This window comes from Procambarus clarkii, chromosome 19 (genome assembly GCF_040958095.1).
Source record: "Procambarus clarkii isolate CNS0578487 chromosome 19, FALCON_Pclarkii_2.0, whole genome shotgun sequence".
Taxonomy (NCBI): Eukaryota; Metazoa; Arthropoda; class Malacostraca; order Decapoda; family Cambaridae; genus Procambarus; species Procambarus clarkii.
Genome location: NC_091168.1, coordinates 29,061,164 through 29,133,252, shown reverse-complemented (window position 1 = coordinate 29,133,252; position 72,089 = coordinate 29,061,164). Strand labels below are relative to the sequence as shown.

General features: G+C 42.0%; 2 protein-coding genes across 2 annotated transcripts; both read left to right on the top strand.

Annotated features, from left to right (window-relative positions):
* Window positions 1-16,082: 16,082 nt before the first annotated feature.
* On the top strand, window positions 16,083-16,868 carry LOC138366372 (tripartite motif-containing protein 66-like). The gene has a single exon (XM_069327408.1). It carries the CDS (start codon window positions 16,083-16,085, stop codon window positions 16,866-16,868), a length of 786 nt encoding a protein of 261 aa, XP_069183509.1.
* Window positions 16,869-46,127: 29,259 nt separating this feature from the next.
* LOC123757606 (lysosome-associated membrane glycoprotein 1) lies at window positions 46,128-67,875 on the top strand. Its single transcript, XM_045741415.2, has 5 exons — window positions 46,128-46,306; window positions 62,285-62,655; window positions 65,085-65,307; window positions 65,808-66,017; window positions 66,513-67,875. The coding sequence occupies exons 1-5, from the start codon at window positions 46,252-46,254 to the stop codon at window positions 66,650-66,652; spliced, it is 999 nt and encodes a 332-aa protein (XP_045597371.2). The 5' UTR covers window positions 46,128-46,251; the 3' UTR covers window positions 66,653-67,875.
* Window positions 67,876-72,089: the final 4,214 nt, after the last annotated feature.

Genomic DNA, 72,089 nt, shown 5'->3' with positions numbered 1-72,089 from the left:
CGTGGAGGGACTCCACACCCATAATAATGTGTTTCATGTGGCCATTATTGGCATGTTATCATCGCATTTTTCATTAAATGCACGCAGTGATAATGTTAATAAAACCAATACAATCTTGGAGTGTTACCATGGAGTGAAGTAAGTTAACAACCGGGAATGGATTAACCTCGACTAATTTGGTGTGTGAACTCCAGTGCTTGCCGAAGTAAACTAATTTAAGTTCTGAATCTTAAATATTCAGCAACGGGTTGTGTACCCACCAGTGTACTCACCAGTGTACTCACCAACGTACTCACCTGAAATAATCTAGCTGCATCTCCCAGTGACAGTGAAATCACCTTAAGGTGATTTCTCTGTTCCTGGACCTTGTTGCATTTTATAAACAGTGATTGAGGGAATGTCCATTTGGTTGTCCATAATATTTGCCCCATTCTTCCCATGTGATTGTGGTCCTTGCCTCCCCCCCCCCCCCGCCCCTCAGGCTAGGGGGGGTGGATAGCCTAGTCTCCACCTGTGTGTCATCCGGTCTCTATCCCTGCTGGTGTCTGTACTGAAGGTGATGATTTTGATTATTGTCGGTTTAATTGGTGATACGACAATGTGTATAGTATAAGGAATTACACGGGGAAAAAATCGGGCAGTGTTACCAAGTAATTGATTATTTTAAGTGTTATTTGATATTAGTAAATTTGTTATGATACCAAAACAAAGAAAAATGTGCTTGCGTGGCCCCCTGGTGTTGGAGGGGCCGCTAGTGCTTGCGGGGGCCAGAGAACCAGTGCTGGAATGGAGAGGAAGAGTGAAGTGGTAGAGCCTTCTCCTTTGTAGTGGTCACGAACGAGCCTGGCTGAGAAGCGTGCATGCAGAGTTGTGGGGTCGGGGCAGTAGTGATGGGCTGGGCAGGGGGAGGGGTCGGAGCAGGGATGGGCTTGGGGGGGGGCAGGGATGGGCTTGGGGGGGGCAGGGATGGGCTAGGGGGAAGGTGGGCCAGGGAGGGGTTATCGGGGCTGTGAGAGAGAGAGTGTGGGTGATTGTCAGCCATCACCCCCCACCCCTCCTGTCTGGCCACCTGCCTGTCGACCGCCGCCTCTCGTTCATTGCCCGTCCTCTCTTTCTGTCACCCATCGCCAGTTGTCCGTTGTTCGTTCGTTCGTCAACTGCTTCCCCCAGCGCGCGTCGGCTATCACGTGACTGTCCCACGTGTAGTCTTCTCCCATTTCAGCGTTCGACGCCTGAATTAGTCATATGCAAAACCCAGGATCCAATGGGTCCCTTTCTGGTGAAAGGGGGAAACTGAGGGATGAAGATATAGGGAGGTATACCTGAATTAAGGCAAGTCTAAAGATGACATGGAGGAGAAACACAGTAGAGAAACTAGAAGCCAAATGCAAAAACAAAAATATATTAATACAACAAGTAGCAATGACACCTGCTAAGCAACACATCACTCTGGACAACCCCCCCCTCCACCCTTGTTCATTTACCTCAATTTACCTGAGGGTCCACTAAGACTCTAGTGGCCTCGACGAGGACAGGAAGCCGGTGTCGCCAGAACAGCTTCCTTTAACAATGCTGTTAAAAATGCATTGCATATTGGTGGAAATATATTTGGCAAGGGCGGTTATTCCCCAGGACTATATCAAAGAATAGGTAACAGTAGAAGGCAAAATGAGAGTTGGAATTGGTCAAAGACTTCAAGTTCAAGTACGTTTATTGAGACAATAAAATTCCTCTCAAAGGGATTGAGTAGCTTACGCTATTTTTACCCACTAAGGTCAAAGACTTATCTCCAGCTATCAGCATTTTCTTGTCTCAATAAACGTGCTTGAACTGGGTAAGAAAGTATACCTATGGAAGGGATGACACGTAATATGCACAATTAGTGGACACCAGGGGTAGGTATACCTCCCGAGGCAGCGTATGACGCTTAGATCTGGTGTTCTCCGTGACCGGATATTGAGGGTGTTCTCCGTGACCGGATAAGATAAGAGGAGCCACTTGTTGCCAGTAACGGCTGTGTTGTGGTCTTAGACGACATAGTCCAGCAGAATGAGCAACAAGTCCAGAGGAAGATTCCATTCACCTGGGCTCTAGGAGACTCGAACTGGCGTAATCGGGAAGTTATTGAATTAGAGAGTATTTTACACAGATGATCATAGGGTCGAGGCAAGCGAGTTCCCGCGGGGTTCAATACTTGGACCACTTTGTTCATGATTTATGAAAATGACCTGAAGGAGGGAGGATCTTTAACCACATGTGTTCCGGATTTATGTCAATATTTTCAAAACAAAAGGGGTGAGAAAAGGATCAAGAGATCTACAAATATAATACACAGTACTATAAGATAACCTAGACGGACTGCAGGAATGTGTGGACAATTGACTACTGGAGTTTAAGTCCAACAAAATTCAGGTAAAGAGGTTTGGGAGGGAGGAGAGAAGCCCAGAAGAACAGTACAGTTTTAAAGAGAGGCTGTAACAGAAAATATAAATGAAAAAGCACCTAAAAGTGGACGTATCATGAGGCTTCACAACAAAACATTGGCAACACATGCAAAAAGCAGGAAATATGAGGATGTGGCTTTCCAGAACTCAAGCAACGAATCCTTCAGAATAATATACATAATTTTTTAGGCTACTCCAGGAACACGGAACTGCAGTAGGAAACCCACACTTGGTGTGGTGTGTGGCACACAAAAAAGGATAATTTTAGAAAGTTCAAAGGTAAGGGAGCTAAACTTGTTGGGCAGGTCAAGAGATCTGCAAAGAAGCACTCAGAGAAGAGGAGTAGATAGGATATCACCACAACATACAAGATACTGAAAGTAATAGACAGTGTGAGAAGTGACAAGTCTTTTCCACGTGAAGGACACCATAACGGAGGAAACACAGGTGAAAGCTGGAAATGCAGATGAGCCACACACATAGATTCAAGGAAAAGCTCGGCTAGACTGAGAGCGGTGAACGAAGGAATGGTCTTCAGCCAGAGGTGGTGGAAACTCCCACTACTCACAGCTCCAAGAACAAGTACAACACAGTACTGCAACATCGGGAGGTATACACATATACCAGGGACTATAAAGCGGGGCAATAAAGCTAGATCCCGCATAGACACAGCAAGCACCGCTCCTGTGCCAGGTAAGTTCACTACGGCTCACCATAGCCCGTGCTACTTGCCCCGCTCCTGTGCCAGGTAAGTTACGGGCTCACCATAGCCCTTGCTACTTGCCCCGCTCCTGTGCCAGGTAAGTTACGGGCTCACCATAGCCCTTGCTACTTGCCCCGCTCCTGTGCCAGGTAAGTTACGGGCTCACCATAGCCCTTGCTACTTGCCCCGCTCCTGTGCCAGGTAAGTTACGGGCTCACCATAGCCCTTGCTACTTGCCCCGCTCCTGTGCCAGGTAAGTTACGGGCTCACCATAGCCCGTGCTACTTGGAACTTGTTCCGAATAGCCGAATCTATAACAACAGCTAGATCCCGCTTCCCGTGCTAGGCAAGCACAGGTAGGTAAGCATCCGTGATCCACGTCTTAAGAGAGTGTAAGGAGATGAGTGCGGTGATGCTGCGGTGTCTGTCTACCTGATCCTCGGTGTTAGGTGAGGCTGGTAGTGATGCTAACCTGTTTCGGGAAAGTTTCGTCCCTCCTCTTTATGCAGACGATGAGTCACAATAACGTGGCTTAAGATATGAAGGCTAAACCACACACCAGAAAATAAGAGGACTACGACGTTTCGGTTCGCCCTGGACCATAATCAAGTCGATTGTGCTAATGAAATCACAATCGACTTGATAATGCTTCAGGATGGACAGAAACGTCTTCGCCCTCTTCGCCCGGTTTAATCTTCTCTCCTCTTTCACTGAAATCATAGAAGTATTCATTAATACTGGAATATGCATCACCGGCATGGAAGCCGCACCTTGTCAAGCATAAAACAACAATTGGAAAACTACAGAGGTTTGCAACAAGATTGTTGCCAGAGCTAAGAGGGTTAAGCTATAAGGACAGGCTAATGAAACTAAATCTCGCAACCCTAGAGGATAGAAGAAACAGGGGATATGATCACAACATACACGATACCGAGGGGAATATAAGGACAGCCTCTTCAAATTGAGAGAGATTTGGGGAAGAGGACATAAATGGAAGAGGAATGTAGGGAAATATTCGTATCCTGTACAGGTAGTCAACAATTGGATTGCACTGAAAGAAGTTGTGGAAGCCACCTCCATCTACAACTCTAAGGCCAGATTCGATATTCGAAAGTCAAAATGGTTACATTATTACGCCACAGGTACAACAAGGCCAGTAGGCGGGGCATGAAGAGCTAGGCCTCACTCCCCGTAGTCACTCATAGGTAAGTACCCACACTCGCACCCTGCAAGCACATCTAGGTAAGTACAGCTAGGTGAGTAAGCATGAACACACACAAACACACACACATACTATGCAAAGAATCATTCAGAACCTTGTGTACCACATATTTAAGACCGATCCTGGAGTATGCGGCCCCAGCATGGAGCCCGTACCTTGTCAAGCACAAGACGAAGCTGGAAAAAGTACAGAGGTATGCCACTAGACTAGTCACAGAACTAAGAGGCGTGAGTTTCAGGCTGCGGGAAATGCACCTCACGACACTGGAAAACAGAAGAGTAAGGGGAGACATGATCACTACCTACAAAATTCTCAGGAATTGACATGGTAGATAAAGATAAACTTTTTAACACGGGTGGTACGCGAACAAGGGGACAGGTGGAAACTGAGTACCCAAATGAGCCACAGAGACGTTAGAAAGAACTTTTTCAGTGTCAGAGTAGTTAACAGATGAAATGCATTAGGCAGTGATGTGGTGGAGGCTGACTTCATACACAGTTTTAAATGTAGATATGATAGAGTCCAGTAGGCTCAGGAACCTGTACACCAGTTGATTGACAGTTGAGAGGCGGGACCAAAGAGCCAGAGCTCAACCCCCGCAAGCACAACTAGGTGAGTACACACACACACACACACACACACACACACACACACACACACACACGCCTAAAATTGTATTACAGCCCACAATCATATTAATGGACCGCATGAAACATGATAAAAAAAAAGAGACATCATAGGTGATCTAACCGCTAAACGACCCCAGACCTACACCCAGGGTTCCCATAACTTGTCTACTAGAAGGGTAGAAATAGCCTAAGCTACTCTATCCCTTTGAGATGTATTTTATTGTCTCAATAAACGAACTCGAACTTGCCAACCGCCGCCACGCTGCCTCGCCCCGCTGAAAGCCTAGTCATATGACACCTACCAAATCAAGAGAGACGCGAGCGATGCTCTTTTTCATACGCTTGGAAACCCTCTCTGTAGATGAGAAACTCTTTATCGTTAAGCAGTAAAGGTGTTTCCTCGTTTCATGTAGATTCTCTACTCTATGTAACGATAGAAGGAATGTGCAACCTATGGACTGCCCCAACAATAACAACTGCGACAACCTAAGCTGTCTTAGGGCTAAATAAGTAATCATAGGCCTAAATTAACACAATCTTTGGCCTAATTTAGTAAATACACATACTATATCAGGCCTAGGAAAGATTGGGTTTGGTTGTTTGCCTTCTTGTTTCGGGTCTACATAAAATCAAGAGTGCGGAACGTTGACTTTTTGGGGGTGAAAGCAGTACATTCCGAAAGGAAGGAACACTCTTCGTCTGTCTCCTATCCTCAACCTCTCCCCTTGCCACAGAAAAGTAGTATCCCAAGCTCAGGTGGAAAGGAATATGGAGGAAACGAGTATAGAATGGAAAAGAGGAGGGGGGGGGGGGAAGGTAACTATCAGGAATATAGGAAAGCGCTTTCCTATCACTATAGGAAAGCGTCAAACCATTACGACTATATAGCGTTACGACTATATAGCGTTACGACTATATAGCGTTACGACTATATAGCGTTACGACTATATAGCGTTACGACTATATAGCGTTACGACTATATAGCGTTACGACTATATAGCGTTACGACTATATAGCGTTACGACTATATAGCAGGGAAGGGATCAGGATAAGGATTTGGGATGGGACGGAGGGAAAGGAATGGTTCCCAACCACTTGGACGGTCGGGTATTTAAGAGAGATTAAAAAAAAAAAGAGTTGGGTGAGAGAGAGAGATGGAATGGAGAATTATAGAAGTAGTATGGAAAGAGAGAAGGGATTGGAGAGAGAGAGAGAGAGAGAGAGAGAGAGAGAGAGAGACAGCAAGCATACAAGTGAAAGCTGTGTGTTGACCGAGCCAGAGATATGTGTCAACAGACGCCCATTGAGCAACATCAGGAGAAGGATGCAGAGGTAAATAGAGATGATAATACATAGGTGAAAAGAAGAAAGAGAGGACAACAATTCATAATTAAGGAATAAATAATCAGGCGAAAATTGAAGAGAAAAACAGTAATTATCAGATTTTTTTTTCCTCGAATATAGGATAGGAAAAAGGCTGAACGATTTTAATACATAGAAAATATCCATCAATAAAGAAGGACTACATATGGAAGGGTAATCAATTTCTCACAGCTCATATACAACAATATTTCTAATCTGTTAAACGACTTTTAAACATGTTAAACGACTTTTAAACATTTTAAACGACTTTTAGATTTATATATACCAACTTTTTGCTACACAGTCTTCCCGGCTTGGCGCTTTCTATTAATACTTACTTCAAGCAGAACGATATTTCTTGTGACCATAAGGTTCGGAAGACAGGAGGAGGAGGGCTTTCTTGGCCAGGACTCGTGTTTATAGGTCAGGCTGCTGCTTAAGGAGTTTGGCCGGAGCGTAGGCAAATAGCCTCGTCTGGAGAGCAAAGTATTGAGAAACAAGGGCCATTAGACGAGTAGGGTCTAAGACCTAACAATTTGCACCACTTTACGTCATCGCTATTCTTTAAGTAATCCCAACCCAACGCAAGTAGAGACTGGCCTTCTCCAGGAAGCAACCCACAACTGGTACAAACTCCATGGTTAACTCCCAGGTTACAAACTTATAGGTTGGGCAACAGAGGAATCGGATTTAAAGAAACGTTCACAGATGTCTCGCCATGCACGGGAATCGAACCCGGGGTCACTCGGTTAAGAGCTGACTAAACTTGTTTATAAGAGGGTGTCAATGGAGAAAAAGTCCAACTCTGCTAATATTATTAGATAATGCACACAAAATTAGTATCATATTACAATGTGCAAAAATATATAACGCAAATAAAAACAAATGTAAATGTCTTTGTTTACCATGTAAATTTGGACAATATGATTTTTTTTGAGAGACTGACTATGTTGGTCGTCCAAGCTTTCCTTGTCGAAGTTCAGCTTCTCTTAAAATAGATGAATAAAGCTGCAACTGATCCCAAAATGAATCAGATTCGTGATTTCTATCAAAACAGAAATAATCACTTCCCTGCACTATAAGAGATAACAATCCATGCTTCTTGAAGCGAAATAGTTCAATGCTTTAAACCAGTTTTATTATTGTTATTATTTTCTACTTCAAAAGTGCCCACACATTTACAATGCTAACCAGCATATATACATTTTCTTCTGTCCTCCATGGACAGGGTTCTGTTAAACTTATAATTCAGTGATTTATTGAACAATCAACCACAGAAGGTGATTGTAGTGCTTTTAAAATGTTAATCTAACCTACAAACATAAATACACAGATATACGTCTGTCCTACATAAACAGTGTTTGAGGTGTCTTTTTACATGCCAGGGTGATGGTAGTCTGGGAGAGGGGGCGCTCTAGCAGCAGCCCGTCCTCCAAAGGTTCCCCAACGTCAAGAAAACGGTATAAATCAGCCTGATGGAAGGAGTATACCGAGAACAGCAACAAAATTTAATAGACCGGAAACAAAATGAAGTTTATACTAGTTATTCTATCGTACTATTATGTAGGAAGAGCCGCCAGCAACCCGTCCTCCTAATAGAACATCTTATTTTGACGTATACTTTACCTTAAGGCCAAAAACTGTCGTACTAGAAACTGGTAGTGACTCGCGAAATTGGCATACTGTCCCGTTTTCAGTTTTGGGTCCTCTTGTAGGCTAGGATAGGGGCACTTTAGTACACCAGTTTCTGACAGCCAAAAAATTCACATACTGTACCTCACTCTTTAACTGAACGTGATCAAAAACAAGACCTTTGAAATACTGTAACTATAATAACAAACGTTCAAGAAATATGTAAATATATAATTCAAAATAATGTACTACCAGAAATCTTAACCAAATATCAAAAGTTTGCTTGTGTAGGTATTGTGTATATACACACAATACCTGAACTGTATATATATAATTTAATGTAAATTACACATTAAATTGTGTAATTTATTCTTATGTGATTGTAAACTTTACACCGCCGATCACTTGGATGGGTTGGCGGGGGCCATAATAAACAAAAATTATATGTTCCGAGTCGATCTTTTCTGGGGAAAATAGAAAGGGTAAATTTGACCTTGGCGTGAGTGAGCAGGTCAGCCCCATGTCCACAAGGGAAGCCTCGTCTCCCTGTGAGGCGGCGAGACCTCGACGAGGCTATATAGTCTTGCTCACATTTATTTCTATAAAATCCTTCACCACCACCTCTTCCATAAAGTTTTTTTTTTCCATATTCCTCTACACTCACCTAATTGTAGTTGCTGTGGGACGTGCCTTTGTGCTCTTGGGGTTCTGTCTTTCAACCTTTCAATCGACTATTTTATCACATTTAATGTTATCCACTTTCCCGTTCATCTCATCTCCCCACACCCCCTTTTCCTGTGTTGCCTCTCTTTCTTCCATTCTCTTCTGTGTTGCCCCTCTTTCTCCTCATTCTCTTGTGAAAACTTCATTCCTTTATTCAATTCCCTTCTCACGATTTACCACTCAGTCAGAGACGAAATGATTTTGTTAAACTAGAAACGGTCGAATCTAACCCATCGAAGTCTATTTGATTAATATGACATCTCCCTCTCGTTCTTCTTCATCCCCTTCTATTCCATCTTCCGCTATCTCTCTTCCAGCTTTCCCTGGTTAAAGAGGCGGGGCTGGGCTTAAGAGTTTCTTTGTCTCATTCCCCCGTAGTTACTGATAGGTGAGTACCATGACCCCATGCTTCCCCCTTTCTGTTTCTCTCCTATTTTTCCCACCTCCGTTACCTCCTTTATCTTGCTCCCGCTTTTTTACTCTCCTTTCTTTTTCTCTTTCTTACCCCCTCCTACCACCTCCCCTCTGATACTGACAACGTTAAAATAATATGCATGGAGGTGGCTTCCACCTCTACCCATGTCTATCTCAGAGTTTCTACTTAGTATCTTGTACGTTGTGATCATATCTCCTCCAATTCCTCTCAAGTATGTACGTATATGTGTCTTGGGTTATCTTCTTCTTGAGGTTATCTTGAGATGATTTCGGGGCTTTTTTTTAGTGTCCCCGCGGCCCGGTCCTCGACCAGGCCTCCACCCCCAGGAAGCAGCCCGTGACAGCTGACTAACACCCAGGTACCTATTTACTGCTAGGTAACAGGGGCATTCAGGGTGAAAGAAACTTTGCCCATTTGTTTCTGCCTCGTGCGGGAATCGAACCCGCGCCACAGAACTACGAGTCCTGCGCGCTATCCACCAGGCTACGAGGCCCCATGGGTGTGCTTATGTATACGCGCAGTGGGTCAACCTATATTTAGCGTATTGACTACCCTTGGCAAGCTGCGTCTGTCAGACCAGTGCCAGATTTTTTTTGTTTATTTTTTTATTTACAGACATTTATCAAACCATAGGAATAGCATGACATGGTTTAGGATATCTAAGTGCAGCTTCAGTCTTGTTAACGAAGAGGAAAGTTGCTATTTTGATGCTACTACAGAGAGAAGTTGTTACTTTGAAGCTATTAATGAGGAATGATGTTCGTTATTGAAACTATTGAAGTGGGAAGTTGCTAATTTTTTACGCTTGCATGAATGGCGTTGGTAATTTTTACGCCATTGAAGAGGGAAGATTTGTATTTTTACATTATTGAAGAGGGGAATTGCTGTTTTGAGACGCTTGCAGAGGAGGGTAGAGGCTAGTTGCTATTTTTGCAAGCCTGTTGCTATTTGTTGACGATTTTGAAGAGGAATGTTCCGAGGTTGTTAGGGGACACGTAACCGGTAGCCATAAACACTGTGGCCACAATGACGCCTGGACCCTGTGCGTGCCTCACCCGGGGAAACTTTAATTAACAGAACAGCATAACTGAGCAGCCCGGCCTCTCCAGCGCTCACAACGTCACTAAACTGATGTACTAAAGTGCCCGAACGTAACCTAGCCGAGGACCCGCTTCTCCTTCTCCTCCCTACTTAGTCTTCTCATTCCTCTTAGTCCTCTTCTTCTTCCTCTTTATCCTTCCTCTCATCCTCCTCCTCTCCTCTTCCTCCTCCCAATTACCCAGATCAACGGCCGCGGAGCTCAGAAATAAAGTTAAGTGGTGTAGCATTTAAAATGGCGCCAAACTTGCGCAAAAGACTTAACAACATCATTTTTCTTAGCAGCTGGCGTAAGTGTGGGATTGGGGGGGGGGGTAAGGCATGAGGGGGGGGGGGGAATTAACATCTGTGGTTATTACTTATTTCTCATCTATTTAATGATCTATTTACTAAACTTTGGTTGTCTCTCCTTCACTTACATGACACATGTATTTATGTATTGTCGCCTTTTCTTCTTTTTGATTAAATTTACCTGAAGACACCATCTCTCTTGTGGCCTCGACGGGGACAAGAAGTCGGCGGCGTGTCATTTGAAACCACCACCATTAATTATACCTATGGAGTTTTTCCCCAATTGTCATTTACAGCTTCGACGAATAGGCTGTTTTGTCGGCTTACGGGCGTAAAAGCCTCTGTTTATCATACATTATAGCTTGTTGAGCTTGACGCTGTTGCCCCTTGTATGAGTAGTATTCAACATTTTAAAGAACTTATTTTAAGAGTGTCTCTGAGATCAGCCTTGTCATGTCTGGTTTGTTGTATTGTTAGTCCTGTGTTGTGTTGTTAGTCCTGTGTTGTGTTGTTAGTCCTGTGGTCCTCAACCGTTCCTGGAATGAGAGTGGACTTAGTTCTGGGATCATTTTTATCGTTCCTAGTTGAAATAGTTGACAGGTTTGTCTGCTTGTGGGTGACGTCTCAGGGTGTCTGGACGTCTCAGGGTGTCTGGACGTCTCAGGGTGTCTGCAGAATCGAGCTATTAGCTCTTGGACCCCGCCTTTCTAACCAATTTATTTTTCCTCCATTATATCTCCTGCATATGCATACACCAGGGGCCCTGGTGGCTGAGTGGACAGCGCTCGGCGTTCGTAATCCTACGGTCCGGGGATCGATCCCCGGGGAAGGTGGAAACAAATGGGCAGTTTCTTTCACCCTGATGCTCCTGTTTACCTAGCAGTAAATAGATAACCTGGGAGGTTGACAGTTGTTACGGGCTGCCTCCTGGGGATGTGTGTATTCCCCTAGTTGAGCTCTGCTCTTCCGGCCCGCCTCTCAACTGTCAATTAACTGTTTCTACTACTACTACTATTTTTTTGATGTACTCAATTTGATGTACTCATCTCAATTTAATGTACTGGGGATGTACTCAACTAGGTGAGTACATCCCCAGGAAACAGCAGCTGTCTAACTCCCAGGTACCTATTTACTGCTAGGTGAACAGGGGGCATCAGGGTGAAAGAAACTCTGCCCATTTGTTTCCCTCTCGGCCGGGAATCGAACCCGGACTCTTAGGACAATGACCGTAGATCGCAGTCCACTCAGCCGCGAGGTATGTGCGTGTGTGTGTAACTACTTAATTGTAGTTACAGAATGAGGGGTTAACCTTCCCACCCACCTACATATAACCCATTCACCCACCTACATATAACCCATCCACCCACCTACATATAACCCATCCACCCACCTACATATAACCCATCCACCCACCTACATATAACCCATCCACCCACCTACATATAACCCATCCACCCACCTACATATAACCCATTCACCCACCTACATATAACCCATCCACCCACCTACATATAACCCATTCACCCACCTACATATAACTCATTCACCCACCTACATATAACTCATTCACCCACCTCCAAACTATCCAACGAAGCCAAGGCTCGTTGCTAGTTCTACCATTGCTCATAATTAGTGTGAATGACATACTTGAGATAGTTAACTCGTCAGTGGCTGCAGATGACGCAGAGGTGACTAGGAATGTAAAAACAGAGGATGACTGTAGAATGTTAAAGGAGGAACCCGACAAACTACAGGAGTGGGATGACAAATGTTGCTGGAATTCAAGTCAAAACAAGTGTTACTTTGGGTTGAATTCCAGCAACCAACAAGCCACCTCTCATACCCACTTATCAACCCCCTCTTACACCCACCTATCAACCCCCGTACACCCACCTATCAACCCCCGTACACCCACCTATCAACCCCCGTACATCCACCTATCAACCCCCTCTTACACCCACCTATCAAGCCCCGTACACCCACCTATCAACCCCCGTACATCCACCTATCAACCCCCTCTTACACCCACCTATCAACCCCCGTACATCCACCTATCAACCCCCGTACATCCACCTATCAACCCCCGTACATCCACCTATCAACCCCCTCTTACACCCACCTATCAACCCCCGTACACCCACCTATCAACCCCCGTACATCCACCTATCAACCCCCTCTTACACCCACCTATCAACCCCCGTACATCCACCTATCAACCCCCGTACACCCACTTATCAACCCCCTCTTACACCCACCTATCAACCCCCGTACATCCACCTATCAACCCCCGTACACCCACCTATCAACCCTCTCTTACACCCACCTATCAACCCCCGTACACCCAGCTATCAACCCTCTCTTACACCCACCTATCAACCCCCGTACACCCACTTATCAACCCCCTCTTACACCCACCTATCAACCCCCGTACACCCAATTCCCCTAATTCGCCGATTCATAATCTTCTCTCTCAACCAGGTAACGAATACTAGCCTAGTAACCACACTTCTAGTTATTAGCTGGCCGTTAATTAACAGTCACTCGCCGTTAATTAACGGTCACTCGCCGTTAATTAACGGTCATTCGCCGTTAATTAACGGTCATTCGCCGTTAATTAACAGTCACTAGGTGAGGTAATTATGAGGAAAGAGAGCTAGACTACTACGGCTAAATATCTTGGAAGGAATATGAGGACTAGGAGCTGGGATATGAGGACAGGGAGCTGGGATATGAGGACTAGGAGCTGGGATATGAGGACAGGGAGCTGGGATATGAGGACTAGGAGCTGGGATATGAGGACAGGGAGCTGGGATATGAGGACTAGGAGCTGGGATATCAGGACAGGGAGCTGGGATATGAGGACAGGGAGCTGGGATATGAGGACTAGGAGCTGGGATATGAGGACAGGGAGCTGGGATATGAGGACAGGGAGCTGGGATATGAGGACAGGGAGCTGGGATATCAGGACAAGGAGCTGGGATATGAGGACAGGGAGCTGGGATATGAGGACGGAGCTGGGATATGAGGACAGGGTACTTGGATATGAGGAAAGGGAGTTGATATTAATATATGGGGACGAGAGTAGTTCCGGTCTACTCTATGGACGAGAGTAGCAGTTTATGTTGCTTCATTGTCCCATAAATCAACAACCCTATTTCCGAACCAGTATTTACCCAGGTCTTTCCTGACTCTAAATTTAGGCCAAAAATTACCAAAGAAATTTGGCTATACTTTACACAAGTGAGAAACTAGGAACATCAGAGGAGAACATCGGTGACTCAAACAGCAATAAGGATGCTAATCACATTAATATAAGTCGTGATTTCCGCCATTTATGTGACGGGGCAGGAAGGGATGGCCCTGACCTGCCTTCTTGCTCACTTTCCACTGCGCTTGTGTGTGTGTGCTTGCTCAGGCTTACCTTAAGTTGGATTCCTTCTGCTTCTTGCACGCTCACGCACGCACACACGCACACGCACACACATACACTGACTGTACACCTGTTGATTGACGGTTGAGAGGCGGGACCAAAGAGCGGGGCACTCAACCCCCGCAAGTACAACTAGGTGAGTAAAACTAGTTGAGTACACGCTCACACACACACATACGTACATGAGCCACAGAGATATTAGAAAGAACTTTTTTAGTGTCAGAGTGGTTGACAAATGGAATGCATTAGGCAGTGATGTGGTGGAGGCTGACTCCATACACAGTTTCAAGTGCAGATATCCTCCGTATATACCTGAAGATATCCCCCGTATATAGCTGACGATTTCCTCCGTATATACCTGAAGATATCCCCCGTATATACCTGAAGATATCCCCCTATACACCTGAAGATATCCCCCGCATATACCTGAAGATATCCCCCGTATATACCTGAAGATATCCCCCGTATATACCTGAAGATATCCCCCCGTATATACCTGAAGATATCCCCTCGTATATACCTGAAGATATCCCCCGTATATATCTGAAGATATCCCCCGTATATACCTGAAGATATCCCCCGTATATACCTGAACATATCCCCCGTATATACCTGAAGATATCCCCCCGTATATACCTGAAGATATCCCCCGTATATACCTGAAGATATCCCCCCGTATATACCTGAAGATATCCCCCGTATATACCTGAAGATATCCCCCGTATATACCTGAAGATATCCCCCGTATATACCTGAAGATATCCCCCTGTATATACCTGAAGATATCCCCCGTATACACCTGAAGATATCCCCCTGTATATACCTGAAGATATCCCGCGTATATACCTGAAGATATCCCCCGTATATACCTGAAGATATCCCCCGCATACACCTGAAGATATCCCCCGTATATACCTGAAGATATCCCCCGTATATACCTGAAGATATCCCCCGTATACACCTGAAGATATCCCCCGTATACACCTGAAGATATCCCCCGTATATACCTAGAATTATCGCAATTACGGTGGTCATTGTAAGAATATATTTGTGTGACAGGTCTGTGGCGTTGGCTTGTGTGGGGATGAGGATCAGGTACTATAACTTCCCCCCCACTCTCACTCACTCACTCACTCACTCACTCACTCACTCACTCACTCACTCACTCACTCACTCACTCACTCACTCTCTCTCTCTCTCTCTCTCTCTCTCTCTCTCTCTCTCTCTCTCTCTCTCTCTCTCTCTCTCTCTCTCTCTCTCTCTCTCTCTCTCTCTCTCTCTCTCTCTCTCTCACCTTATATAAATAAATATGTTTCCTTCTTTACGAGGCCAAACGCATTTAGTCACACTTGGGGCTGTTTGCCTACATGACTTTCCATTTGTGTGTGTGTGCCCTACTCTTGCCCACTGGGGCAAGGGAGGCTTGCCCAAGTGTTTTGGTGGTGGGGGGGGGGGGGCGGGGCGCTGATCTTTCTCACCCATCTCCAGCATCCATCTTCTCCATCGGATCAGCATCTGATCTTCATCACTCAATGGGTGGAGATTCGAGGCCGGCGCTGCATGTGTCAGTATTGGTCTAACGTTAGGATGTGTAGATTGCCTTGAAAGACTATCCATATTCAAGCTTGTAAATGCTGTTCAGAGTTTGCCAGCGTCTCATATGCTGCTGATGTTATCCTGTTGATGTGTGCCTCTCCGAGTCCTGTAGTTGCCTTTCCCTTATAGAGTAGGCGGTGAGGGCCTAGAGGGAGAAGGGAGGAAGTGAGGGAAGGAAGGAAGAAAGTAAGAGGTAACAAAATAAAATAAAAAACGAAAGCTTCAGTGTAGGAGAAAAAAACACAATAAAGGGGAAAAAACTCCAAATCTAAGATTAGTTTACAAACACCAACACAGTTTTTTTATTATTATTATTTTTTACCACAGACGTGGCCACACATTTACAATGCTAACCAGCATATATATACATTTTCTTCTGTGATAGGAGGATTGTGGGAATGGGGTAGTAACGGGGGGGGGGGTAGCGGAGATGGAGGGAGGGAATAGGATAGGATAGGATAGGAGGGACTTGAACGAATAGATGAACTGGGAATTGCCAAGGGAGGAAATGCCTCAATGGTCCAGCGAGTCTATGTCGCCATCTGGGTAATGTTGTGGATGCTCTCTGTCATCCAGCACCAGCATCCGTCACTGATCTCTGTCACCCAGCACCTGCATCCGTCACTGATCTCTGTCACCCAGCACCAGCATCCGTCACTGATCTCTGTCACCCAGCACCAGCATCCGTCACTGATCTCTGTCACCCAGCACCAGCATCCGTCACTGATCTCTGTCATCCAGCACCAGCATCCGTCACTGATCTCTGTCACCCAGCACCAGCATCCGTCACTGATCTCTGTCACCCAGCACCAGCATCCGTCACTGATCTCTGTCATCCAGCACCAGCATCCGTCACTGATCTCTGTCACCCAGCACCAGCATCCGTCACTGATCTCTGTCACCCAGCACCAGCATCCGTCACTGATCTCTGTCATCCATCAGCAGCATCCGTCACTGATCTCTGTCACCCAGCACCAGCATCCGTCACTGATCTCTGTCATCCAGCACCAGCATCCGTCACTGATCTCTGGCATCCTGCTCCAGCATCCGTCACTGATCTCTGTCACCCATCAGCAGCATCCGTCACTGATCTCTGTCACCCAGCACCAGCATCCGTCACTGATCTCTGTCATCCATCAGCAGCATCCGTCACTGATCTCTGTCATCCATCACCCAGCTCTAGCATCCGTCACTGATCTCTGTCATCCATCACCAGCATCCGTCACTGATCTCTGTCACCCATCACCAGCATCCATCACTGATCTCTGTCATCTATCACCCAGCGCCAGCATCCATCACTGATCTCTGTCACCCATCACCCAGCATCCATCACTGATCTCTGTCATCCATCACCCGTCACCCAGCATCCAACAGTGATCCTCATCAATATGGTAAAATAGTGTATCAGACCAGCCTATCAATTCACCCATCCAAATAGGTAGACAGGACGGACTAGACAAAGTCCGTCCCTCTGTCACCATAGGTCATAGAACAAAAGGAAATACTCGGACAAAAAACAAAAGCAGCCTCATATAGATGATTTAGCATCAATGTACACAAATGCAGATGGAATTACAAATAAACAGAGTTACAAGGGTTTTTGTTTTAGAAAATACAACTACACATTATTGCAATAACAGAAACGAAACTGACAAGTGTTGTAGAAAATGTGATCTTCCCCGGAAGGTATCTTATCTTCAGGTTATCTTGAGATGATTTCGGAGCTTTTTAGTGTCCCCGCGGCCTGGTCCTCGACCAGACCTCCACCCCCAGGAAGCAGCCCGTGACAGCTGACTAACTCCCAGGTACCTATTTACTGCTAGGTAACAGGGGCATTCAGGGTGAAAGAAACTTTGCCCATTTGGTTTTGCCTCGTGCGGGAATCGAACCCGCGCCACAGAATTACGAGTCCTGCGCGCTATCCACCAGGCTACGAGGCCCCTAGGTATCAAGTATGAAGGGAAGAGTGAACTCATATAACACATGGGAGCTTTGAGGAAATAAATTGATCAGAGGAAATGAAGAGAGAGAGTAGTAGTGATAATTTCCAATCCCCAGCTAAGCAATACAAGGACGAGTGAAGAATACCAAAAAATGCAAGAAAGTCTATTTATTGGTAATGGAAGTCACGGAGGCAAGAGGAGCAAGATTGATGGGGGGGATACATGGGGGATTTTAATCACATGTAAATTCGCTGGATATATAAAGACCTTAACTGGGGTGATGAGAATTACGGGCTATTCATACCCATGCCACCTTTTGGGTGGCTTAATCTTTATCAATCAATCGGTGATGAAAACGTGGAGAGCAAAACTTTTAGACGCAGTGGACACGGTGGACACAGTGGACAAATAGTGGACACAGCGGACACAGTGGACACACAATGGACTCACAGCGGACACAGTGGACACAGAATGGACTCACAGCGGACAAACATCTCTTGGAGCCATATATTACAGAAGCAACAAGAGTAAGAGAAGAGGATCTCCAGCATCACTTGACCTGAAGTGTACTCAAGATGAGTCAGATGTGTACATGTGTCACATGAGTTTTCAGTATACGGTCTCATAGCAGCTAACGACCACCACCGCATTATCGCGCTGAAATACATAGTGGAGCATGGCGAAGGTGGTTAGACCAATTAAAACGCTGAGAAAGACGAGGGAGAGTACAGACCCGGGAACGACAGGATGGTGAGGGGGACTTTCTGCCTCAAGTCCAACGGGAGAGAGAGATTTGGTAGCGAAGATAACTAATGAAATGGTGGAATTTATTGGCCTGAAATGCAAATTCCCCTCGAGCAGCTCAGGCCACTCAGGAAGGCAGTGCACGAGATAAGCACAGTCAATCCCTGGTTCAGTAGACAACGCAGGGGAAGGAGAAGACCAAGACATCTTAAGAAAAAGAAAATGGATCAAGAAAATGAAAGACAAATTTCCAGAGGCCTTTACAAAAGAATCAACGCGGAGACTAAGCTTACAAGGTGGCCGGAAAAAAACACTAGAGTAGTCATGTAGTAGACACTAGAGTAGTAGTGACACATGGTAGACACTAGAGTAGTAGTGACACATGGTAGACACTAGAGTAGTAGTGACACATGGTAGACACTAGAGTAGTAGTGACACATGGTAGACACTAGAGTAGTAGTGACACATGGTAGACACAGTAGACGAGATAACAAGTATCATCGTGGCTGCTGAAGGAGGCTGCAGAGGTACTGCGTCATCCAGATAAAAGATCTCCCAGAAGACAAACGTTGTCCCAATATTCAATGAAGGGGACAAACAGAAGACAGTAATTTGTCAGTGAGAATTATTCCGTGTAAAGTGCCCGAGAAAGTAATCAGGTTGAGAGTAATGAATTAGCACCTGGAGAGGATATGAACTCTGTTACAGAAAGACATCATAGATGCAGAGAGCCTAACATGCCTAACATGCGTCATGCCTAACAAACTTCATGGAGTTCCATAACAAAGTTTCCAAAACTCGACAGGGAAAATGAAGGTTGATTACCAGAAAGCATTTAATGCTGTTCTTCGTGAAAACTCTGGTGTGCAAGATGGAGAAGCAAGTAGGGATAACTGGGAAAACACTAAACTGGGTAAGGGAGAACCTGAAAGACAGAAAAGAAAGGTTACACTCAAAAAGGTGTAGAGCTGAAGATATTTGACAAGTAGAGTTGTTGTTGTTTTAGATTCAGCTACTCGGAACAAAACGTTCCAAGTAGCACGGGCTATGGTGAGCCCGTAGTGGACTTACCTGGCACAGGAGCGGGGCAAGTAGCACGGGCTATGGTGAGCCCGTAGTGGACTTACCTGGCACAGGAGCGGGGCAAGTAGCACGGGCTATGGTTAGCCTGTCGACAAGTAGAGGGTTGTTGTTGTTGTTGTTTAAGATTCGCTACCTGGAACAAAAAGTTCCAAGTAGCACGGGCTATGGTGAGCCTGTAGGAGCAGTAGAGGGTTATATTAATGCTCAGTCTTGGGACCAATCCTGTTCCTAATCTACGTGAATGACACGAAGTTAATGCACAATGCCAAAACCGAAGAGAACTGCAGAAAATTACAAGACGACCTTGACAAACTCAGGGAACGGTCAGACAAATGGCTGTTAGAATTCATTCCCAGCAAGTGTAAAATGATAAAGATGGGAAAGGGAGGGAGGAGACCAGGGGCCATCTACACCATAAGGGGAAGGCAGCTACAGGAATCGAAAGGAGAAAATTATTGAGGAGTGGAAATAATTCCACCACTAACACCAGAGAGACACACATAAACAAGGTAACATCGGCAGTATATGGCACGCCGGCAAACATTAAAACGGCATCTAAATAACGAATAAGGACCGTCTCAAGGCACTCTTCACAATCTACGTTTGACCATTACCGCAATATGCAGTGCCAGCCCGGAATCCGTCCTTCTGAAGCACAAAATAACCATTTCAAAGTGCAAAAGTTTGCCACACTAGTACCAGAACTGAGAGGGTTAAGCTACGAGGACAGGTTAAGAAAACTAAATTCCCCAACACTAGAGGATTGAGGAAGCAGATATGATATGACTACCTCAGGATTTGTACACTAGTTGATTGGCAGTTGAAAGGCGGGACCAAAAGATAGCCTCTTTAAATTGAGAGAAAGTAAGACAAGAAGACAGAAGTGGAAACTGGAAACGTTAATATACTGAAGAAATATACAGAAATAAGCGCATGAAGGTTACGCTTCATACGCCTATTTCCCCCACAACACCCGCAACTACTGCCACCAACCCCACAACACCTGCTTCACGTGTTTTATGGCTCGAGCGCCCCGTCCTTGTGTCCCTGACTGTGCAACCGTTCAGAAAATAACAGTGTGTGGGGAGGGTGGTGGGGGGAAGTGGACGCCTGTACGTTGCAATGTTTGTGTGAGGCGTGATGATGAGATTGATTGGGAAAGTTTGTTATGCAGTAGCGAGTGTTGAAGCCAAGGTCGCCGAGGCTGGCCGGGGCGTGGAAGCCAGTAGCCTAGCCAGCCAGCCAGCCAGCCACATGCCCGACTATTAATAAGGTCAGTTGCCACGCTCGCTCTGCACCGCACGGCGTACACTATTACGCTCATCCCATTACGCCACGGTGCTTCTATGCCAAAGTAATAATTAATAAATTCGGAATTCTGACCCAATTTCATATCTGCACTAAGACAACCTGCGCGTTTTGATAAACAAAAATTCTGTATTAAATAATATAAAATATATTTAAGTCGTATTTACATCAATTTACAAGGGAAATACTACATAATAATGGGTAGGTAGATATTTGCTAGGTAGAGCTAGGAGAACCAGTTCCCTAGGGACGCCTGATTGCTGTACCTGTTCCCTAGGGCTCCCTGATTGCTGTACCTGTTCCCTAGGGCTCCCTGATTGCTGTACCTGTTCTCTAGGGCTCCCTGATTACTGTACCTGTTCCCTAGGGCTCCCTGATTGCTGTACCTGTTCCCTAGGGCTCCCTGATTACTGTACCTGTTCCCTAGGGCTCCCTGATTGCTGTACCTGTTCTCTAGGGCTCCCTGATTACTGTACCTGTTCCCTAGGGCTCCCTGATTGCTGTACCTGTTCCCTAGGGCTCCCTGATTGTTGTACCTGTTCTCTAGGGCTCCCTGATTACTGTACCTGTTCCCTAGGGCTCCCTGATTGCTGTACCTGTTCCCTAGGGCTCCCTGATTGCTGTACCTGTTCCCTAGGGCTCCCTGATTGCTGTACCTGTTCCCTAGGGCTCCCTGATTGCTGTACCTGTTCTCTAGGGCTCCCTGATTACTGTACCTGTTCCCTAGGGCTCCCTGATTGCTGTACCTGTTCCCTAGGGCTCCCTGATTACTGTACCTGTTCCCTAGGGCTCCCTGATTGCTGTACCTGTTCCCTAGGGCTCCCTGATTGCTGTACCTGTTCCCTAGGGCTCCCTGATTGCTGTACCTGTTCCCTAGGGCTCTCTGATTGCTGTACCTGTTCCCTAGGGCTCCCTGATTGCTGTACCCGTGAATAGTAAGGTCCAGGATGCCCTTAACCCGAGTACCTGAGTCCCTTACCCCCCTGCCAGAGGGAATTAAATGTCACCACTGAGCTCAGTTCACAGACAACTGGAACATTGTCTAACAGTACATTTACAAACCAAATAAGATTTCAGTTAAGATTTAACAGCAGAGAAGAAGTTGTTATACATTTTGGGCATAATCTTATTGAAAGCAACATACGAGTTATAAACACTCATTCACCGGCTAAAACAGAAACAATCAATAAATAACACTTAGTGAGCCAGTCAGAGGCTTAGGGCCCGCATAGGAGGTCCTGCAAATATATATATATATAGTGTACTTGTATAGGCCAATCATTAAGCTAATTTAAATTTCAATTTAAATACTATTTATAATTTCCTCTCATTTCTCTTGCTTTTCTTTCTACTTTCTCCTAATTTGTGTTGTATTATTTTCCTACACACTTTACGTTTGATTTGCTATTTTATTTTTGCTAAGGATGGGAGAGGGGGGGGGTGAGGATTTTGGAAAGGCTTGAGTAAGGATAATGATATAAGATGGAGACTGGCATGGCACCTTTGGTTACAAGCGACTGATATTACATAATAAACAGCATGTAACGTCGGTCGCTTTCAACCAACGGTGCCCAATAAAGAGCAGTGGCCTGACCACTTTGCATGTGTTGGTGATTGTGCGGTTTTGTTAGTAGTTCATTAGTGAGATGGTCGTCATTGGAGACTGTGATATTTCAATCTGTTGTTATTATTATTGATTTTATGATCACGGGGACTCTCATTTGGACTCTGAATAGGAGGACTGTTTGAATTGAACTCAGGAGTTCCCAAATATGAGTCCGCAACAAGATAAGAACAAAATTATTATTTGTTTTTCTGGCTCTGACAAGTATTGACAAACTATGTAAGACTGAGCAAGCACATTCCCCAACTAGATTGGAAATGCCTGGTTGGCTTATTTGTGATTAGCTATGCACTAATCTATATAAATGTAAATATAAAATATATTTACTAATATGAATATTAAATTAACTTATTTTGGTGTTTGTTGGTGGCACAGTATTGTGTTTATATATTGTGGGAGTTTATAACAGAATTTATGTTCTTTGCATTCAAAATGGAACAAAAACTTTGAAAGTGAAAACTATCTTATTTATTACTAAATTATTTCATGCAAGAATCTTTGATATGATAAAGTTTAAGGTTAGGCTATCCCGTCTCCTGGTGTAAACTAAGAAAGGCAAATGGGTAAGTTAATATGCTGATTTAAACTAAGCTATTCATTACTAGGGGTCTATAAGGTATAATTACAAATAGAACTTTTTGTTTTTTTTATATGAAATAATATACAATATAAAAATTTAACTAGAACTGAAATTGAAATTGAAATAAGTTTATTGAGGTAAAATACACACAAAGGGATGAGGTAGCTCAAGCTATTCTCACCCCGTTCAGTACATCGTGTTAATACATACATAGACACACATCACAAGCAATAAACGTATTACCGAACATTCTGAGAGATAAACATATACATTTCCTCCTTTACACAAGTATAACTAGAACTGGGTAGTGGAAGAGCTGGATGGCCAGTTGAGGAGGTGAGGTCACGGACACATCAGTGGTGGTTGATAGTGGGCTGAAGGTCACTAGAGTTAGGGGTCACGTCCTCTGGTCAAAGGTGGGAGGGGGGGGGAGAGCAGGAGACATGCTGACCTGGGTTGGAGACGTTGTGACATACAGTTTATTATCCAGAGGTCTAGCCTAGGTCAGACGAATGATTGCATGCGAACTCAACAGCCTAAAAAAGTGCCTTTCTAACTTACACAACGTGGGGTGTTTATTATACTACACATATTTCTAATATCTTCACACACAGAGATCACACTAACGTGATGCATCTTTTAACCCTATCGTAGCTCAGTCGATTAAAGCAGTGTCTGGGATGCTCCCGGACGCAGGTTCGAATCCTCGTCACGGCCCTTGTGGATTTGTTCTTTCTAATATCTCTTCGATGGGCACAAACTCTCAGGCAGTGTTAATGATCTTCCTCACCCAGGACTATATAAACACATATAAACTATGTGTATATACAGCGATAAACAGGATACACCTCTAGGTGTGATGAGGCAGTGTAAATGGAATCTTTTTTTGGACCCGCTGCTGACTACTTTCTTTTGTAAATGAAAATCATTTTAAGGATATGGAGTGACTTGAACTTGTGTTCTACTGATTCCGAAACACCTGCCTTAACCTACTCGGCCACTATGGTACGAAAATCGCTCAACCCGGAACTCTACTGAATTCTTTCACTGCGTACTTCTTTGTCCTTGTGTTCAAGGAAGACAGGTGTTCAATGGAATGAACAAAACCACGGATTTTCTTCCTATTGTGGGAAACTGTGGGTGCTGTTATGGCTCTGTTCACTCATAGGAGATGAGAGACGCTGTCATGTATAGTCACTTCGGAAGCATAGCTAAACAAAATTAGTTTAATACAGTTGCGAGTTTCTGAAAAGAAGAGAGAGATGAAACTTTGAAACGTGAGGCTAATGATTCATGACTTTAAATAAGATCAGATGAACTACTGTGTGTTTGATGGAGATAATCATCAGGCGAGAGTCCAGCATGAGTCTAGGGCCTCTGGCTTATCTCCATGGTGAGTCAACTTACACTAGACTATCCCTATCACATACAGATATCCTATCCTATTACCCTGCTGTCAACAGCCCTCCCATACCACGTGCTGTCGACCGTCTCCATGTCCTATGTGCAGGAGTGAGAATGTTCTCTCCTGCACCATGAAGCTCTGAATATCCAACCACTAAACATCAGACTTCAATAAACCCTTGAAATATATGTTTAACGCATCTCTAACCCTGTCCATGGAGGACAGAAGAAAATGTATACATGTTGGTTAGTATCGTAAATGTGTGGCCACGTCTGTGGTAGAAAAAAAACTACTACAACAACAAGCTTCCAGGGTGTGGAACACGATTGAAATGTTAAAAGACCCAATGCTAGAAAGACCAACACTTCAAGAGGAGACTCCCCATTCCCACAGCTCGTGGCCCAAAAGCTTGAATCTACTCATTGGAAACCAAGCCCTACAATGCATATAGTAATTCCAGGATGAAATACAGACAAGAACCTCCAACCCCAAAAGGCCCTTAAATAGGATATCAATACAGGTACATCGTCATAGCAGTGTGTATATGTGAATGCTACACATTATTCATCTGTAGATATCCATATATGTTAAAATACACGTGAAGAACGTCAAGCACTCACAGCTTCCTGACAAAAAGAGAGCAAGTTTTTTTTTTTATTAACACATTTAGGTACATCTGCATTTGTGCAACTGCCCTAGACTATGTGAAGGGGAGTACGGAGTGTGTAAAAAAAATAGCCTATGATAAGTAGTCTGTCTGCACTGGCAAATTTTGGGTGCCATACGAGGATATCCTCAAGAACACGAGAGTGAATAAAGTAATTGCAAAGCTCCAGGTACCTCATGCCAACTGGTCTGAAAGGTCTAATAACTGGGCATTCGGTGATGTAGTGTGGGAGATCATGCCACAGTTCCTGCTCACAGAGTTTGCACCTGGAGTGCTCAGGATTGGGAGATCCGTCACCTGCAGCCACCTGCCACAGGTAACGGTAACCCAACCTGATCCTGGCAACCATTTTGTGCTGCCCATAGATATAGGTTTCAGATCTGAACAAATCATAGCTTTTGATACTATTACTTTCAGGTCGTTGGAAGTCAGTAATTTCTTTCCTATCAGACCTGAGTGCTTGGACCAATACAGTTTTGACAGAAGAGATGGGGATACCTAGATCTAATTCAACTTCATCTTTGTTACACGCTAATTTAGCTGCAGTGTATGTGTCCTGGTTGATACCTAGCTGGTTGATCGGGTCCTGGGAGTTCTTCTACTCCCCAAGCCCGGCCCGAGGCCAGGCTTGACTTGTGAGAGTTTGGTCCACTAGGCTGTTGCTTGGAGTGTCATTATAATGGGTCATATTTCTGTGTGATGGTATCCACACAAATGAGATTCGAAACCCTTTACTCCCTTGCTGTCGATCTTCCAGAAGTTTTCAATTGCTTGAAGAGCAGACTTTGAACCACAAAATAGTATTCCTCCTCCTACGTGTTTTAATGTACTGGTAGCTAGTTGTAGTGTCGCTAGTTCTGCTTGTGTGGAGGTCAGCCAGTTGTTTAACCTATTATTTCTATAAAAGATTGGACTGAGTCAGTGTACGCACAGTGCTCATGAGATCTTAAATTTTCGATGTAGGAGGCAATTGTTAGAAGTGTGACAGCTTTGAGAAGAGCAAGATTCTCATTATCTTTCTTGGTGACGGGTGTGTGTGATGCCTGAATGGTGGGGTATGTTTATACTTGAAAGGAATGTTGAGCTTGACGAGATTGTAGGCATTTTTACTCAGCCATTTATCATAAAAGAAGTGAGTTGGTATGTTGGTACCAGTCAATAGCTAAGCGTAGCTACCAAACTCACACACATCGTATCAGCAAGGCGGACAGCCCGCTGGCCTATCATAACTCAAACTAACTTTCCGTTTCTAAACTTTTCTTACATCTTATTTACTCAAAAATAAAAATGGCAGCACCCATATTACTCCCCCTCTCCCCCATTGTGATTATCATCACCTCCCCCCCCCCCTCCTATTATAGACAGACCACCACCAGGGGAAGGGGGGAGGGGGGGGGAAGAGAACGTCGCATTTTGACGTATACTGAGAAGGCCAAAAACTCCAGTCGTCTACAGGACGGACTGCAGCAGCCTGTGGGTTCTATAGAAATAATAATTGTACACAGTCTTAAACTGTCAGACTGAGCCGGTTAATTACATTAAGTGAACTAGCTGTACTACAACTAGCTACATAGTCATTTATTATGCACCCAATACTCATTAAGTGCGCTAGTACCCGAAAAACACCACAGGAAGAATTATTTTCTGTGAGTCAAAGTCTGTTCTACCAGCATTTAAAGACTTCTGCAAGACAGCGAAAAATCTTATAGTACCAATTATAAACAACTAGCTCGACCCACAGAGTAAAGGATTTAGAATATATTTTGTATGGATTCGATCTCATATAAACATGAAATTGAACTAGACCCAGGTATCCTCATCCCTGTTAATAAAATAATATTGTTATAATCATTCGCAGCTGATAGGAGAGAAATTACATACTCTCAGGGGCCTGAGAGCACCAGTGTGAAAAGTTACGACTTGTTTAGAAGTGAAACCTATAAATATGGGCAGCACAAAACGTCCACCAGGAGCAGGTTGGGCTACCATTACCTGTGGCAGGTAGCTACCGTTACTTGTGGCAGGTGGCTACCATTACCTGTGGCAGGTAGCTACCGTTACCTGTGGCAGGTAGCTACCGTTACTTGTGGCAGGTGGCTACCGTTACCTGTGACAGGTGGCCACCGTTACCTGTGACAGGTGGCTACCGTTACCTGTGGCAGGTGGCTACCGTTACTTGTGGCAGGTGGCTACCATTACCTGTGGTAGGTGGCTACCGTTACCTGTGGCAGGTGGCTACCGTTACCTGTGGCAGGTGGCTACAAGGGACGAATTCCACGTAAGATAATGTCATTCTTCGCGCGTCATCGGTCATCGCGTATTGACTGGTCATGCGTTCTTCCTAAATGTCTGTGAGGCAATATACCAATATTGACCGGACGCGGCAGTATTAACCCGTCCTCCTAAGGTTTCCCCAACGTCAAGCAGACGGTCTGTTTAAAGTGCCGCTTATCCTAACCTACCAGAGGACCCAAAACAGAAAACGGGACAGAACGCAGTGTTGCCTAGACGCAGTGGTAATGACTGGAGGGGACACAGCAATATTGACGGGAAGACAGCAACACTGACGGGGACTCAGTAACATAAAAGATGAATACAGCCTAGCGCTCGGTCACGACGCTCAGTATTGTGAACAAATTATTTCCGTCAACTTAGCAATATAAATACTTAAATTTAGTAAATAAATAACTGAACTAACTTAACTAATTACTGCAGTATTATGTTCGTGCGTCATGGCAGCGTTTTCTAAATTTTAATTATCTTAATTGAGCCACATTAATTTGCGACTTAACACAGAAATTCATTTTGTTGTACTCTTATATATTATTTTTGGCTAATGAAAGAATTGCTGGTTTTAGTGGTAAATAAAGAACAGTTTTCTAGCAATGTACACATTCCCACACAGAATTTATTGTATGTACATGAGATGGCTGATCTAACATGGCGATCTGGGAATATATTCACGAAGAAGTTACGCAAACACTTACGAACCTGTACATCTTTTCTCAATCTTTGGTGGCTTTGTTTACAATTATTAAACAGTTAATGAGCTCCGAAGCACCAGGAGGCTGTTTATAACAATAATAACAGTTGATTGGCAAGTTTTCATTCTTGTAAACTGTTTAATAAATGTAACCAAAGCCGTCAAAGATTGAGGAAAGATGTACACGTTCGTAAGTACTTGCGTAACTTCTTCGTGAATCTGGCCCCTGGTAGTTACTAAACACTATTACGAGCTCCGAAGGGCTACGAGGTCGACCTCAACTCGAGGCTATTCTTGTCATGGACGACCTTGTTAGTCCTTCAGAACTAACTGGTAAGCTGTTTAAGTAAATACCGTCTAAATCGTAAGAGGTACGGATCTCGTATATGGTCTGAGAATCCTGCTTCTCGTATCTTCTTAATATTACTCTTAAGTTTCGCTTGCTGCCTTTAATTTCAGTCTTGAGTCTTTACTTCCAGTGTTAAATTTGAAGTGTCTAAGGTATGTAATGAACACACTATGAACTAAGACGCATCATAATCAGTCCTTCTCACTATTTCCTAGTTAAAAAAAAATAATGTTTTGCACGAGGCTGTTCATAGTTCGTTGAACTTCAGCCGTGTTCAATCCCTCAAGGCAACGTTTGACTGATCTCTCGTTTTCATTTAGCCTTCAAGTACAAAATAAATTGTATGTGGTGGTGTGAAGTGCTTGAAGCCAGGATTACCATAGCTGTTGCCTGTTGTGTGGTGTAATAGTGCTTGTAGCTACGACACAATGAAAGTTACCTGTTGTGTGGTGATGTAATAGTGTTTGTAGCTAAGGACACCATAAAAGTTACCTGTTGTGTGGTGATGTAATAGTGCTTGTAGCTACGACACCATCAAGGTTACTTATTTGCATTTAAAGAAGGCATTTTTAACATTTACAATTATCCTCTGCAAGTCCTCAGACCTTGAGGCTAAATATGACCGTGAATATGAACTTTAACGTCATTTAAGCACTCGTCGCTGCTATATAATGAGGACAGACAGTACATATGATAATGTTAGTGCGACCACTTGAGGAACTTGAAGTAGAGATGGGTAGAAATAGCCTAATCTACTCTATCCTTTTAAGATGTATTTTATTGTCTCAATAATAATTTATTGTTTCAATATTGTCTCATATATATATATATATATATATATATATATATATATATATATATATATATATATATATATATATATATATATATATATATATATATATATATATATATATATATCCCATTTCTACGTAAGTCCAATTTCCGTGTTGTTAGTTCCACGTTTAGGAAAATAAACGTTGAAAATACGGCGTATTAGTAAAAATTAAAGCACTATGATATTAACGTTTTCTATGCATCGGCTTCGATTGGTTAGGTGGGTTGCCTGGGCTCATACATTTCTAGTTAGGCAAAACAGTTGTACTTTTTACGGAGTGCGCAAATCGAGAGGTTGTTGCCTTACCTGGAGGTGGTTCCGAGGATCAATATCCTCGCGGCCCCGTCTCTGACCAGGTCTGCTGGTTGGTGGTTTGATCAACCAGGCTGTTAGACGCCGCTACTCGCTCTCTGACGTATGGGATCAGCTCAGGGATCTTCTGTATGTGTACTCACTACCTTCTCTTCTTCATAATGCACCGCAATTTTAACGTTTTCGTCCACTGCGTTGAAAAAATTCCGGGGCTTTAGTTGACTTAAAAAAGCGCCGCGATAGTCATGCTCCCTGGAACCAACGGGGGTCGTTGTCAGTAAGTAAAGTAAGGCGACCTACGGTCTGGATAGGTTCAACCACTTCAAATTTAACGCTTGTCAAATCCTGAGAGCAGGTTGGTGAGAGAGAGATGGTGCAATGTGAGGCGTGACTCACTACACTATATACACCAGGCTGGCACTCCAACAGGTGTGCTATGGTTCCTCACACCTGTTGCTCTTGAGCATGGGGGTCTCTAAAGAGATAGGCACGTTAATGATCTATCTCTCTCCCTCTCTCTCTCTCTCTCTCTCTCTCTCTCTCTCTCTCTCTCTCTCTCTCTCTCTCTCTCTCTCTCTCTCTCTCTCTCTCTCTCTCTCTCTCTCTCTCTCTCTCTCTCTCTCCCTCTCTCCCTCTCTCCCTCTCTCCCTCTCTCCCTCTCTCCCTCTCTCCCTCTCTCCCTCCCTCTCTCTCTCTCTCTCTCTCTCTCTCTCTCTCTCTCTCTCTCTCTCTCTCTCTCTCTCTCTCTCTCTCTCTCTCTCTCTCTCTCTCTCTCTCTCTCTCTCTCTCTCTCAGTTACTGCTGAGAAAAATAATCGTGTTTGAGATAAGATTATCGTTAGCCACCTGATATGACAGCATTGTTGGAGACAAAGCCCCACGATGAGAGAGCATTGTGACTGACGCTCCCTTCATTAATACTACACACGAGAGAGAGAGATTGTAAAACAGGTGCAGTGTTCGTATTTATGAGAGACGCGCGGTATTCATAAGGTAGTAGGCTACCGGTATTCAATTTCCATTCATTAAAGCAACAGCTGATCGTTACACTACACAAGCATAGCAAACGTAAGCTGGTGGGTCAGACGCGGCTGTGTGACGTCACTTTAGTATAATGAACCGTAAAACGTTACCCGATTGGTCAGATGGCTATACAACGTCACTTGTAGTTCCGGCCAATAAGAATTTGATGTATAGTTAGCCAAAAGTACTAAATAAACACCCAACCTAACTTAATTTAGCCTAAATTAAGTCACGTTGCTTTAAGTTACGTAAGTTACGTTACGTTAAGTTGCTTTCCCAACGGGTGTTGGGAAAGCATTTATAAAGGCGGGATTTGAAGAGAAAAACGTCACGGAAGTCAGATTTGGGAGGAGAAGGGCTCCCAGAGCCCACTGCAGGTCCATTGACGATGGTGGTAGATAACTGTGGTGGTGACGATGGTGGTAGATAACTGTGGTGGTGACGATGGTGGTAGATAACTGTGGTGGTGACGATGGTGGTAGATAACTGTGGTGGTGACGATGGTGGTAGATAACTGTGGTGGTGACGATGGTGGAAGGGGCGGCGTCACCAGGCGTGACTAACCCGACACCCTCACACAAGGGGGGAGGAGGAGAGTGTCTATCAACATGTCATGTGAGGGAACACCGGACCAGTGTAAACAAAGCCTCAGTGCTCTGCTTGGACCCTCTGTTGATAAAATTATATTTTCATTTATAATAATAATTATTATTATCTAATTATTATTATTACTCGGTTTCTTACCTTCGTGGGATGGGTGAACACACACACACACCAAGTTTTCTTTTAGCGTAAGAATAGTGGGGAAATGGAATGAACTAAAGAAGCAGGTTGTGGAAGCAAACTCCACACATAATTTTAAAAGCAGATATGATGCGGAAATAGGTCAAGAGTCATTGCATTAGACAACCGACGGATGGAAAAACGGGGTCCAAGAGCTAACGTTCGATCTTGCAGGCACAGATCGATGAGTATACACACACACACACACACACACACACACACACACACACACACACACACACACACACACACACACACACACATCAAAATAAAACTAGACAAAAATACAAAAATATGCTATAAGACTCGTTCCTGTGCTAAGGGGATTGAGCTATGAAGAAAGACAAAGAACTTGACCTCACTACACTGGAGGAATAGGGCAGACATGTTAACGACGTTCAAGATACTAAGTGGGATTGGCAAAGTAGATACAGAAGCAATATAAAAAGTAAGGAACAGTGGAACGAGAGGACATAATTAGAAAGTGGAAATACAAATGGGTCACAGGGATGTCAGAAAGAATTTTTTTTTTTAAGAAATTTTCAGTCTAGGGGTCGTAAATAGATAGAACGAAGGAGATGAAAAAGTTGTCGAAGTCAATTCGATAGTTTTAAATGTAAATATGATAAAAAAGTATTGAAAAACATAATTTATAATGTTTGTTTTAATTTTGTTTTTTTATATTTTAATTTTAACATACCATCATTAGCATTGAATTAATGATGGTCGAAAGGAGGGGGCAGAAGAGCAGACGCTCGACTCTGTAAGCACAACTAGGCGAGTACAGTGAGTGCCATCCTCTGTTATAAAGAGAGGCTCGTAGCTGAAACAACATGGCACTCTCAATTCATAAAATAATTCCACAAATAAACCGGCTGGAGCTTTTATGACAAGATCGCAGTTTTATAAAGTAATCTCTACAGGATCGCGTGACTCTGGGAGCACGAGTCAGTTGAACGTCTGCCCTACGACTCTCCAAAAGCACATCTGAAAGTATATTTACCGTGAATCAGGTCTTTCACCGTAACCTCTAAAGTTTAAGACCAACCAAGATTTCTACACAATCACATGAGGCGGAAACCCACAATCAACAATTAAATGGTGAGATTTACCAAGAGAAGTGGAGAGTTAACATTGAAAGATAGGGCAATATGTGAAGACATAGAGCTTCAGGGCTAAAGCATACTTACTGGTTGGTCAGCAAAACTGTTGTGGTGGCCTTAATAACTAACTCTCTCACGGTTAGTCCATCACCAGACCAATCCAAGACCATAGGACATGTATCCAGAGGTTTAACGCGGGTGTACGCCCACGGAAACTTGTCCTGCTGAATAAAAATTAAAAATAGAAGAAAGCGCTAAGGGACGAAGAAAGGGATTTGGGATAGGGCGGAGAGAAGAGATGGTGCCTAATCACTTGGCCGGTTGGGGATTTGAACGCCGACCTGCAAGAAGCTAAACCGTCGTTCTACCGTCCAGCCTAAATGATGATTGTTCTTCACTTCTCCGTTTATATATACTTAAAGATTGTTCAAGAGAAGAGGGTTATTATAGGGCCTTGATAGGCCTTAAACCCAACACCAAACCAGCATTGTGCATCGTACATTTATTGATCATAAATAATTTACCACAACAAACATCAGCCTAATATGTGTTCAACACGTCTAAAAAGTGTCATACGTTTTGGTAAATTATAAAAATAATAGCTGGGCACTTAAAGGAAAATAAACAAAACTGAGAAGTTGCAAAAAGCGAAGCTATGAAAGTAATGTAAAGATGACTGAAAATTGTAATTGTTGAGGTAAAAAAAGATGGCTGTTTCCAAACTCTGTATAACTTTGGCGATTAGGCTAAGGAGAGAGAGGAAAGGGTGCTAATTTATTATTGATTTATTTACAAGGTACAATGGGTTTGTGAGAGTACATAATATTGGTATTTTTACATTCTTGTAAAGCCGCTAACACGCACAGCGTTTCGGGCAGAAACGCTATTCTAATGCTCTAGAAACGCTGTGCTAATGCTATAGAAATGCTATGCTAATGCTATAGAAACACTAATGAATTAAATATTGCAAATCAGCTCGTTAGCTCATGGGGTGTAAAATAAATTTATAAACAAAGTCTTCGGAAGCTGCAACAATTGAGGCTATTATTACATAATGTTACAACATTTAGTGTCTTGAGAGAATGTTCTTTGTTACTTGAGTAACAAACAGCACTACCATAGGAAGAGTGTGACGCAGAGGTGAAGATTGTGCCCTCCTGCAACTGAGAAAAATTATAAGTATTATCGGACAATTGCACTTTCCATGGCAGTAGTATTAAGGAAATTCTAAACTTGAATGCTCTACACGTATACTGTGATGGTTCATTTGTTTTTGTTTTTTAACAAACTTAGGTATCCTCAGCAATGTGTTGCTACCCTATTCTGTGAGAAAAATTATGTAGTGTAGATAAAAAAAATAGCTATAAGTTCATCTAATATCCTCATCTCACAGGATGGTCTCCACTAGCAAAATCTGGGTATAGCACAAGAATATATATTCTTCAATATAAAATAAATATAAATGTAGTATTTTCCCCCTTGTAAATTTATGTAAATATGATCTTTTATATTGTATATTATTTAATAAAGAAAAAAATAAATATATTCCTGAGAGTGTGAAGTAATTACAGAGTTCAAAGTACCTCATACCATTTGGTCTGAAATCACTGATAACAGGGCAATCACAGATAATGTCCTAGCTTTTGTTAACATAGTTTACAATTGGAATGTAGATGTAGAGTCTTAAGTATAGACTGGATATAGACACTGACATTCTTACGTGTTATTAAGTATTTCGAAAGATATATTTAAGAAATATAAATGTACCCTCATTTCTGTTGGTTGTAGAGGAGTCTTGGATTCATTAGAGAATAGATCAATCTATCAGCATATTGTGGACGAATGGAAGTAGATCATTAGGCAAGTAAAGAAAATTGAAGAAACCCAAGATTTATTCGAGTCCTTTCACACACTGAACATGATTGAAGCATACCAGGGAGGTATGATAAGGGAGCCAGTCGGCCGAGCGGACAGCACGCTGGACTTGTGATCCTGTGGTCCTGGGTTCGATCCCAGGCGCCGGCGAGAAACATTGGGCAGAGTTTCTTTCACCCTATGCCCCTGTTACCTAGCAGTAAAATAGGTACCTGGGTGTTAGTCAGCTGTCACGGACTGCTTCCTGGGGGGTGGAGGCCTGGTCGAGGACCGGGCCGCGGGGACACTAAAAAGCCCCGAAATCATCTCAAGATAACCTCAAGAAGAGATAAGATACCAATGCATGACAGGATATAACAAGGGGCCTATTAATATTGTACTAAATATATCAAATATGATAGGTTTGGACTCAGAAAAGACCTTTGTAAATGCATGTTTGAAATTTTTTTTGTAGATTAATGAGCAAAGTATCGGTCAATATAACGGACGTGGAATTGCTAGATTGTTTCAACTGTAGATTGGAGATATATGCATAAATGAGTTTATAACTGCCTCGCATGGGCCTATAGACCTATGCAATTTAATGTATTCCTGTGCTCTTATGAGGCTATTGTTGTTGTTGTTGTAGCGAACAAGCCATATGATAGTATGAGGTCGATCAGAGTGTTCACCTAGCTTTGAGCCCAATTAAGACAAGAATCAAGTTGTTTCAATAGGAAATATGCCTCACTCAAAAGTTTCTAATGACAATACACCAACAGAACACCAAGACAATGTCGAGTACACAATGTGTCAACTTTGTGAAAGAGAAAACATGCACTCTCTTGAACATTATATTGTAGAATGTCCCATATTGACTGACTTTCGCCCTCCTGGGCTAAGGTATGCTGAACTGTGTAATTACTATATGAGTACTGGAACACTTGATGATATATTGGACTTGTATCCAAGATTGACCATGTAATATATCAATTATACAATGTATATATATGATGTAACTATATAACCTGAGCTTGAAAAAGCACCTTCATCACATTCAGTGATTAAGTGCTTAATTGCACACTAGTTTCCTAGTGTGCATCACTTAATTGCACCTTGTCAGAGTAAATGAGACAAATGTATGTGAATGCATGTGTGTGTATATATGTATGTATGTGTGTGTGTGTGTATGTATATGTATGGGTATAAAGTATATATGGAAGCTGATCAGAATTACATTTCACCTTTGTGAATGTACATTATTGACACTGTAAAAGACACATCAAACACTTTATGTAGGGCATACGTAAATCTGTGTATCTATGTATTTACGTATGTAGGTTAGCTTAACATTTTAAAAGCACCGAATCACCTTCTGTGGTTGAGTGTTCAATAAACCCTTGAACTATATATTTAACACATCTCTAACCCTGTCCATGGAGGACAGAAGAAAATGTATATATGCTGGTTAGCATTGTAAATGTGTGGTCACGTCTGTGGTAGAAAATAATAATAATAATAAAAAGAGCACCAAGACACACTGACCACAAACCCCTCCTTCATATGTAGAAAGGGAAATCATAGGTGGAAGGCCTCGCTCGACATGAGACTATGATCACCGTAAACATTGCGGCCGATATGGCGATGACTGTTAAATATGTCAGGAATGTAAAATGTGCTGAGTGTCGCGTTCTCATAACGCTAGATCACTGTGTTCTAGAATGTGTAGGCTGTCGCTTGCTCATTCTCTAGACTAGTGTTCTAGAATGTGTAGGCTGTCGCTTGCTCATTCTCTAGATCACTGTGTTCTAGAATGTGTAGGCTGTCGCTTGCTCATTCTCTAGATCACTGTGTTCTAGAATGTGTAGGCTGTCGCTTGCTCATTCTCTAGACTAGTGTTCTAGAATGTATAGGCTGTCGCTTGCTCATTCTCTAGATCACTGTTCTAGAATGTGAAGTGATAGATGAATTTATAGATAAGGAAATTTGTAATGTTCCTCAGCGTTATTATATGGACGTGTAAACTATGTATGAGGATACAATTTTGACGAGGTTCACAATCTTTGTCACAAGTATGTTATGAGTGTGATGTATGGCTAGCGTGTTGTTATACAATAGTAATAGCCCCTTGAGAGACGTGCAACAGAAAATGGAAGTAGTAACCTGTTGAGAGCTCCTTGAAAGACATGCAATAGAGAACTTGAACTTGATGAACTGTAACAAGTGGTGTACAGTTCTAACAAGAGCAGTACAGTATACTGAGGTCATGACCTAAGTGCTTTGGCAGTCTCCTCAGAACTCAAAGCATCTGTGTAATTCGTGTGACCATCTACAATAAGGAGCAGTGCCAGGCCTCTGTTCATTCTGAACTCATTAAGATGGCTAAAATCGTTCAGATTAAAGCAAAAGAAAAGATAAAAAAAGGACTGGTATATGGTTCTATCTAGGCTGGAGACAAAACCACAAAAGCCATTATAAACAAATGGTAGAAGCAAGTCAGAGCAAGAGCAAGTAGAGCAAGTCTAAGCCTCACCCTGAACTCTTCCAAGTGCGAAATAACCTCCACCATTCAGCACATTATAGAGCAAATAAAGGTTGTTTTGCCTGATATTCATACAACCAATCCTGAGGACAGCACACTCCTAGGTGCTCCTCTTGGAAGGAATGCCATCGACGGGGTCCTTGGTAAGAAGATCACTGACCTGAAGAGGATGAACAAGAGGATTGAAGACATCGATGCTCATGATGCACTTTACCTCATCACTAGATGCTTGTCCCTTCCCAGGCTGACCTACTTTATTAGATGTTCGCCATCTTTCAATAATATTAAATTAGAAGAGTACGACAGCTTGCTGAAATGAATGCTAGAAAAAAACCTCAACCTTTCTCTCAGCGACTCACAGTGGAAACAGGCCTCCCTTCCTGTCAGACTCGGGGGGCCTTGGCGTGCGCACAGCGACACAAATTGCTGTACCAGCGTTCCTGTCCTCTTCAGTGGCGTCTGACAAATTGGTGAAGGAAATAATACCTGAGCACCTAGTTCAACGGGCAGGGGTACATGATCCCAGCCACACAGACTGAACAACCAAATGGGTATCTCTCGCAAGACCAGCACCCCAACCACCGCCTTCTGAAGCCCATAAGCAATCCAGCTGGGATCGCCCCATTGCTGACCAAGAAGCTGCGACAACACCACATGACACTGCTCGACTCAGAGCTATAGCAGCTCCCCATGCAGGTGACTTCCTATTAGCAACCCCAATGTCAGCAACCGGCACCCGTCTCACACCGCAGGCCCTCCGAATTGCTGTGGCTCTCCACCTCACTGCCCCAATCCACACCGAATACAGGTGTATTTGCGGCGAGGCAGTGACCGACAGGTACGGACGGCATGGTCTTCTCTACCAAAAGACAGGAGGATGGCATGCCAGACACGGCGAGGTTAACGACATTATTAAGAGAAGCCTTACCACAGCTGGTTGTCCAGCAGAGAGAGAGCCCCCGTTACCTAATGCCCCGCAGCTCTGACGAGCCTGTCGGTCGCCCAGACGGGATCACGGTGAACCCCTGGAAGAATGGTAGACAGTTGGTGTGGGACTACACTTGCGTTTCAACTTTAGCCAACACCTATGTTGACTTCAGTGCTGCACAGGCAGGAGGTGCTGCCAATCACCGGAAAGCAGCCAAGTCACGTAAATACAGAGACCTTGAGCACCACTACAATTTTGTCCTCATTGCTTCAGAGACACTTGGTGCCTGGGGTAAAAGTGCTGCTGTTTTTTTTTAAGGAGTTGGGGTCCAAGCTAACTGAAATAACTAAAAACCCTAGAGCTGCCAGTTTTCTCTTTCAGCATCTTAGTGTGGCGATCCAGAGAGGAAATGCTCACTGCATCCATGGTTCCTTCCCGCCATCTGAGGAGCTGGAGGAGCTCTACAACTTGTGAAAAGTAGCCATGTACCCTGCATGTAACCAATGTTGTATCCCTTTTTGTATAATGAAATTTTCAAATAAAGTTAGATATATATATACACACATTCTAAAAGAATAGGGGTGGTAGGAGAAGAAAATATCAAAGTGTTCAGTGTGGATCCACAAGGTTTTCTCTGAGTACTCTTTATTTTCTTCTCCGAGGCTATGGGTCCCTACACTTGCATCAGAGGTGGTACCCCTTCTAGGGGTACATATATATATATATATATATATATATATATATATATATATATATATATATATATATATATATATATAAAGACAAATTATGTCTATATATAATCGTTCTCGGCAACCAGCGCTTGCAAGTGTGATCTGGGCTAGCTCGTGAAATTAGGGTAAGGCACTAGTGTTGCTTTCCATTTATTCTCTTATTTGCGAAAGTTTTGCATGGTCACAGCCTCGTGCCTTATCATCGCGATAGTTTAAATGTGTCGTTAGCTGGCAGCTGTTCTTAACACATGGCACTTTAAATGTTATCTAATAATAATATCACAGGGGATTTTGTTGCCTATCTTAACACAAAATTAGGCTAGCTTAGGTTAGATTTGGATATGTTAAATCAATTATATTAAGCGAATCTCTTTTCGATTATATATCTTTCAGCATGAAACAGTCATTAAGCATGTAAATAAACTTGTTTCTAAATAGCTCTACTCTTCATGCCCCTCAATCTAAGTAGTATTGTGCCTCATCAACTTATTTCCAAATAACACAACTCTTTTGGCAAAAGGCCTGTATATAATTTATTCTTTATTAAATAATATATATATATATTTAAATAATATACAAAATCAAGTGGAGTTCCACAAGGCTCGGTGATGGGACCGCTGCTGTTCCTAGTTTGTGAACGATTTACCCGAGGGAGAGAGCTCGTCCATGTTAATTTTAACAGAAGATGAAAAGCTGATGAGGAATATAAAAACTCAGAAGGACTACAGGTAAGTTACAGCAAGACCTTGACAAACTACAGGAGTGGGCAAACAAATGGTTGCTGGAATTCAAGTCCAGCAAGTGTGAGGTAATGAAGATGGGAAAAAGATAATGGAGACCAGTAGGTGTCTACACAATAAGGGGAAGGCAACTACAGTAATCGGAAACAGAGAAAGATTTGGGAGTGGATGTAAGTCCAACACTAACACCAGAAACACACATGAACAGGGTAACATCGCCAGCATATGGGACACTGGTAAACATAAGAACATCGTTTAGAAACCTGTCATGACTCGTTCAAGATAATCTACACATCATCTGTTAGACCAATATTGGAATATGCAGCACCGGGATGGAATCCGAACTCTCTGAAACATAAAACCAAAGTTAAAAAAAATTAGAGGTTTGCAACACGATTGGTGCCAGTGGGACTTAAAAAAACGTCGTCGTGTTGTGGGTTGGGTTTCTAAGTTGCTGAACACATTCGACATAACCTTCCAACATACGAGTCAACATACGAGTCATAAATACTCATCCACCGCCTGAGTAAGACAAAAATGAGTAACGCTTATAGTAGGCCAACCGGAGGCTTAGGTCCTAAAAAAAAAAGAGTTGAATACACTGAAAGACATAATTGTGGATGCCGCTATTATCGACAACTAGAAGGCCAGATTCCACAAAGAATTCCAATATCAGAAAAGGTAAATAAATTACAACGCAACAGGGCTATAGAAGGCGGACATTAAAAGAGCTTTAGACCTCACTCCCTCGTTGACACTAATAGATAAATACTCATAGGTGAGTACACCCCCACACTCTCCCGGAGTAAACAAGTTTCATATACACCACAAGTAGCTAGTCACCACTAAAACGCTTAGGCAAACAAATATCACACGCTCCACCATCGCAGCCCTCAGAGATAACCTAACCCTGGTTTCTATATTCATATTTAAATACCCGAATACGTGTATCGATGTGCATGTGTAGTAAGTGAGAATGAAGCCTCCGGAAGGGGGGTGTGTTGAATCCTTATAAAGTTCTGAGACCGTAGCAACACGTGATACAATATTCTATACCTCTGACACACACTGTAATGGCGTCACTCTGCCGCCTCCCTATCTCAGACAAGACGCTGGAACACAGCCTAGCCTTATGTGTGTGTGTGTGTCTGTGTATCCCCTATTTTCAAGCATTTTATCATTATCAAGTGTTTACTTTTTGTGGGTGGGGTTAATGCGGCAATTATGCTGCAATTAAGAAGAATCTTAGGATGCAAAATATGCTTGAGATAAAAATGTTCTGGATTAGAAAAATATTTAGAAAAACTAAACAAAATAGACAAAGAGGACAACTTGAAAGACTTAGCTGTAAGTTAACTATAAATACGATGTAGATATTTACCAATTCTGAATCATTATGTGTGCTGCTGTGATCTTTTCCACAGAAAGTCACAGCTAGGGTGGGTATGGGGGTCCACTACAACTCACAGGACTGATGTGTAGTCCACTACCATACACAGGATGAGTATGTGGTCCACTCACAAGATGTGTATGGGGTCCACTACCACTCACAAGATGTGTATGGGCTCCACTACCACTCACAAGATGTGTATGGGCTCCACTACCACTCACAAGATGGGTATGGGCTCCACTACCACTCACAAGATGGGTATGGGCTCCACTACCACTCAAAGAATGAGTATAAGGTCCATTAGCACTCGTAGGATCGGTATGAGGTCCACTATAATTCACAGGAATGATATGTAGTCCACTACCACTCGAAACTGGATGGGCATGGTGAGCTCAATCACTCAAAAGATGGGTATTTGGGTCCACTACCCATGACAAGGTGAGTATGGGGTCAACTACCACTCACAGGATGGGGATGGAAATGCATAATAAACTAAACTTAAGTTCACACATGAGGAATGTACTAAAAAATCTATTTGTAGTAAAAGTCCGAGATCTGATCTGTGGGGTTCGGCGCCATAGCACGTCTGAAGGTCACAGCCTCTGTTATAGCCTGGTTTGGATTATACATTTTTTCTAGTACCGGACCAATCAGAACATCACGTCACCGAAAGACTCCTGTGGGGCTCTACAGTAAACAAAAAAAGGACATCAAACCAAAATTGTACGCAATTTAATACAGAAAAGAAGTGTCTTCAAAACAGAATTAAACTCCACTTTGTAACAACTAGATTGTGGTAGAGAGGGATTTTATCTCAATATCAGTGTCAAGTGTGCTTGGTAGTCTAGGAAAGGCTATATACATCTTCCTTATTTTTTTTTTATTTTTAAATTTTGCCCCGAGGGGCGAGTTTATTCGCCACTCATCCTGTGAGTGGACATACCGCCATAGCAGCATGTACAACACTTTCCAATAGGGAGAAAACCCGCTGGGTTGTTCATCCTTTCACTTGTACCCAGACACAGCTGGGACTTGCTTAACTGTCTCAAGTGAACAGCTTATCAAACAAGAAGATTAACATTCGTCAACCCTTAAAATCGTACGTTATCTTGTGGGTGCAAAATGGGGGAATCTTTTTAAGAACAGTATCTATATTTGATAAATAGTGTTTTCCTAACTCAAACAATGTGGGGTTTATTATTCCACACATATTTCTAATGACTCTTAGATGTCCACACTCTAGAAGTATTTAATTTGATATTATAAATTATGTTTATGTAGGTGAGACCCACTCTTGATTATGCATCCCCAGCATGGAACCTTAACTTGAAAAAGGACAAAGGAAACTATCAGGGAAAGCGCCAAGCCATTATATAGCACTGGGAAGGGGTCAGGATAAGGATTTGGGATGGGACGGGGGAAAGGAATGGTGCCCAACCACTTGGACGGTCGGGGATTGAACGCTGGCCTGCATGAAGCGAACTGATCCTTACCACACTGGAGGAAAGGAGAGATAGGGGGGACATGATAACGACATATAAGATTCGTAGGAAAATTGGCAAAGTAGACAAAGCAGCATTGTTCAAAGCTAGGAACAGCAGAACGAAGGATCAGAGAAGTAAACTGGAGACGCAAGTCAGTCATAGAGCCATTAGGAAGAATTTTTGTTCTTGTTAGAGCTGTCAATAAATGGAATAGGTTAGATGCAGAAGACGTTGAAGCTAATTCGATTCAAAGTGTTAAATGTACATGCGATAAACGCGTGATAAATAAGTCTACATTAATCTTAGAGCGGTCGGAAGGCGGGGCTAGGAGCTTAGCTCGACCCTGACGGTGCACTCTAGGTGAGTACACCGTCATACTCTATACCCTTCCCAGAGTGACCCCTCGAGGCAGCATACCCATTCCCCCCCCCCCCCCCCCCCTTCCTCCCCCAGACTCACTCTTCTCCCCCTCCCTACCCTCCACTCCACACTCTGCCAACAGTACTCCCCCCCCCCCAAACCAACTAGCCTTTGCCCTGTCAAAATAGGAGGCGAAACTGTAGTAATTGTGTGTATCCTGGTTAGCATTGTAAAATCTCGAAAACTCAATAAGACTTTAGACTGTATAACTGTAAGATTTAGACATCTGTGTAAGATGTAAAGCAAATGAGAATGTATGTTGGTTAGCACTAGAACAACTTGTGTGGTTGAGTGCTCGATCACTCACTGCACTCTATGTTGTCTAACAGATCTCTAACCTTGTCCATGGAGGACAGAAGGAAATGTATATATATACATATATATGTTGGCTACCATTCTATAACGAATTGTCCCCACATCTGTAGTAGAAAATAAATTTATAACCCCAAAAACTCGCCCCATAATTACTAGCACACTCCACTCTGTTCCTGTAATAGGAGTCATCCAAGGAGAACGTCTCAGACGTTCTTTCCCGTCAAATGAAAGACTCCTTCAAGAGCCAGCAAGACCAGGGACACTGTCTAGACAAGGAGTCTCAAAATCTTGCACATAATGTACACAGAGCGAAGAGCATGGTAGATGAATAGAATGAGAACATTGGAGAGACTAAACCAGACTACTAGATGAATACTAAGACTACATCATAGAAGTGATGGAAAACTTACATATGAGGTGAGCTAGTTTCATAATTTGATTTGCTTATCATGCACTTCCCACCCCCATCTCAATAAACATACTTGAACTTGAACTTGAAAGGTTATAATTATTTCACATTTACTACCTACAGTTAGCAAACCGGGAGGACATTTAGTTAACATTTCTGGTAGATCATTTTGAATTTGTTATTATAACTAGCATCTATCTTTATTGGCAAAAATTAATTACAATTTTGCCTAATCTGAGGAATTCAATTAAGTATTATTAGGGTGAGGATAATGCTGGTATTCACTGTCACACAGGACAGAGGATCATACACAAGACAATAAGTGTAGACTGAAGTACATATATATCATGGTTGCAATCAATGTTTCAATGTACGAATATGCAAATACAACTTTCTATTGTGCACTGCCACACAAGGGCAGGGATGGGTTCATAAGAGATGCAGCTTTAAAAATAATAATATAAATATAATTGTTCTTCATTCTTTAAAATGGACAAGCAAATTTAGGATAAATTGTTAGGATGTCGTCCAGTACACCAGACTAACACTGTTTACATTTGGTCAGGTCTACATCAGCAGGTAATGCAGACTCCCAGAGACACTTATAGCCGAGTCTAAGATGGGCAGTGGTAACATCTAAGAGTCTGCTGACTTTATTGGATGATCCGTAGATGTGTGGCTCTTTTTGTATGATAGCATGATGATAGATGGAACTGTCAGAGTAGATTATTACACTGCCTCAGATCTATAAGGTTTTGTTGACGTTTTTGGTGTATTGTTCTCAGGCTGCTTATAGGCAATCCAAGATTATAGTCAAGTTCTTTGAAAGCAGATTCTTTACCTAACTCAACTGCCTTATCATCCATTCGGAAACTAACATGTGATAGAATCCATATGAAATGGACTATTAACCCATCACTAAAAAGCTGTTATATTTGTGTCTAGCTTCAAACCAACGACTGACCTTTCCCAGGATGCAACCCGCAACAGTTATAAAACTCCCATTACGTGTAAGGAAACAATCCCAAACGTTTCATCGTATTTGAGAATCGAACCTGGGACCAATCAGTCAGGAGCCGACTGCGGGAAGAAGCAATACCAATTAAGAGCCATGTTACCGCATGGTCCCGATGGGCACTTCCCCAGGGTCCCCACCAGCATAGGGGCCCCGCGAGCATAGGGACCTCACGAGCATAGGGACCTTATGCTCGTGGGCCCCATCACATCATACTAAAGACTGATGTATCCTCGAAGGAAGGAAAGATTGTGCAGCAGGAACATGGAGGAAACAGCTGGAAGCCAGTGACAGCCCCCCTGTGAACAATGTGTGTTGAACACCGCTAACACTACTAGAAAATTCATTTTCCTGACTATCCTCTATCATCAATATGTCATGTTTTTCCTTACTTTCTTCTGTGCACGTTTCACTTTCCATTTCACGTCCTGTTTCACTTTCTATTTCACATCCTGTTTCACCACCATCTTCACCCCGTCTACCCTCCATAGCTAATTTTTCTATTGCCTCAATCCTCTTGTCGAGTTTTTTTTTAGATAATCCAATAATTGAGTACCAACCTCCAAGTTCACTATATTGTCCTGAAACTTGTTTCCACAAGGTTTGATTTTTTCAGCTGCATTTCCTACTTTCCCTAGGCTCGCCTTAATTGTCTCCGTTCCTTTCTCCCACACATTTTTAATTTTTTTAAATTTTGCCCCGAGGGGCGAGTTTATCGCTGCCCAATAAACTCCCCCCTCGGGGCAAAATTTAAAAAATTTAAAAATGTGTGGGAGAAAGGAACGGAGACAATTAAGGCGAGCCTAGGGAAAGTAGGAAATGCAGCTGAAAAAATCAAACCTTGTGGAAACAAGGTTCAGGACAATATAGTGAACTTGGAGGTTGGTAGTCAATTATTGGATTATCTAAAAAAAACTCGACAAGAGGATTGAGGCAATAGAAAAATTAGCTATGGAGGGTAGACGGGGTGAAGATGGTGGTGAAACAGGATGTGAAATAGAAAGTGAAACAGGACGTGAAATGGAAAGTGAAACAGGACGTGAAATTTAAAGTGAAACAGGACGTGAAATAGAAAGTGAAATAGGACGTGAAATGGAAAGTGAAACGTGCATAGAAGAAAGTAAGGAAAAACATGACATATTGATGATAGAGGATAATCAGGAAAATGAATTTTCTAGTAGTGTTAGCGGTGTTCAACCCTCTGGGTTAATGGGTTAAAAACTAGAGCGGTGGATGTACACTATTATACTCTTAGATAGTACTACATTAACCTGAAATGTTAAATGGGATTCTTGTATTGTGATTTGTGTATTTGTACTCACTGAATTTGTGCACCCCCCTTGAGGGACTTGACATAGAGGAGGATAGAAATAGCCTAAGCTACTTTGAGATGAGTTACAAAGGGCTACATCCCTTTGAGATCTATTTTTTTCTATACAATACACAATACAATACAATTTTATTTAGGTAAGGTACATACATACAATAAATATTTACAAGGATTGTTTGACTTATAGGTATAGCTAGTACATACAATGCCTAAAGCCACTATTACGCAAAGCGTTTCGGGCATAATTCTTGTCTCAATAAACATACTTGAACTTGAATTCAGTATCAATCGTGCTAGTCTTACGTACCACACGAGCAGTGCGGCTTTTTATAACGTACATATATTGGAAAATGTATATATATACATAATAGTCATTCCCAAACTGCGAACGACAATTTAAACTAGCCGCTCGTGTTGGGTCCCGGGGTAGGGGGAGGAAGAGGAGACAGTCAGCTGATCGGCTCTTCCACTCCCCAATTAATCATCCCCAAAACTCCCCAATGCGCCTCCATAACCCCTTGTATAACCAACAGAATCAAATAGCGTCATTTACCCCACGCCTCCCGCGGGTGAGAAGGGAGAGGAATGTAGAGGAAGGAGGAGAAAGAGAGGAATAAGGGATGGTGGCGGCGCGGGGGTGCGGACGACGGAGGGAAGAGCCAGGAGGGGGGAGGAGGAAGGGCAGGCGGGAGGTGCGGGCCGCACTGGACACTCACTCGCTCGGGGGATTGTCTTGTGAGTGGTTATAAACGCTGACGGGATATCTTATACCACACCGCCATGGCTCTACACTTCACCTCGGGGGTGCTGGTGGTCGTCCTGCTGGTCGTCTCAGGTGAGGGTAATGATAGGTGGGGAAGGTTAGGTTAGGTCGTGGTGGTGTTTAGTGGGTGTAGGTGGCAGCTGGGTCATGTGATACGTAGTTTACGCCCACTTAATGTAAACCAATGCGGGTGTGTTTTGGGTTACATGTTTACTACGTTGTGTTGGTGTATGTTGTAGTAGGGGGGGGGGGGGGTTGCGTCCGTTGCTTGACGCAAGTTCTGGAAGGGTGAGGAATATATATGGGGGGTGGGGGGGGGGGGGGTTAGAGGTGCCCCCGGGGGCAGCCGGGTCGCCCAGGTGGTCATCATGGCCGTCTTGATGACTAGTCACTCCATATGTTAACACCTGTAAACATTATTAATAATTAATGTAAACTTTGTTTTTAATTTTCTCTTAATTCTCGGGGCTCTTCACTCCCACTTTGATCAATTATTTTTTAAAGTTTCTGCTAGTTTTGAATATTTTTTTTCTATGCCGTGTAGAAAGTATATTTATGCTCCGCACCTAACACATCTACGAAACTTTGACTAATGATTCCAAACTATTCCTGGTGACTATACCAGTATTACTAGGAGTAATTTAACTTTTACCAGTGTGTTCCTGCTCTCTACTATCCTGAGGGTGATTAGTGGTCAGAGGCTCGCATTGGGCCCTGAAATCTTAAAACTAGCTATAATCAACTATAAAGTAACCTAGTTACAGTAAACATAAGTGTCCTTGTATACACTTGTACAATAATTAATTGCAAATTATCAAAGGTATGAAAGTGAATTGGTGAAACCTGTAGCAGAATGGCTTTTCTCCCACTTGAACCCCTGCATTTGATATCCTCCATCTTTAGGCTTGATCGAACAACCATCCATCAATGGCTTCAAAATCTGTAGCAACAATCTTCAGTTAATGAAATAACAGCACTCGTGCATCATGGGGATAGTCACCCCTCTCCAAATACTATCCCTTCCTTCCCATCCATGATCTTGTACTTAAAGCATAATGCCTTGAGGAAAATTAATTGGTGCTTCCTCAGTATAGTGTGCCATGCAACTGGAAGAAAAATTTTGCTATTAGTACTTATAACTGGGGCTTCTCTTAAGACAAAATAGATGCCTTGCCTTAATGTGACCAAAGTAGGGAGGTTAATTATTCACTGCAATGAAAAGATGTGCTTGTATCTGGAGCAAGGCCAATGTGTAGATCTCTCCCCATATTAACTAGTCGGTGGTATAACTTGGAGTAAAGGGTTCATTACCATTCTGTATTGCATTTGAACAGATTGAATAACTACCATAATTCAATCTACCATATTACTATGCAGGAAGCCATGCATCAGTTGTCCACTTTTTGGCAGATATCTAGTCACTACTGCTAGGTTTGGCCAGGGCCTGATGTGTGGACAGTGCTCCGGATCATTAATACCAAGGTTCTGGGTTCCTTCCCCGGTGGAGGGGGAAACAAATGGTCAGTTCACCCTGATGACCCTGTTACCTAGTGGTAAATTGGTACCTGCAAGTTACAGCTGCTATGGGCTGCTTCCTGGGTATGTGTAACAAAAAAGGTCTTGGTCAAGGACCTGGCTGTGGGAGTGTTAAGCCCCAAAACATAACCTGGCCATTCCTAAACACTTCAGTTTGCACTACCTGCCAAAGCAGATTTGACAATGTCTCGTACCTTGCATTGCTGTAATCCTAGGAACTAAGTGAAGTTAATGTAACTGGTTTGCCGCTTGTCTAAATTGCTTGGTGTAATGTGCTCCTGTTAAGACTACTTACAATAGTGAAGTTTCAGATTGTAACTTTACTAAATGAATGAGACCCAAATACCATGCCAATTTTGCATTTTGTACTTGCTGACCCACTGGATGGATGTTGCATGCATATAGTGCACTAGTTAATGGACAGCATGTACTTGTCAGTGACTGGGCTTTGTCCATAGTGTAACATTTTAATTCTCTAAATTCAGTAACTTAGAGGGAGGGGGGGGGGATAATTTTGCCAGAACAATGTAGAGCCTACAATGACTACAGATAAACTTTACTATATAAGAATTTATAGGTTTTGCCTACAAAACTCGTGTGTACACGTTTTACCACCTGGAGTAAAGAATGGGGGTTAAAGTATGAAATGGCCTGCCAAGATGGTGCTGTAGTAATGACTAGCATTTTGACTATAATGGATTAGATAATTGTTTGGGATAGGATGGATGAAAGGAATATTGGCTAACTGCTTGGATGGTTGGGGGATTGAACTGTCTGAAAGAGGCAGTACCCCAGTAGAGTAAGTGTTCACCAACTAAACCAGCAATAATTTCTAGAAACTGGGCTTTCCATAAAGGCAACTTTCACTTAATGGTTGCTGTTTGTAAATGTGTAAATTGGAAGAATTACACCATGCCTATTTAAGGAATATTATTAGATAAACCTCCTTGGTCCAAATTGGTGCAACTTTTTGCATTTTATCCTTTGAGCTCTTGCTAGTTTACAGGTGTGCTGACTTTACAATTAGCTAGAAAGTTACTAAAGTTAACTTCATAAAGACAATGCTTTAGTGGCATTGGAGGAATTTGTCAAACCTCTTGGTACAAATGGTTGGTTCAAACTAGTTTCGTATTACTGTACTGCAGTACGATGGTTTAGTGCAAATAGCAATTGCAAATTCTGTATATGCTAGCTTTAAATGCTTAGAATTTCCCTAGCAAATGACCATTCTGAACATGTGAATTGACTAAGTTAAAAGCCTAGACCAGTTATTTGGTTTTAACTAGTTCTTGCTCTAGTTAAAAATTGAACTAGAGGAATGCCTGTAAGTAAATGTAAATGGAAAATGGCAATATTAGGAGCCCGTGTATGGGGAAATTGGGTGTAGTTTTGTTGATACTGTATTGATATTTTATGGTATACTAGTGATAAATCTTGACCATAATCAGATGCCGAGATACTTGTAAATTTAGGTCTTGGTAAATTCTACTGTGCCAGTATGCTGAGAACTGTTAATTAAACCAATCTTCTGGCTTCAATGGTAGTCGACTGAACTGATCGGTTACCTCTAGCTTATTGGAGCTGATCTTGCATAATTGCTGTTTACTTGTGCAGCAGTCTACCTCAACCTTCAAACAATAACATGACTTGGAGGATTTTGACAAACATGACTAGGACTTGATTAGCTAGCATACTAGTACTCGCCTAGTTGTGCTTGCGGGGGTTGAGCTCTGGCTCTTTGGTCCCGCCTCTTAACTGTCGATCAACAGGTGTAAAAGTTCCTGAGCCTATTGGGCTCTATCATATCTACACTTGAAACTGTATATGGAGTCAGCCTCCACCACATCACTTCCTAATGCATTCCATTTGTCAACCACTGACACTAAAAAAAAGTTTTCTAATATCTCTGGCTCATTTGGGCACTCGGTTTCCACCTGTGTTCCCTAGTGCGTGTGCCCCTTGTGTTAAACAGCCTGTCTTTATCAACCCTGTCGATTCCCTTGTATCTTGAATGTGGTGATAATGTCCCCCCCTTAACTCTTCTGTCTTCCAACGAAGTGAGGTTTAATTCCCGTAGTCTCTCCTCGTAGCTCATACCTCTCAGCTCGGGTACTAGTCTGGTGGCAAACCTTTGAACCTTTTCCATTTTAGTCTTGTGCTTGACTAGATATGGACTCCATGCTGGTGCCGCATACTCCAGGATTGGTCTGACATGTGTGGTATATAACGTTCTGAAAGATTCCTTACACAAGTTTCTAAAGGCCGTTCTTATGTTAGCCAACCTGGCATATGCTGCTGCTGTTATCCTCTTGATATGAGCTTCAGGGGACAGGTCTGGTGTGATATCAACCCCCAGGTCTCTCTCTCTGACTCTTGAAGTATTTCATCTCCCAAATGATACCTTGTATCCAGTCTCCTGCTTCCTACCCCTATCTTCATTACATTTGCTTGGATTAAACTCTAACAGCCATTTGTTCAACCATTCCTGCAGCTTGTCCAGGTCTTCTTGAAGCCTCAAGTATGCCTAATTGGGTGGTAATTAATACTAAAGTGACTCAAAGCTCTAGAAATGACTTTCCTTTGCACATTACTTTAGTAGAAAATGGCTTTTGCAAAACAATAGCCCATTTAGGGGTTACCACATGTAATGCGTAAGGGCAGCTCTAACTGGAAAAGAGTAGATGTCAAACATTATGGAAATAAAAACCATTTGGTATAAAGTAATGGCTAAACCTATTAATTTGGTTAATGGTGTAATGGCCAAATGTCTGCCAAACTTTTCTTCAGTACCAAAATGTTCTTTATTAGTTTTTCTACTTTGGCCCCTCCATTATACCCTGTTGATTAACTTTTAAAATCCTGCAAGAAGGAACTTGGTATTAACCATAAATAAAATGACTAAAATCCAAAGTTGTATTTGGTTCTTTGGAAATAAATCCCTTTGCATTGTATGTTTGGTAAAGGTAGTGCATAGATTTCTATGCCACGTAGTGCCCTAATCTGATCTTTGCCAAAATGGTGCAAATTGTGCATTTAGGATTACAAAATTCCTAAACTGGTATAAATTGCTTAAATTATAAACACATACTGTATGGGTGAACTGGTAATGTCTAAATCCCTGGGATCTTTTGTTGCAGGAAAGGTTTTGACGGGCCAATGACGAATTTTTTTATATACAGTATACAGTACTTAAATTAATTTGCCACCTTGAGTCCAGTGAATACCATAGTAATTTAACACCTAGACTGCAAAAAGCATTTCAGGGGGGGGGGGGCATTTTGTCAATAACCTTGTTAAAATGCTTTCTGAATACTAGAAAAATCTGTAGAATTTGAAATCACTTTGGTTGTCAATGAATGATTCAATGACATAAAATCTTAATTCCCACAGCACTCTCCTGAATGAAAAGGGTTGTGTGCATTTAAAATTGGTTTTAGTTTAAATGTTTTATAGTTTGCTAGAGCGGTCACTAACATTCATGAAATGTAAAATTGGCATTTGCCAATGTTACTTGAAAATATGGCCACTACAGTACTTTGTATTATAGCAGTTTCTGCTTTTATAGCTATTAAAGTGTGCTCTGTTTTGAACCCTTGACGTTCTATTGGGCATGGTAGTCTGAAAACCAGCAAGTGGAGTACAGCATAGTCGCCACACAACCTGATGCTACCAAGTACATCACAAACTTGGCCAAAATGCTATTGGAATAGGTTACTAATCATGAATAAATTTTTCTAAATTTGCCAAACTTTATCACCAATGTTGGTAATCATTAATCATTGCCAATCATTAGTTGGTAATTAAACTATTTTTCTGTAAGCAATTGTTGGAATAGGCTATGTGATGTTGCTGCATATGCTACTCACATTAGCAGTGTCGATACACAAGCTCCTTGTGTAAAGGTGATATCTTGAGGTTGTCATCTTGATTACAGGGCTTGAGTACACTGTGTCCCTGCTGCCCGGTTCTCGACCAGGCCTCTTTTGTTACACACCCCCAGGAAGCAACCCATAGCAGCTGTAACTTGGATACTGATTTACTGTTGGGCATTTTTTTTCTACATATTGCTGCCTAGCAAAAATGTGCTAGACATTTTTCAGATTCTAATTTCCTATAGGTTAATGTACCCATTTTGCATTTTTCCTGTTTATGGCTAGCATAAAAGATTACTACTAAAGGGCCTTCGTGTGATGAAGCATAAAGGATTTGCATGGCTTTGCTGGAGGCGATTAATTTTTTTCTCACCTTCTCATCCCCCATAGTTATTGTGGAAAAGCTTGTTAAAATGCCTTTTTAGCAGTTAAATACTGCTTAATGAGACTAGAAAATTGACCAACTTGTGGTACTGGGTGTTCTTTAAGTTGAAAAAATTTGAGTGGTCTGAATCTAAAGATTCCTTATAAGGAATTCCTTGTAAGATATGCGGGTGGGAAAATTGGCAATAGAATGGCCTAGTTTAGAAAAGTATATTAAAAATTATGGAAGATTGTAGAGTGCAGTTTAATGCTTTAAAATTAGAATGTCCAGGCATTATTGGTGTTGGCTTCCAGACTTAAAAGAAAAGGGCTTAGTAGCTGGGCATTAACATTAAATGCCAGAACTAGAGGGGATATGATTATGTGCAAAACTGAATTAGACCTGGAACTATAGGAAAAAAGTTTTGGATATAAACTAAAAAGCTGCCAAAGATATTCACTTCCAACCCTCGACTACTGTTTGCAACAAAATAAGGGGGTTGTGGAGGGAGGTGCCACAACTACAAATCTCATCCTGTAACTACTTGGGTGATTGCTAATATTGCATAAAATCTGATAAGGAATATGGTTAATGGAACAAGGCAGATAGTATGTTGAATTTTCTAATGTGCCTAAAGAATGATCTTGGGTCTTTATCTTAATCTTGTGCCCAATTTAGGTTACAGTACTTGTCAAAAGCATGTGCTGCTCTGCTAAAGGCATTTTTGTTTGTCTTGTGGGTGAAAGATTGGTGACCCAAAGTGTGTGTTGGGTACATAAAAGATGTGCTATACCTCGCTAGTCTAGGCTGGGATGCTAAATTGCACCCCAGGCATTCGGTTGATGCGTCTCTTGGGCACCTTGTCATGTTTCAGTGCAGTAAATGTTGACATGATTGCATTTTAGTGGGTGATGCAAGACCAAACCCTTGTTCAGATCACTGCTCTAAAGGAAGCGGACCATCAAAGACTTGTTAAGTGTAGGAGAGTAAATGAGGTATTGGTGCAATTCTGGAGGGGGGGGGGGGCACAGATGACTTCCTCCCCCCCCCCCCCCAGGATATTAATGCACAGGCCCTAAGCCTCTGGCTGGCCCACTTAAGTGTTGCTTGTTTTTCTTGGGTAGAGTATGAGTATTTGACTTGTATGGTCGATTCAGTAAAATTTTGCCCCACGTGTTTAACAACTTCTGCTCTGAATCTTGTAGAAATCTTAGTTTGTAACTGCACTGTTAATGTTCCAGTGGTCTGTTGGGCACTTCTCCAGTGACACAATTGCTGAAACATTAGTATGTCTTCCCAGGAAGATGTGATAAAGGCCCTCCCTTTGCTGTAACAGGAAGTGTACTCAAATGAATATGAAAATTTATTAAATTTTCATGGTGACCAGACTGTTTGATTCAGTTGCCAGTTTTTCTTGCATTGGAAATTGTAATACTGTACTTCCTCAGTGTTGACTTTGCCGAGACATTCCACCAACCCTCACCAAGAAGTATAAGGCAGTGCATACTTCTGATGGCCACTGTACAGTGGCCATGAGTAAATTTTGAGTTTATTATAGAATGGGGTAAAATAACTAGAATGTGTACAAGAGAAATGATCCCTTATGCCAGGGATTAATCCTAGCTAATCCTAATCCCAGGAGGCCTGGTCGACGACCGGGCCGCGGGGGGACTAAGCCCCGGAAGCACCTAAAGGTAACCTCAAGGTATCTAGTGACTAGCTTGTTTTCAAGAAAGGTAATGTGTAGCATTTACAGGGATACCTCAGTTTGAGTTTAATCCGTTCCTGAAGACAGCTCGCAACCTGAAAACTCGTAAACGGAAGCAAATTTCCCCATAAATAATAGGAAATGAGTAGATTCGATCCCAACTACCCAAAAACTATTTGTTTTTTTTATAACCTTCATCCAAATCTACACTACAAAAGTGTTATTACTTACCCTTGCTGATGACTCCTGTTGGTGTATGGAAGATGGTTAGGAGGGGGGGGGGGTGGAGGAGAGGTTACTGTTTGGAGTGGGAGTCCCCTTCCATTATAACAAGGCTGAGATTTCTCGAGTGCACTCTAGCACATTTTGCCTGCATACCACTAGGTCCTGGTTGTAGCTCACTGCATGATTTTTTGACAAAGAAACATTCCATTGCAGATTGGTTTTTCCCTTTGCAACACTTGTGTAGTGAGGCATCTTTGTCATTAAAAAAGATCAATGCAATGGCCTATTACAGCTTGATCTGGACAATTCTTTTCAGCAAAACTTTGCAGTCCTTCCATACTGCACACATTTTCTTAATGAGGAAGGGACATTCTCTGCCTCTTCCTCCCCTGAAGATTTGTACTGACTAGCTAGTTAAACAAGAGAACTATTTTCATACTTCCAAATGATCCTTTTCCTGTTGTCCTTGCATGCAATTTCTTGCCTTGAACCTTACCACTGGCTTTCTTGGGACCCATGGTGATGTATATAATTTTTATGCTATAGTGACCAAAAATCTGCCAAACTGTAAAGCCTTGTGAATTCAGGCAGGATCGTTACGGGCACGAGGCACTGGTAAACTGAGGTGCGATCGCTGTGCCACCACGTGCTAGGTCGGCCCGTACACATGTCGAGTAATGCTCTTGCCCCGATGCAAATTTTTTTTTTACCAACTCGGGCTCGTATCCCGAAAAACTCTTAAACAGGGTCACTCGTAACTGGGATTCCACTGTATATTGTTTGTATAGAATTTGGTAAATAAAGCCAATAACATGGCACTTGAGGCAGTAAATTGTATTGGGCACTTTTTTAATGGAAAATATATTAAAGGGTGTAAACATTAGTAAAACCTTAATGGATGAACTTAAGACCTGGGTTAACCAATGGAGATTTATGGTAAAAGTTTCTGGGTAAAGATATGGGGATACAGTACTTGATTTTAAATAATTTAGCATTTTAGAACCATGAACTGGGAGGTGTATTGCCCAGAAATTACTTTGACAAATCCAAATTTATTTTAGTAGATCTTTGAACGACCTACAGAACTATACACTTTTCAACCTTGGTGTCTGCCTTTTAAGTTGGTCAACTTTAAATGTGTACCCTATGTAAAATTATCTAGGATGGTATTAGACATGGGCTAGTCTAGGTTGGTGATGCATTGTCTCGGACAATTTTGGCTTCTAATACCAAGTTGTGGGGAAAAAAGTTCAGTAATTTTGCATTCTTAATTGCTGGGTTGTAACTAAATTTAGCATAAATTGCAAATTCTAAACAGAAGCAAAACCTCGATGGATTATGCAAAAATGAAGCTTTGAATAAAAAAGCCGTCATTATGATGAGGAGGATTAATCCAAAAACGTCCTAGAATTGACTCTGCCTAGTACTGCTACCTCAAATCTCGCATATTACCATTTGGTCATTTGAGGCTGGAACACTAAAGTTGAAGTGAAAATAGCAGCAGGTTTAGTATTGGCACCACTAAGTTTCCATCTTCACCAATGGGTCCAAGTCTGCTGACAGTGTGGGCTATTGTTTTTCCTGACCAAACTTGCCTTCCTCAAGAGGCTAGCATCTTTACAGCAGAACTTTATGCTATTCTCTCTGCTCTTCGTCTCCTGCTTTCTCATTGTCACTCCTCCTTTGTGGTGGTAGTTGACTCTCGTAGTGCCCTCATGGCTTTGGGGTCCTTTAATCCAACCCACCTAGTCATATTCAAAATTGGCCGTTTCTCATCTCTAGTAAATTTAAGTCTGTAGTTTTGCTGGGTTCCCAGCCATGGTGTATACAGTACAATATTGTATTTGTAAATAATGGTGTTGGTTGCCTATTTATATAAAGTTGGTAAGACTAATTGAATTGCATTCTTTAATGCAATTCACAAGGATATAAAGGATAATGTAAAGTTTGTATACAAAAATAAGATTGTACATATAGATCTTTACTGGTACAGTATTCTGCAGAGATAGGATAGGAAATGCCTAGGACCAGTTGAAAATCAAAGGTGCCATACACAACTCTTGAATAGTAAATATTTATCCCAACATGTCTAATTACCAGAACAAAAGTGGAAACATAAAACAAAGGGGGAGGGGCTTTAACTTGGCCTTATTCCAGATGTAATGGGAGCCGATGGATGCACTCTAAAAGTGTAATGGTTTCTGTACATTCCTTTACCTCTACTTCAACCCTTGTAAATCTTTGATGCTCAGCACCATGTTAGGTTATTCCTCGGCTTTGGTGTCCTTTGCGTGTTCGCTGCCCCGAGTTTGTCCCTGCAACGCTTCCCTCCTGCTTATGCTGTGCTTTGACCACTGCTAGGAGACCAGTTCTCCCTTGCCACCTTCCTTTTTCTGAGGGTGGTTCATTTCGAAGACTGTTTACATTGGCACTATCCCATGTTCCTATTATGAGATTGACACCGACCTACATGAAGGGCTATACTTTCCCTATTACAGTATTTTAAAAAAACCTTTCCCTTGTTTCCTTGCTCGATTGATCTGGTCAGATGCATTGGTCTACCTACATTTTCTTGCTCAAACCTGTTTCCTTGCAAGTACAAAGTGAATGTTAAAATCCTCCTAGTGGCTCTTACTGCTGCTTCTCTAAATTATAAATCGTTGACATTTAATTGTACATCCCTAAGTAGTTTGTCCCTTGATAGCATCCTTGTTGAATCTACTACACCTTGCTTGTATTGGCATTTATATTGATATTTGCCTCCTTTCAGAATAACCAGTGATGGTAGTCTTCCCTGCCTGGCAACTTTATAATTACTAAACTGGCTTGGCCATCTTATATACTTTAAATTTTGTGGTTTAATATTATGGTACATGGATTCTACTACTAATGGATTAAATTTAATGCTAAACTAAATTGGTAATTTAGCCCATTTACTCCAACATAAATGCATGTTGGATAAAGTTTAGACTTGCTGGTTTAGTGGTACAAGCTAAATTAAACTAGGCTACAGTGCATAGATTATTTGCAGAGGTTTAGTTACCAATTTTAATGTTTGATTGGACTGGCTACTGATAATACCAGTACTGTACTACTGTTACACATAAAGTTTCGAACACTGATTCCTATCGTTCATAACCATTAGGAATTGGTTGGATGAACTTGAATGTAGGTTGTTATAAAGTTCCATAGCCAAATAATTAAAACTAAACCATGAGTGCTAGAGCACTTGTCTTGAAATTGTTAGTCCTGAGTAGGGAGGGATTAAATGGGTACCTAGAAATAACTGAACCTGGTTATAAACAATATAGAGGCCTCCTAAGCACAAGTGTACCTGTACCAACCTCTTTAACAATTGTTCCGGGCGTGCATGTCACCATACTACCCAAAGGTGGCCAAAGCGCTTCCCGTGAGCACACGGCAACACTGAAATGCGTACTCTTTTCAGTTCTAACGCTTAAGTTCTCGTGCTACATCTTTCATTGTAGATTTGTTCATAATAGACTTCCCTACAGGGATGTCTGCATACAAGGCCCTAAAGCCTGGTGCCTGACCCACAATAAAGCCAAAAGCCTGCAAAGTGTTACCCATGTGCATTGCACCTTGCACTGTTACACATTGGCACACCCACTTACAAATGTGCTTACTCTTTAAAGTTTCTCACCTCGATTTTCATTGTCATTCTGGTACAGTATCAAAATGTCCGCAATAATATATGCATATAATCCAAAATCCCGGTGCCAAACCCAGAAATCGGCAAAGTGTTACCCGTGAACGCACAGACCAATGTGTTCTTGCTCATCACCTCAATTCTTGTGCTGTCTCTGTAATGCCAGTTTAAATCTTCTCAATGTAATTCCCAGTGAAAGTACACACAGGACTTACAATGGGAACCTGGTAAGGTCAGCAAAGTGACCTCCAGATCACATTTGAAATTTCGTTACAGCCTAGTCAACATGTTTCATGTTTACAATTAGTCCTGTTAGTCTTGGCAAAACTGTTAGGCGTACAGTATGTGCTCTGAAATCTATAGACGGTTATCTTGTTGATTTTGGGGCTTTTTTTAGTGTCCCCGCGGCCCGGTCCTTGACCAGGCCTCCACCCCCAGGAAGCAGCCCGTGACAGCTGACTAACTCCCAGGTACCTATTTACTGCTAGGTAACAGGGGCATAGGGTGAAAGAAACTCTGCCCATCGTTTCTCGCTGGCGCCCGGGATCGAACCCGGGACCACAGGATCACAAGTCCAGTGTGCTGTCCGCTCGGCCGACCAGCTCCCTTGGTTGGTTCTCATTCCTCTTCATAGCTTTTAGGGGTGTACAGCTGCATTATTGGTTGTTCACTGATCTGTTTAGCAGGTTGTCTGGAAATCCTCAATGAGGGATGCTTCACTGACAGATTCGGAGGTACAGGGAGTTTACCAAAGGTTCTAGATCACATCGATAAGGTAGTAGACGTTGGAAAACAACTTGGAGTATTAGTCAGTCATGGGGGGGGGTCAGGTTTTTGCAGTGAGGCTGACCTGTCATTCTAGTCGTGAAATGTCTTGATTAATGCGGTTCAGTGGTGTTAGTGACCTTCAGGTCAGGGGCTGCTTGGCAGTCGTGGACTAACGAGGAACATCGTAAATTTAAGCAGTCGAGAGATTACAGTAGTATTAAAGGGAAAGGCAAATTCATGGTAAAGTATAAAATCTTTTATTTTACATATATTCTTAAGTACAGTATATAGAACTTTATCGCTTAATTTTTGCACCTGACCATCTCGTTTACAATAGTTAATCGTGTGACAATCTGTTTATACTAGAGCTATCAAAACCTAGTTTTTCTAGAGCGCTCTGCTGGGTACCTCTTATCATACTTTTTTATGCAGCAGGGGTGGGGTTCTTGTAACTTGCATGATCATATTAATTTCTTGCATATAATTTTAAGATTTCACAGCATTATCTTGCTTGGTCAGGGTTTTACGGGATTTTGTGTTCATTAGTCTCTGGGTTACGGTGGGCTGGCCAGTAAGTTGTATGTTACGTGGGGTGTCTAAACATTTGATGCGCCAGTTTTGTGCTTTGGGGGATAACGACGTCTCCGTGCTCCCGGATGTTATGACAAGCCCGGGTCTTGCACTCTCGTGGTAGTTTCGTGCGGTCCTGTTCCCAACTGATTCAACCTACCCAGGAAAGTGTCTTGCACACCTAACGAGTTCATCGGCGTTTAAAGTCTGCACCCCCATCGTGTGCAATAAAAACTTGAAAGATGTAGCATTAAGATTGTTTGCAAAGGAATAGTCGCCTAGATGATCTGGAGGTCACTTTGCTGACCTTGCCAGGAGGTAAGGTCAGCAAACTTTGATGTGAGAAGTAAAATGGGGAAGAGTGGAAAAGGTTCAGAAAACATGGATGCTGTCGGCAGTGGGATCTAACATTTAGGGAGCATAACCAAGCAAATATCGCATCAGCCAGAAAAATGATCGGAAGGATTACGAGAACTTTCAAATCCAGGGATCCCATCACAATGGTTGTACTAAAGTCACTTGTGTTATCCCGTCTCTAGTACTCGCTTCCCCCTTCAGAGCAAGAGAGATTGCCGAAATAGAGGGAAACGCAGAACATGTACGGCACGCATAAAGATAAAACGCCTAAATTATTGGGATAGTCTCAAAGCTCTCCAAATGTACTCTTGAAAGGAGACGAGAGATACCAAATAACATACACATGGAAAATACTGGAGGGCCAGGTCCCAAATCTACATGGTAAAATAACATCGTACTGGAGTGAACAATATGGAAGAAAATGCAAGATTGAACCAGTGAAGAGCAGAGGTGCCATAGGCACAGAACTCTGTATAAACATCAGAGGTTCGTGGTTGTTAAACTTTCTCCCAGTGACTAAGAAATATTGCCGGAACAACTGTGGACATCTTAAAGAGAGAACTGGATTGTTTTCCAAGTTCCGGATGAGCCGGGCTGTGGTGGGTATGTGGTCCTGCGGGCCGCTCCAAGCAACAGCCTGGTGGACCAAACTCGAAGTAGAGCCTGGCCTCGGGCCGGGCTTGGAGTAGAATTCCAGAACCCCATCAAGCGGGTATGGATGCTGATGGGAACTTGTCCAGGAGCCAACAGAAAATTGGAGGTGGTGGCCTGAGAAGTAGAAGAGTATAGTAGTGTCTATAGATGTTTGACTTTACTGCCACCATCCTGTCAGTTCTTAAACTTTTTCAAAACTACTGAACAGTGAGATGGGAAGCACCAGTCATTACTTTTACTAAATGTAACACGGTTTTCTATCTACTCCTAGAGATCCGTAACACTGATAACCTTGTCTTGAGATTCTCATTTAAAAGAAATTAACAAAACTAATTGTTATTCTACACTTTGATTTTAATGCCCCAAAAGTATTTCCATTTGCAGAAATTTAATACTAGTTCAGCACTACTGAACACTTTGCAAACCTTACTTATCCATGAATTAATAAGAATAAACTGGTTGACTCCACTCAACCATTAAGACTTCAAATAGACTATACATTACTGTAATCTTGCCTCTTGACTCTGGAATGAATATTCCATCAGTGGGTGGATGACCAGCTGGACACTCGCCAGGTTGGTGATTGCCGGAGAATCTTACTGGTCTCTGCAAGGCTCTTGCTTAACTTCTAAACCACTCCACTGGCCTGACAAGAGTGGGTACTCTTACAAGCCAGAAAAAGGGCGGCTTGGAGTACTGCTGACCGCAGGTTTCGGCTGCGCTCGCCCACTACCACCTAATGCACTACTAAACACTCGTACATGCAACATACACACCTATTAAACTTGCAATTAATGTGAGTGCAAAATACTTGCACAGTTAATTTCATTTAGGCCAGCACAGAAAATGGAAAGATGTTGGTGCACATTTTAAAACCAGTCCCATAAAGATTGGATAAACTTGAATTTTAACAAATTGTTATTGTGGATGCACCACTGCATCCATACTGCACATCCGTAGTTATTTACGGATGCAGCATGTCGCCGTACAAAAATGTAATAAATGAGGAAAAAAAAACCAACTCATGCCTGCAACAAAGTACATAACTCCTGGTTGCTTACTACTCCACTGTACCACCCATAGTTATCAAGTGTTTGATATAGCTCACAATAGTGTACTCCATATTATGGCTTTTTCTTTACCAAAATGCACTTTCTGCAATGCATGCTTATTGCACAACTTGGCTTGCCATTTCTTAACACTTTCGCACTCCAGGCAGTCAAGCGTAAAATATTGCCCTTGTGCGCTTGGCGTTTCGGGGTGATCGTGCAGCGACACGGAAGTGTACTCTTTTCAGCATTTACCTTAATTTTTGATTTACACGTTTCAATTTGGTATCAATGCGTTTGCAATAGAATTTTAGAACATGTGTAAAATGTCAGCAAAGCATGAGACCGGCACTAAATAAAACAAGCTATAGATTGGTAGCCGTGTGCTCCAAACAGCGCTGAAATGTTTTTTTCAGGTTTGTCAACTCCACACTTGTCCTACATCGTTCATTTTGGTATCGCCGTGATCGCAATAAAATCCCCTACACGGACATAGGCATATACATTCCCAATTATGGTCGCGCCCCACCAGCAATGCTCAAAATCTCCCTAGTGTAACCTGTTAGAGTACACCCATAGCCACACCCGGTACACCCAAAAAACACTTGAAATTTTCAATTTGCTAATAGTTTGTTACATCTTTCATTTTGGTATAAAATTATTCGCAATAAAATGCACAGCAATGTGTGCAATAGTTTGAAAATGCACGGGTATAAATGCCGAAAACCGTCTTGCATGCACGGGGAGAGCGGTGCAATCACTCGTGGTGTCAGAGTAGGTCAACCATGAGTGCCTATGCTGAGGTGCCTGTGGGCCTATTGGGAGAACAGGAATATAATGGCGTGCATTTTGAATCTATCCTAAAGTAGATTGGATAAAAATTTTATTTTATATAAAAATATTTTATTGTTGGATCCAAATGTCAAGAGATAATCGCCAATTTTTCTAGTCCTGTGTCATGATATGGGGAGTGTTAAATTTGGAACTGATAATGTACCAAAATTCAGGTTTTTATCATGCTTGTGTACTTCATAATTGCATTTAGTTAAATTGCAATTGGTTAGGTCATGGATAATTTGTATTCTATAGAGCAGAACTTTAATGTTACATCTAAAGCTGTATAAAAGTTGCTTTAGTGTCTTCATAGCAATGATACAGAATACCCAGACTGGTAAATTGCTGTTTTTTAATGACTAATTGTGGTGGATTGTACTGAACATAGTTTAAAATGTCATTAACTAGTGATCGTGTGGCTTACCAATTGCTTGAAATTTCAGGGTCGATGGTTATGGGTCAAAACTCCGAAGCAACTACAGACCCTTCAAATATGAACACTACCTCCTCCACCTCGGCAGCCACCATCACCACCCCCACCACTGCCACCACGACTACGACCACGACCACAACTCCTGAAACTTCAGTTACAACAGATACTACTGAAACCACTACAGAAGCCATACCAACCACTGAACCCCCATCCACGTCATCTGAAGCTGCTCCTACCACAACTGAAGAGCCTCCTACAACTACGGAAAGTCCAACTACACCAGTCCCAGATTCCAAGTATACAGTGAAGGATGGTAATCTAACCTGTGTAATGGTGGAAGGTGAAATTTCTTTCACTATAAACTATCTTACTGCAAAGAATGTAAGTATACTTTTGTTGGCTTTTGTAACGTTGCTCAAATTTGCCAAATTGAAGCTAATAGTTCCAAAATTATGGTAATGGTATTTAAATTTAACTGCTTCAGTAATCGTCAATTTCTACTTAAATTGCCTTGCTTTGTAAATGTAAAAGTCAAGTGACTGGACTGCAGTAGACTTTAGACTAGTCTAGTTTCTAAAAATTTTAAAGTTGGTTGCAAATGTAAATATCATAGCAAATGAATTTGAGGTTATAACAATCCATAAGTATTTCATAATTCCTTGCATAAAGATGCTAAACTGCTTGCTTTAAGAAGTTTAATCTTGCAGATAAATGACTATCCTATTATCTTGTAGCAAAATGCTTGGCATTTTTAGGCATTTTGTAGCAAAATGCCTAGTGTTGCTATTTACTTTAACAAACATTTGCTCATTACAACTTGAAATAATCTAAATGTAGAACCCAGTGTTCACTTACCGTAAATACAGGCAGGTGTCGCTACTGGAAATACAATGCTTTTAATGAGTGAAGGAGCTGGAGGCCCCCCTTTCCGTCCCTTCCTAAACTTTGCCTGGCCTCACACATGACACCTGAGAACCAAAAAAAAAAAAACATTGTGCAAGGAGCCTATGCTACACTTTTTAACTTCAGAATTGTTTTTAAATACATGGATGGCAAAATACTGTACTCGTGAAATTAAGTCTGTTAGACCAAAGCTGGAATATAGTTGTATGGTACCCATATCTTAAACACCAACAAACTAGAAAAGGTGCAGATATGCCACTAAGTGGTTCACAGAACTGAAGACCTGCAAGGAGAGGTTAAGCATTAAATGTGCCCCAACTAAAAGTAAATATGATCACTGCATACAAAATAGTAACAGGACTTGATAAAATTGATAGGGAAGCACTAGGCCAGGAACATAACAAGGTCATAACTTTAAGTAACTAAAGCTGCTGAAGAGAGCATTCACTTTAACAAAGTCGTAGACAGTTGGAACAAATTGGACGAGAAGGTGTAAGTCGAAACGGTCAGTAATGTCAGTTGTATGACAATGCTGGGTAGATGGGACACCATGAGCATAGCTCTCATTCTGTAACTACATTTGGGTAATTAAACCCCAAGGTTGACAGAGCATTTCCTGGGAGTGCATCTGCACTAAAATGTGTTCACCTTTATTTCCATGCTACGTTTTTTATTAAATTGTTTGCAATCTAAAGGTGTGCATTTTAAAACTAGTATCAATAATTTAATAAATGGAATTTTAACATTTAACTTTGAGGCAAAAGTCTGCCAGACATCCTTGGTTAATTATGGATCCAATAACTGTTGCTGCAAGTGTTAAATTTTCCTGACCAAAAACACACAATGCATCCACATGTGAATATACTGAAAGATGCATGCTACATCCAAAATCAAAATGTTAAAATTCTATGTTATAATATGGAACTAGTTTTAAAAAAATCTAACTTTCAATCTAAAAACTTGAAACCAAAATAAACTAACACAAATTAAGGTGAAGACTGGAATGGGTATACTGTATACTAAAGTGCAGGTGGGTGTGCACTCGTGGGTAACTGTCTAACTGTGCTGCAGGGTTGTGCACTGAGCCATTTGACCTTGTATCCAGATCCTTTTGGGTAAAATGACTCGGTGTGCCACCCGCATCGCACCCAATTTTAAGCTGTTCCAACTAAGTTTAGGCACCAATTTGAAATGGGAGATAAGACTGTAATATTTAAAATATTGGTAATAGTGTAACTAGAATCTTCTGAAATAGAATATTACAAGCACTTTGTTGCCAAGAGGTCCATTTTTCTCTATTGCGCATCTCAAAATATACTGGTAATGAAACCAAATATCCAAATGATAGTCACGATAACATGGCTGAAATGTTGATAAAACCCCACACTAGAAAGTGAAGGGATGACGATGTTTCGGTCTGTCCTGGACGATTCTAGAGTAGATTGTGATGAGGGAAAGAGTTAAAGGCAATACATAAGAGAGGTGAGAAGAAAATCTTAAGAGGAAAAGAAAGGCAAAAGGTACAAAAAGGTAAAATGAAACCTATAGTAATACGTAAAAAGAACAAGGGTAACTGCAGAAAGCCTATAGCCCATATGAGGCGGCTCCTATTTATAATCGCCCAATAAGGGGATAGTAATTGGAATAAGGGATCGTAAGAGAAAACGAAGGAAAGAAAAAAACTGAAAGATACATGAAAGGGTAAACTTGTTAGGGCACGTTTGTTAGAAATATCCGAATCTTGGCTATACAAAAGTAATTCATACATTACCAGGTTTGAAACTATATTACAGTATGTAATTTGATTAATGCTCCTTTTGGGTACATTGCATTTAAAAGCCTGTATGCTGAATTTGCAGCTATTTGTACAATTAATAACTTGTATTGGCATCTTGACATCTTCACAGGAAACTAAAGTGGCAAAAGTGAAGGTTCCTGAACATGGTGGTAAAGCAAGTGGTACTTGCAACGGAGCTGATGGCACCCAGTCAATCACTATCTCCTGGACCGAAGAAGAGACTTCTAGCACTACCTTTACCTTCAGCAAGTCAAATGATAATTGGTCAATTTCTTCTTTCACGGCTTCTCTTTACTTGAACAACAAGACCTTCTCTGACTCTGCAATTGCTGGCAAGTAGAAGAGATTAAATGTATAACTGAATTGTTTTGCTGTGACTTTGTTGAAAGAATATTAATGTAACAAATTTCATGAATTGTATACATGCTGAAAAGCACTTTTTAAAAAGCTTGTTGCACATTTGCTCTAAACATTGTGAATGTTTGTTTACATTTTCCACTTCCTATTACTAGCTAGAAAATGTATTTGAAACTGACTTTTTAAAATGGATTAATGTCTAGAACCAAAGCAAAATTAAATGACTGTGCATAAAATGTGGCAAAAAAAAAACTTAACTGATATGCTTTAATACTAGATCTTGCTCTTAATTTTGGAAGATTTGTTTGGCATATTTGGTAGGTATTGAGGTGTTAAACTTAATGTTCAAGTTTAGGAAACTATTTAAACTTTACTAATTTGTAAAATTTTTAAATGGTTAAGTATTTACTTGAAGTAAATCATTAAAACGGCTTGTATTCCCTAAATTGTATCTAAATGCAAGTCTTTATTGTAGGAAAGATGATGGATTTGGTGATCTACTCTAGTCTAAATCCCTTCGATGTAGCAGTTAACTTCAGCTTAAACTGTCACTCTACAATCTCTACCTCAAATGTAACTGGTACTGTGGAGAAAGAAGAATACGACTTGCCATTGTCCTCATCATTCAGTCAAATCCATATTGAAGCTTTCAACGAAATTCAAAATGAGCCAGACTTCGTTGCTTGTAAGTATTATACAATCTCTTGAAAACCCACTTCATCAAACCTTCATTTTGTTTTTAGTTGAAAAAGCAGTGTGGCAACTTTATGTGCATAGTAAAGATATGTTTACTGGTTATTTAAATTGGTAATTTTCATTAACATTCAGAAAGTGAGCCTAAATTGGTTACCAATCCTCAAAATTTAAACTACATTACTATTGCTGTGAACTCTAGTGCCAGAGTACATGGTACAATATTTAGACTACTGATGGTCCTGAAGTAATCTAGTCTTGTTGGAAAAAAATTAGTACAGGTACCTTCCGTTAGTTTAAATTTCTTCTAGTATAAATTTGTGCCTTTTGTTCTATATCCTGGCCACAGGTTGGGCTTCCTGTCATCCTACAATTACTGCTTAAACCATAACATACTTATGATCACACAAACTTAATTACAGCTTTGTGATTTGGTTTTAAGTTAATAAATCTTGGTTCTTATAATACAATGTTTGTAACTTTTCAGCTGTTCACTGTGCTGCTGACAAAACTTCAGACATTGTTCCGATTGCTGTTGGATGTGCTCTTGCTGGCCTTGTTGTCATTGTATTAATTGCATACTTGGTTGGTCGTCGTCGTCGCTCTGGGGCCTATCAGTCAGTCTAGGCAAACGAAGGTGGTTCTGAATCGAGTAGTGACTAATTTGGCCATAGATGTTAAATACATTATGGATGACCTTCCTGTGATAGCAGTTAATGTGACATTGGGGATAATTGTCAGTGAAGTAGCTTGATGGCTATGAAAGAATTCGGTAAATACTGTAATTGCCTTTTTTTTTTCTCTAGGCATATAAAATGTCTAATCTTTGGACAAAAGCACAGGTTGTGGTAGAGAATACGGAACATATTAAAGCGACTTTAGAAGCAGAATGATTTGATGTAAATACTTAAAAGTTGTTTTAGGTATATCCCAAATGGCCCCCCAACCCTCCCCTGAGTGATATTTTTATATATATATTGGTGTCATTCCGTTTAAGCCACGATTGTTGAAATATACTTCTAAATAGGCTTAGATCTGATTTCCATAGTAATAATTTCAAATTCATATAATCAGCCATTTTTAGCTTGTACATTTTATCTTTTTGAAAACATTTGTGAATGGTGATGTTGAGTAAACAGGAACTTGTTTTATATATGTACTGTACCAAAGTGAACATTGATAAATTAATGGTGGAATGGATAGTTCTTGTAAATATGCTTGTGCTAGTCTTTGACCAGATCTTTATTGCTGGTTTGAATTATTGGAACATAATGGCTGGTCTAGAATTATATTTGCCAGTGCTGGGTATTTGCAGGGCTTAAATTTGACACTATAGAGTACTGTTGATTTGATAAAATGTAAAACAATGTTAAAGGTCTAAACATTCATCCTTGCTTGCTTGACCAGACTTGAACATGCAGAAAGTAAACAAATGAGTTTTTAATAACATCCAATAGTAGCATGGTTGATGTATACTGGGCTGTAAATTTCTGCAGTTAAATGGTAGTCTAAACATTCCGTGGATATAAAATTAGTCGGGCCTAAAGGAACAGTTTGATGGCACACCTGATCTAGTCCACAAACTACACTTCAGTGGTGTTCTTTTAATCCCATTACAGTAGTTCTGAAATGTAACTAACTTATTGGCTAAAACTACCATGGTTTATTTAAATTGAACCTTAGGGCAGTGAATTTGTGTACAAATTAATCTAGAATTAGTTCTGAAGCTTGCAACACTTGTTAATGTACTTGAAAGTATACTGCTGCCCAGGGAATTTGATTGTTATGGATGCAAGTATTTTACCATGTGAAGTTTGTAAATTTTTTTCCACTTAAAGACAGATTAAGTTTACCTTGTTTCAATAAATCCCCCAAGAATGCAGTCTGCTTGCCTGATATTTTACATTATTTGTTAAATATGGAAGATTAATAGTTGGTCATCCAGTAAGTACCCACTTTCCAGCCTGTTATCGTTGAGGGGGCAGCTTGGCAGATGGCTGCCAGGGTGTTATGCTCCATGGGACAGTAATGTCCTATTGTGGTCTTGTGCTCCGGCTTCACTAATTGTGCTAGTTAGTTTACTCTTCCCTATGTTTTGTTCACCCCCCTTTCCTTCTTTGTCTTTCCCACTAATCTTTTAAGTCTTTGGTTATTCTTTCGGTCATCTTATGTTTTGACTCCTGTAGAACTGGTTCCCAATGTTGCGAGATGGCTCTTTTTGTCGAACCTTTCGTTGCTGAACCGGATCTCGACGGACTGGCGGTTCTTAAGGGGGAGTCAGATTCCAATTTGCCCTAAAAATGCAACAAATGAAAACTCGTTAGATTTCAATCTAACTTTTTTGAAAAGTTCTATATGAAAAATGTTTCATCTGGTCAAAGTTTCAGCATCGTAGCATAAATAGGAAGGGAGAAAAAAAATATTGTAGTTGTGAAAATTATGCCAAAATGGTCAAAATTGATTACCAATAGTGTCGACTGAAATCATAGCTATGACTCTTTGCTATCACAATAGTATATATTAAACAAATATTATTAGTTTAATTGAAAAATTTTTAAGAATTTTTTTTTTCGGGCGATTTGCATCAAACTTACACGCCTGACTGTACATAAGCCTATCTGTAAGGACGCCAATTTTGGAGAAAATTGGTTGATGTCAACCTCGGCCACAGATTTTAGAACCTTAGACTTCGTTCATTTTTTTTTTTTTCAATTGACACAAACGTTTACAAAACTTATTAATTTTTTATTCAATTTACATGAAACTTGCACAGTATATGTGGAGGGCATGTCGCTACATTTGAGTTTTCATTTTTCTCTAAGTTCATTTATTGAGTTTATAATAGCAATAAACATGCCATATTTGCAAAAAAAAAATTGGGAACTTTGAACATTTGTATTAGGAAAACTAAAGATGTTTTGGAAATTCTATATCTCAAGGTCCTTTATTATATGCTAATGTCACAGAATAATTATAACTGAACCGTGTGTTCTGAAGTGTGGACTTGAAAATGTGTAAAAAAACGTTGAAAAAAACAAACAAAAAATCTCCCTTTCTATTTATGCAGCAGTACTGAAACTTGGGACAATTAAAGCACTTTTCAAATAAAACTAGTCAAATAATATTGGTTGACATTGAACAACTTTGATTCTGACAATCTGACACCCCCTTAAGGTGGTGCTTGTGGGGTGTACTCGCAATGCACCCCTGGGGGGCGGGGATTCCCAGCCTTTCGTTGGGTGTCCTATCCTCTAATTGTGGCTCCATGGTGGGTATGGGGGCTTGTTTGTGAATGAAATTGCCAGTTTCTAGGCTGCTGAATGATGCTCTTATAACCTTTTGCTCCTGGGGTGTGCGACCCATCCCCGAGTTGGACTGTACTGGAAGGCCAGGCTCTGTAGCCCTCCTCTCTTCCCCCCCCCCCCCCCCCCCAGTTCATTTGGGCCCAGATAATGCTACTCCTTTGACTCTCCTGACTACCTCCTCTGGTAGGGTTGAGCCCCAAGCCCCCCAGTGGTGACCCCCGCCCCTTTTCATCACCTGGAGTGGTTACTTCTGTGACAACTGCACCTTTTCAATCCCCCATCCCTCTCATTCGGTGTGCTCGGCGCAGACCCCCCCCCCCCCCCCCCCCCACAGGCGCTTTCACATAATCCTTTCCAGTGCTAATACTGTACATTCAACACCGTTTGGTCCTGCTACCTGGACTAAATACTTTAACTTTGCCCATATGGATTCTACTCTTCCTATTTCTTCCTCCCATAAAAACCTTGTTGATTCGGTGGATGCATCCATTTCTTTTAACCCCCACCAGATTTGGTTGCCGCTTCCTTATCAGGATACTCCTGCCACTGTAACCGGTGGTGGGAAACAGCTCTGGCTAGGTTACGTATTGGTCATACCCGTTTAACTCACGGTCACTTGATGGAGCGCCGCCCTGCTCCATGTCTGAATTGCATTGTCCCTCTTACGGTCGTGCATATCCTTCTTGAATGTCCTGACTTCCAGGAAGAGCGTGTCTTGTTTTCCGACTGTCCCCCGCGGTCGCTTGTCCCTTGATAGAATTCTTGGCAACTCTGATACTTTTGATATCGTTCGCCTTGTGCGTTTTTGTTCTCGTATTGGCATCCTTGGTGATATTTAGTGCCCTCTGATTATCCCGCACTTTGATGGTGCTACATAGCCTTCCCGGTTTGGTGCCTTCTATTGATAATTACTTCCTTATCAGGAAGCGGCTGCCTGCTTAGCCTTCTCCAGCACTGAAGAGACCCCTGTTAGGCTCTCCAAAAAATGCCCAGTTAAATGCCAATATTGGCAGTCTTGTTGCACCATGTTGCGACTGTTTGGGCCTGAAAGGCTGCCACAAGGATATTAAACATATCCTTGAAGCCCAAGGCCATTTTATCCTCCAGGTTGATAACGTTAACCTGCCCCCACCCCCCTTAAGGTAGTCGTCGTCAGCTGCTTCAAGTCTTGAAAATCGCTTGATGGCAGGTCTCTTCTGCCTTCCATAATTCTTGCCAGATGCTCTCCCTCTCCTAGGCTTTACAAAAAGTGCTGGAAATTTGGGCATGGTACCCTCAAATGCACAAGTGTGGTGTCTATGCCCCATGTGTGAGGACTTGGTCACTAAGGGTGCTCTTTATCACCAAGCTTAATGCCTTAATTGAATTGACTCCCACTCTACCTTCTCCTGCAAGTGTACAAGACTACAAATTTGAGGAAGCCAGCCTCAATTTGAAGCACTGCAATAGTCTTTTCCTGAGGAAAGGCACCACATCCACCATGACATTTGCCAATGTATCCCTATGCTAGTGTTCAGTGTTCTACATAAACTTTGTCCTTCCCTCCTTTCTCAGTCGCATAAGTTTCCAGGCCTTGGGCCTGGATATGCCCACCACCACCTCGTCTGCTCCTTTAAATTCGGAACCATGAGGTTCCTCCTGGTTCTCCCTCTGGTGGTTTTCCTCCCTTCCTAGTCTTCCACATCTTCTGTATCTTCCCCCATTACTTCCCAGCCCTCCCCCCCATGTCCCTTAACCCTCCATGCTGCCTGTCTGTCCAGGCTGTTGTCCAGCCTCCCAGCAGTCATCATGTTCACTCGCATTGCTCTTCTGTTAAGACAATTGAGTCTCGCCCAGTGCGAGACTCGATTGCTGGCACACCTGTGAGTCATAAACGTAAGCCTGGCTACTCTACCTCCTCTCAAGTGGGTAAGAAGGCATTGCTTTCTTCCTCCCCACCTCTCACTGTTTTCCCCCCTCCTATTTCGGTGGTTGCAGCTATGGAGGCTCCTTTGCACTCTTCCCCGATTCTCTCCAGACTCTTCCAATTCCCTGTTTCTGCCCCACCTACCCCTGCTGTCCTTGACTGCCCCTCCGTTCTCTTCCTACTCTGGACCCAGTCTGTCCACCTCTGGTCTGTCCTGCTCCCTAAACTCTCTTGTCTTTGCTAAGTTTACCCGTGCCCCCTAACCCTGATTTCACGGATCCTGAACTTCTTTAACCACTGCGCAAAGCGCCTTTAGGCGCTCGGTTTGTTTTTTAATTGGGCTATATTAACGTTTTCATTACTTTTTGAAATGGAAATAGTTGACTTTGGAAACATTTTAACATTAACTTTACCTGAACATTTATAAAAACAAATATGTCCTTGACAATTGTAGATTTTTTGCCGAAAATGGGTGTGCAGTGCAATACAATGCTGTATTCTTTACCTTTATTTCTTCATTGTTCTCTATTGTTGTGCTCTTTTTGACTGTCTCATTCAATGGAATATTCATGGATTTTATGCCAACTTAGGATTACACAATTCAATGCTTTCTCTTGGTGCTCATCCTAGCCACTTGTGGTTATAAACTCCTCCCCCCCCCCCCCCCAAGTGGCATTTGCTGGGGCCCATAACAGCTGCTCTTGATTTGTACTGAAATTCCCTTCGTCCCCCTACTTTTTGTCGCCTATCCAATGTTCTGTAGCCTGTATCTTTGAGTAAATGGTATACGGTCTGTTCCATTAATTACCCTCTCTCCCCCCCCCCCCCCTGATGTTTCTCTTCCTGATCTTAG

Bases quoted from the DNA above. Each gene is read 5' to 3' on its own strand.
- LOC138366372 (XM_069327408.1), top strand. From the start codon at position 16,083: ATGGTCCAGCGAGTCTATGTCGCCATCTGGGTAATGTTGTGGATGCTC.
- LOC123757606 (XM_045741415.2), top strand. From the start codon at position 46,252: ATGGCTCTACACTTCACCTCGGGGGTGCTGGTGGTCGTCCTGCTGGTC. The intron at 65,308-65,807 runs GCAAGTAGAAGA...TCTTTATTGTAG, and splicing joins CTCTGACTCTGCAATTGCTG to GAAAGATGATGGATTTGGTG. The intron at 66,018-66,512 runs GTAAGTATTATA...GTAACTTTTCAG, and splicing joins TGAGCCAGACTTCGTTGCTT to CTGTTCACTGTGCTGCTGAC.